The 69,113-nt window shown below is 59.4% G+C and overlaps 1 protein-coding gene across 3 annotated transcripts; it reads right to left on the reverse strand.

Moving 5' to 3' along the window:
• Positions 1-2,891: 2,891 nt before the first annotated feature.
• OLFM1 (olfactomedin 1) lies at positions 2,892-40,708 on the reverse strand. 3 transcript variants are annotated; one of them, XM_065928051.1, is made up of 6 exons: positions 40,368-40,708; positions 26,661-26,810; positions 21,739-21,894; positions 19,368-19,587; positions 12,443-12,549; positions 2,892-4,589 (listed from the first exon to the last, which is right to left on the reverse strand). In XM_065928051.1, the coding sequence occupies exons 1-6, from the start codon at positions 40,431-40,433 to the stop codon at positions 3,915-3,917; spliced, it is 1,374 nt and encodes a 457-aa protein (XP_065784123.1). In that variant the 5' UTR covers positions 40,434-40,708; the 3' UTR covers positions 2,892-3,914. The 3 variants fall into 3 exon arrangements, with proteins under 3 accessions (XP_065784123.1, XP_065784122.1, XP_065784124.1); XM_065928050.1 differs by lacking the exon at positions 40,368-40,708 and adding an exon at positions 28,699-28,993; XM_065928052.1 differs by lacking the exon at positions 40,368-40,708 and adding an exon at positions 27,163-27,286.
• Between the last annotated feature and the right edge of the window lie 28,405 nt (positions 40,709-69,113).

The following is a 69,113-nucleotide window of genomic DNA, read 5'->3' on the forward strand; positions in this document are numbered from 1 at the left end:
CGCAGACTCCCGCCGAGGAATAAAGTCGGTGGCCTCTGAGACTGTCTCACTGAAGCTGGGATTTTTCTATGACGAGCCAACCCCAGGCTCTCTGGCAGAGGAGTCTGTGTGGCTCCCCCAGAGGTAACTTGCAAGCATGAATGGAGAAGGGCCTCCCACTTTTAAGTGTTTTAATTGCAGCTCGTCCTGCGGTGGTGGAGGACTTCCAGCTAATGAGGCTCTAATTAAGCTTAGGCGTTTTCTACCCACCCCACCTCGTCAGGGGTCAGGGCATCTGGCGAAGGAAACCCAGTCACAACAACAAGAAAGCAAGAAGGAATTTTTTGGATTATTTTGTCTTGGGCTTGATGAATTAAAAAACGCCCAAATCTCACAAACGTCAGGTTTCATTTTCTTGGGCTCCAAAATCAATGAAGACAGACTGCAGCCACAAAATTAAAAGACGCTTGCTCCTTGGAAGAAAAGATATGACAAAAGTAGACAGCATATTAAAAAATGCAGAGACATTACTTTGCCAGCAAGGGTCCGTCTAGTCAAAGCTATGGTTTTTCCAATAGTCACGTATGGATGTGAGAGTTAGATCATAAAGAAGGCTGAGCGCCCAAAAATTGATGCTTTTGAACTGTGGGGTTGGAGAAGTCTTGAGAGTCCCTTGGACTGCAAGGAGATCCAACCAGTCCGTCCTAAAGGAAATCAGTCCTAAATATTCATTGGAAGGACTGATGTTGAAGCTGAAACTCCAGTACTTTGGCCACCTGATGCGAAGAGCTGATTCATTTGAAAAGACCCTGATGCTGGGAAAGATTGAAGGTGGGAGGAGAAGGGGACGACAGAGGATGAGACGGTTGGATGGCGTCACCGACTCAATGGACATGAGTTTCAGGGAACTCCGGGAATTGGTGATGGACAGGGGGGCCTGGCGTGCTGCGGTTCATGGGGCTGTGGGGAGTCAGGTGCGACTTCGCAACTAAACAGCAACAGCAAAGCTGACAGTTGGGTGTGAGGGACGCCCAGATGCTGGGAGGACAGGCAGCCAGACCACAGGACGGAGGCAAGACTTAAAGGAGCACAGGAGAAGCAACGCCCGTCTGGGGGATGGGGAGTGAGAAGCTTCTGGAAGGCGGATCCCTGAGTTGGGGAGGGGAGGACGGATGTGGGGGTCACAGGTGAGGGTGTTGGGGTGTACCTGGAGGAGACCTGCTGCGTGGGTCTCACGGCGGGTGCAGAGGGGGAGGCTGAAGGCTGTTGGGGTCAGAGGGGGCCCGAGCCAGGCAGGAGGACGCCTGTCCGCCCACAGTGCAGCGCGTGTTCGGGAGCCGAGGGCCCAGTGTGCGTGGAGATCTGGTCCCGGGGCGGGTGGGGGTGACGCGGCTTCCGACTGTTCAAGGCTCCACGCCTCCCCCAGGCTGCCCTGCTGGCCAGCACTCCCACCCCACCCTGCGCTTTTCCTGGGTCCTCTGACTCCATCTCTCCTCTCCCTGTGGTCCAGGGCCCACCCGATTTCTCAAGGGGGCGCTGACCGCGATCCAGGGAAGCCCCAGATCCTGCCAGCCGGTGAGCCTTGGCCCGCGGTCATGCCTTTCCTCCTTGGCGTGTCCCTCAGCAGCAGGCTCAGGGGTCGAGCAGCAGGCCACCGCCGTCCATCTCATCCCACCGTCTCCCAACCACGGGTCAGAGCCCAAGGGCATCGCTGTGACCGGCAGGAACTGGCCCCACACCCCCGCGGTCTCCTCGCCCAACTGGCTCCCTGTCTCACCCTGGCGGCTCCAGACTCTGAGGGCCCCGGGGACGGAGCTGGACGTTCTTGGACATCCTCACGCCAACTCTGAGGGCGTGTCAGCTCCTCCCCTCTCTGGTTTGGGTGCGGTGCCAGCTCGGCCCAGCTCGAGGCAGGCACTGGCTCCTCCCCAGGCCCACATCACTGGCCTGCCGTCCACCCTGCCAAGGAGGCCAGCGGCCTCGAGCAGAGCAGAGGGCAGGGCCGGGAGGGACAGCCACCCCCTGCCGTGACCTCCAGTGCTAAGGCCGGCCCTGAACTCTCTCTTGTGAGAGGGGAGTTACTTTGACCAGTGTCTCCTCTGGGGTTCCCAGGCGGTGCTAGTGGTCGAGAACCCGCCTGCCAGTACAGGAGACGTGAGACCTGGGTTTGATCCCTGGGTCGGGAAGATCCCCTGGAGGAAGGCATGGCAACCCCCTCCAGTGTTCTTGCCTGGAGCATCCCAGGGATGGAGGAGCTACAGCCCGTGGGGTCGCAGAGAGTCGGACACGCCTGAGGCGTCTGGGCACGCAGGCAGCACGCGCCTCCTCTGGCCACGCGAATCCCCGGGGCACTTCAGAACGGCTCTGTCCTGGGCAGACCTCAGGGTCCCCTCAGAAACGGGGCCCGGCTTGGCATCTATAGGCCTGGCCACGTGGCCTGGGCTCCCCCGACACGTGAGGGTCTCTGTCTCAGGGGAGCCCAGGTGGGGCTGGCTGCTTGTCTCCTGGACCCCCCATCCTGCTCCTAGCGAGCCAACTGGCCGGAGAGGGCCTGGGTTCACCTTCGCCCACTTCTCAGCAGGGTCTTTGCAAATGCCACATCGGAAGTGGGTGCCCGTCCCAAGCTCCGTCTAGTGGCGACTTGGAGGAGCCTGTCTGGGTGGAGCAGGTGGACTCCCAGCGGGGCTGTCTTTGGACTGAGACGCACCCGAGGGGGAGGGACCTCCATGGCGATTCTCGAGTTCCGACCTTTGCGGGACCGGATGCCTAGGGACCCGGTGGGCCTTGAGTCCCGACCACACCCTGACCTCCTCCCCTGCAAGGGACACATACTGGAACCCGGCCTCAAGGATCCGGAAGCCTTCGTCATTTTCAAAACCTTCCAAAGTGACAAACGAAGCGAAAACATCTCCTAATATTTTTATTGTTCCTTAATCGGATAGTACAAAGTTTCCCTCTTTTTTACTTAAAAAATGTACTTTCCGCATACCGCTGCCCACAGGAACATTTCTTTCCCTTTGGAAACCAGAGTTTTCCGAGAGGAGCCCTTCTCCGTGGTTACACTATTTAAGATAATTTAACGAGAAGAGGGTATTTCCTTTAATGATTATCAACCTTGATCATCTCTACTAGGGCGAACACTGATGTGTGTGTGTGTTTATTTTTTTTCTTTTGAGAAACAAAAAACCATCCACTTATTAATCCAAACTACGGCATTGCATTTACGACATTCATGGCATCAACTAAAGAGATACGTCACCACCTCAAGGGAGTCACAGACAGACACCGCACAATGGAGCTAGGGGGACGAGGGTCCGACGCCGGGGGCCTGCGCCTGTCCACGCACGCCAGCCGCCGCTCTGGGGGACTAGACGTGGGTCCACGGGCTTCTCGGAGTCTCAGCACAGTTCATCTAAGACACTACACATGGTTGAGGACGGCGGTGGTGATGAGATGCAGCTACACGAGCCTACGTCGCCCGCCTGTCGCCGAGCACAGCCCGGGCGGCAGTGGGGGCGCTTCAATGAGACACAACACTCAGTCCATCGAGCTGACCACGATCTACGGACAAGTCCATGCGATCCTAACAGTAGGTTGTTCTCGGTGAGAGCTGGCCAACAGTCATCGCCTTGTGTCTTGAGTATATTGACCAGAAAGGGGGACCGGGGCAGGGGAGCCGGGGAGCCCTGGGGCTGTGGTTCCAGCCGTCAATGCGGGGGCTTCTTCCCTCCTCGGGCGCCCTCCGGCTGGAGCTGGAGAAACGTGGGGGCAGCGCCTCCCCACCCCGCCCCTCGCCCCCGAGACGCCGGCGTCCACGTTGCTGATGAGTTTTCAAAACGAGCCGTGTCCGCTCACCCACGTCGCCTTGGCAGCTGTCCCCCAGGGGCTTCCAGGCGGGTGAGGACGTGGGGCCTGGGCCCTGGGGCGGGGCGGGACTACAGCTCGTCAGACCGGATGACGTGGAAGAGGGTGACGTTGTAGAGGATCTGGTGGCCGTTGTTCCAGGCGTACAGGGCGCGGTCCTTGGGGTTGTAGTCCAGCATGGAGATGTGCGAGTACTTGTTCTGGAAGGGGATGTCGATGTACTCGTAGGTGGAGGCGTTGGTCTGGTAGGCGTAGTGCACCTTGGTGCCGCCCGAGTAGCCGTTGGTGACGTAGAGCGTGCCGCAGATGATGAAGGCCTCGCCGGCGCTGCGCTTGGGGTAGCTGGTGTTCCAGCTCTGCAGCACCTGCAGGGACACGGGGTCCAGCCTGCTGATGACGATGTTGCCGGCGTTCTGGTTGGTGGCGTAGACGGCCCACAGCCCGTTCTCGTCCACCATGAGGTCGATGTCCGAGTGGCCGCCCCAGGCGTAGTGGTACATGTTGTTGTAGCCCGCGTAGTCCAGGCTGCGCGTCTTGAGGATGGTCTCCGTCTTCAGGTCGAACCGGATGACGATGTGGCTCTGGAACTTGTTGAAGTAGATGGAGCCATTGTAGACCACCTGCCCCGTGCCGGACCAGGGGTGCGGGAGGCGGTGGGACGTGAAATTGTCCGTGGTCATGAAGTCCAGCATGGATTTGTACTCGCGGACGAAGCGGTTGTTGTGGTAGCCGTCCATGTACCAGACCTGCGGGGACAGCGGATCCGTCAGTGGTGCTGAAGGAGGGGCACCCCCGCCCGGGAAGGCATCCCCTCCCGGACTGGGGGTCTGGTGACGCGGTGCCCAGGGCGGGAGTTGGAAGGACCCGGAGAGAGCAGCCTAAACAAGGTCACATCCCTCCTCCACACCCACGGGGTCCTTTCCCAGGGGCCGTCTCCCCATCGGGAAGGGAGCGTCCAGTCTGGAGAAAGGACACTGTGTGCATGGACGTGGGCCCACAGCCTGGCTGTGGGCATGGCCGGCAGGCACCCTCTGCTGTTCCCGCCAAGTGGGTGGCGGCAGAACCCACTACAGACCCTCGAGAGCGTCCGTCTGGGTGCCCCGGGGCTGCGGGTCAGCAGGCCACCTGCCTGCTCCCTGCTCTCCCGGGCGAGGGCGCACGGCAGCTGTTTCGTCTCATCGGGGAAGTCTGGCCTCCATCAGCACGGGACGCCGCCCTCCACCGGACGCTGGGCCGAGGGCACGGCCGCCCGGGCCCACACGAGGATGCGTGCTGGCAGCAGCGGCCAGTCGGTGAGGCTGACCACTCTCAAGGTCACCAGGAAGGGCGACGGTGGCTCCCTGGGGGCACGTGCGTCAGGCCTGTCCTTCCGTGCCGGCCCTCACAGCGGGCCAGGCTGACTCACCGGCCCGGCGGGGGACGTCATTAATTTGGCAGAAGGGATGCTTCGCGTGGAGTCACGCCCAGTCCCGAGCAGGTGCCTCTCCCTGAGGAATCCGGGCTTCCCCCGGCTCTGAGCACAAACCAACCATGACAGCAAACCCGACGAGGCCCAAGTCAGGGGTTACGAGGAGGAGCTCCCCCATCATTGCTTAAACACCAGTTGACTCGAAAACTGTCTAGACTTCGTACAAAACGCTTTAGTCATTTTCAACCAATCTGGGAGCAAATTAGAAAGCAATGCAGTTAGTCAGAGGAAAATCTGCCAGGCTAATGCCATTCCCGGTGCATCTGTCTGGCAATAAGACAGCTGCTTTATCCGTCAAGGGCTCCGCTGGCTGCAGGAGAGATTAAGGATGTGGGAGCTTTCAGACGTGGTTTTACACATGCGTTAAAAATTAAAAAAAACAACAAAAAAATGCACCTCTGCTCCTGAGACACCCATTCAATGCTTAGAGACAGATGTGGTTTCTGTTTTTAACAAGATTCAAATAAACAAAGAACTGGGTCTCATCTGGGGCTGTTCATTGTCCTTGGCCTCTGTCAGAGCAGCCCTCAGTGCTGTGGGCTGTGGATGAGAGGGGGCACGTGCGGGGCTGGGTGGGGTGTCAGAGAGGGCGCAGAGGTACATGGGTGATGGGTGGGCGTGCCTCTCACACTGTGCCTCCTCTTGGTTACTCCTCGGACAGGGAGCTCACTGCTTCTCTCAAGACTGAGCTCAAGTGACAGCCCCCTCTGCACCTTCCCCCGATCCCCCCATCACACCTCTTTGAATATGCTCCCTTCTCTGCTGCCCCCATGAGTAGTGGGGGACCTGGTTGGGTTCATGCATCCCTGGACCTCCATCCTGTGGGCAGAGCTGGGTGAAGTCAGCATCCAAGTTTTAAGGATTTTTAAGCTATAAAGAAAGCTGAGTGCGAAGAATTGATGCTTTTGAACTGTGGTGTTGGAGAAGACTCTTGAGAGTCCCTTGAACTGCAAAGAGATCCAACCAGTCCTTCCTAAAGGAGATCAGTCCTGAGTGTTCATTGGAAGGTCTGATGCTGAAGCTGAAACTCCAATACTTTGGCCACCTGATGCGAAGAGCTGACTCATTGGAAAAGACCCTGATGCTGGGAAAGATTGAGGGCAGGAGGAGAAGGGGACGACAGAGGATGAGATGGTTGGATGGCATCGCTGACTCAATGCACATGAGTCTGAGTAGACTCCAGGAGTTGGTGATGGACTGGGAGGCCTGGCATGCTGCAGTCCATGAAGTCGCAAAGAGTCGGACAAGACTGAGGACTGAACTGAACTGAAACTGCCCTTTCCTCGATCAGTTGGCACATTGGACACAGGGCCCAGCTCTTGGCAAATGCAGTTGAGGGTGGGAGGGAAAATTAGCACAGGTGCTAGACGTTTGCCAACCAGCTCTCGGCCTGGAGGGCTGAAGCCACCGTGAGCCCCTCTGTGCAGAAAGAGAAGCTCATCACAGCCCCCAAAGGCCCCAGTGACAGCAGGCGGCCCTTCTGCGTTCACTCCAGCCTCACCTCAGATGCCTTGTCCTTCCCTGCCCGTCCTGCGTCCCCCCGTCCTGAGTCCCCGCCCATCCTGTCCCCTCCGGGATGCTGCCCAGAACTGCCGAGGCCTGGAACCAGTGTCCTCCACCTGGATGGGGCCCCTGGGAGCTTTCACACCCAGAACAGCCACACAGACCGTGGGGGTGGAGCCGGGCACGGGCTGGTTACAGCCTCCAGGTGACTCTAACGTTTGGCAGGGTCCCCGAGACCACCCCTTCCAAGTGCCCAGTTTCGAGAGGCCCAGAGGGGAGGGTCTCACCCAGGGTCAAAGGTCAGTCCACCACACCCGCTGCCCGCCTTTGCTGGGCCACTTCCTCCCAGACTCCCGCCCGCAGGGTGAACCACCGCCTCCTGGTAGGACGGCTCGGGCGGCCCTGGGGGCTGAGAGCCTCCGGTCCTCCGGGCGCTGGTGACCTCAGGCCACGCTCCACGCAGGCTGCGGCTCCCTGTGCGCGCTGCCCTGCGGGAAGGACGGTGGGGCCCGGGCTGAGGAGGGGAGAGCTGAGGGCACACGGGGGTGAGAAGCCAGGGCAACCCCAGCAAGGAGCACCCAGCGCAGCACTGCCGGCAGAAGGAAGGTCCCGGGCAAGTGGGGAGAGGAGCCCCCGGTGGGGCTGAGGCCAGCGTGCCCCCCTCCCCCAGAAGCTCCCCCATCCATGAGGGTCTTCTCACCAGAAAAGAGAAAACAGAGCAACCTGCGGATTCTTCCCCGGTAAACACCACGGCTAGAGCAGAGATGCCACGTCTAGACTGGAGGTGGCGACCAGCCCACTTAAAAGATGCTTGCTCCTCAGAAGGAAAGCTATGACCAACCTAGGCAGCACATTAAAAAGCAGAGACATCACTTTGCCTAGGAAGGTCCGTCTAGTCAAGGCTATGGCTTTTCCAATAGTCATGTATGGATGTGAGAGTTGGGCCATAAAGAAAGCTGAAAGCTGAAGAATTGATGCTTTTGAACTGTGGTGCTAGAGAAGACTCTTGAGAGTCCCTTGGTTCTGCAAGGAGATCAAACCAGTCAATCCTAAAGGAAGTCAACATTGAATATTCATTGGAAGGACTGATGCTGAAAGAGAAGCTCCAATACTTTAGCCACCTGATACAAAGAACTGACTCACTGGAAAAGACTCTGATGCTGGGAAAGACTGAAGGCTTGAGGAGAAGGGGGCGACAGAGGACGAGATGGCTGGATGGAATCACCGACTCACTGGACATGAGTTTGAGCAAGCTCCAGGAGACAGTGACGGACAGGGAAGCCTGGCGTGCTGCAGTCCATGGGGTCACAAAGAGTCGGACATGACTTAGTGACTGAAGAACAACAACTCTTTTAGTCTTGATGCTTGATTCCCTTCAGACTGGTTGGTGTATAATTGTTTTGGTAATTAATGATAAGCACAATATCTTTTGGCATCTTAAACTGTTTTGAATTATTTCTATAACATTAACTTTTCAAGTAATTGTTTTGTTTCCATATCTTAATTTTAAATATTTTGAGATCAAGAATGATGTGTATTTTCTTTCAGTTTCACTGATTGTGATGAATAAATCGACTAATTGATAACCTAAATATATTCCTAAAATGCATAAAGGTAGTATTTAGATGGAAGGCAATAGATCACATGAAAAGCTTATAGGAGGATAACCTGTGTGCATTTTTCTTTACATTTAGAACCACAAAAAATAAAAGGTCATGAAACTTACTGGCTGTGACCATAGCTGAAAAAAATAAAAAGAAGCATGTGGGCTGGTCACCGCTGAGAAAAAGGCTGCTTCCGGGCTGGAGGGAGGCCCACCATCGCTCAGCACCCGCCTGGCACTCAGTCAATCCGCTAACCTGGTTCTAACAGCTCAGCACAAAGGCCGGGGGGCAGGCAGCCCCCTCGAGGGCTTCTGGACAGGGCTCCCCAGGCAATTCCCCACCCCCACTGTTAGCCACAATCCCTCTTCTCTCACCCCTGTGGCCTCCTGCACTGACGCTGACATTGATTTATTTTTTTGGAGCGAGTTATTGGTCTCCTGTGTGTGTTTGCGTGTGTGTATGTGTGTGATCAAAATCAGACAGAGAAGGAAAAGATCAAAACACAACACAACAGTGCCCTCCAGATCAACGGCCAGACCCGGGGACGTGTCGCTGTGAGCGGCAGCTGAGCTGAGCTTACGGCTTCAGCCAGGGCTGCCAACCGCCCAGCGTTCCGGAGGGGCCCCCAGGGTTCCCTGACAGTGAGCTGGTACCCTCCCCAAGGAGTCGGCTTCCACCAAGGCCGCCCTCCCACCTCCCTGCTTGCCCTCCATCCATCACCAGGGCCCCCCTTCCTGGAGGGTAATCAAACTCATCAAGCAGAAAAGAGATATCTAATTTCCAAAAGCCTCCCTCACCACATTGATGGCTTTGCAAACTGATGTCTTCACGATAAGGGGGCTTCTAGGAGCCCGGATACTTGGTACCTGAGAAAAGATACTTTGACAAACGCTCACTACAAAAAGAGCCGACTCAAGGGAAAAGACCCTGAGGCTGGGAAAGATTGAAGGCAGGAGGAGAAGGGGACGACAGAGGATGAGATGGCTAGATGGCATCACCGACTCAATGGACATGAGTTTGAACAAACTCAGGGAGATAGTGGAGGACAAAGGAGCCTGGCAAGTTGTAGTCCATGGGGTCGAAAGAGTCGGACACAACTAAGCGACTGAACACCGCCACACACACAAAAACGGACATTGACCTGGGGACTAAGAGGCACATTCGTGGTGTCAGCTGGGGTGGATTCCTCCAGACTGGGGTTCATCCTCTGCAGCACCAAGGTCGTTGGTTCTGGCTCGCGGATCCCAACAGGTCTGCTGGGTCACAGGGTGTGTGTGACCCAGCAGGAGGTGGGGAGAGGGGGATGGAGGGGAGGGTGAGTTGGGAGACAGCCTGAACCTCAGAGGTTAATAAAACCACTAACCAGCCTTTCCTAAGACCTTGGGCAACTCATGCGAGGCTTCTGGCCCTGGTTTTCCCATCAGCAAAGGGGAGACCAATGATCTCCGGCTGGAGGGCAGCTGCGGGGCTCAGCGAGGCCAGGCACAGGACCTCAGCTGAAGGCTGGGCGCAGCTGTCGCTGCGTCCGGGAAACCAAATGCTTCCTCTCTTATTCCAACATGTACACACGACGTGCTCTGCCAGCGCCTGGCACACAGGGGCTCTCGGGGTCTGCCACCATCACCTTGTTCTCACGTCGGCATTGCTGATATTTTCGCCCATATCTGTGACAAGAGCAGACTCCTAACCAAATTCAGAACCAAAGTGGCATTTTCGGGGAGGCGGGGGAGGGGAAGAAGACGAAATTGAAGAATAGGGTAACATTTGGCCAATTAAATCGTTCACTGGTAATTAACTGGTAATTCATTGGCCAATTAAGCTGTTAGAAAACGTCCAAGCACCAGCTCCCTGTCACGACTCAGAAAATAAAAGGAAAATGAACACCGCCCCCAGAATCCCCGACTCGGTCATTTCCCAGGTTTGTGGCCTGTAGCCGGCCCCGCCCCCCAGAGCCCCGCGCCTTGGCCCCCAGGGATGAGGTGCGGGAAGGGGCTGCTGGTGAGGTGGTGGGGAAAGTAGAGCTTGTTGCATAAAGAAGTGCAAGCCGCTAGGAGGTCGGAAATGGTCCCGCAGGCGTCTCCCCCAGAAGGAGAACGGTGCCGTGCGGATTCCCGACTGAAACAGAAGCCATCCCGCTGTCTAAAGGGTGGGGCGGGGCCAGGGAGGTACAGCGTCTAAAGGGGGCGGGGCCGGGGAGGTACAGCTTCTAAAGGGGCGGGGCTGGAGAGGCACAGAGTCTAAAGGGGCGGGGCCGGGGAGGTACAGCGTCTAAAGGGGGCGGGGCCGGGGAGGTACAGCTTCTAAAGGGGCGGGGCTGGAGAGGTACAGAGTCTAAAGGGGCGGGGCCGGGGAGGTACAGCGTCTAAAGGGGGCGGGGCCGGGGAGGTACAGCTTCTAAAGGGGCGGGGCTGGAGAGGTACAGAGTCTAAAGGGGCGGGGCCGGGGAGGTATAGCGCCTAAAGGGGGCGGGGCCGGAGAGGTACAGCTTCTAAAGGGGCGGGGCTGAGGAGGTACAGAGTCTAAAGGGGCGGGGCCGGGGAGGTACAGCGCCTAAAGGGGCGGGGCCGGAGAGGTACAGCTTCTAAAGGGGCGGGGCTGGGGAGGTACAGAGTCTAAAGGGGCGGGGCCGGGGAGGTACAGCTTCTAAAGGGGCGGGGCTGGGGAGGTACAGAGTCTAAAGGGGCGGGGCCGGGGAGGTACAGCTTCTAAAGGGGCGGGGCTGGAGAGGTACAGAGTCTAAAGGGGCGGGGCCGGGGCCGGAGAGGTACAGCTTCTAAAGGGGCGGGGCTGGGGAGGTACAGAGTCTAAAGGGGCGGGGCCGGGGAGGTACAGAGTCTAAAGGGGCGGGGCCGGGGAGGTACAGCTTCTAAAGGGGCGGGGCTGGGGAGGTACAGAGTCTAAAGGGGCGGGGCCGGGGAGGTACAGAGTCTGAAGGGGCGGGGCCGGGGGGGGTACAGCGTCTGAAGGGGGCGGGGCCTGGGAGGTACAGAGTCTGAAGGGGCGGGGCCGGGGCGGTACAGCGTCTGAAGGGGGCGGGGCCTGGGAGGTACAGAGTCTGAAGGGGCGGGGCCGGGGGGGGGCGGGTACAAAGACCAAGTCTCAAGACTCCTTTCCTTTAAAACTCCTCTAGACCTGGCTCAGAGGAATTCACATTTCTAACCTCCTTTCTCAGTCTGTCTGCGAAGACTTGAGTTTTTTTTTTTAACTTCTTTTCTAAACGTCCTTCAGGCAAGGGGCTAGGTAAGGGAGGCCCTGGGCTGTTGGGCAGTTCACTCTGGTGTCAGCGGTCAGGCTGGTGGACCACCAAAGGACAGGGAAGCCACAGCGCCTCCCCTGCCCCGAGAACCGCAGCCCTGGGCGTGCGGAAGCTCCCTTTGGCGGAAGGCTCCCACAGGCTGTGGTCAGGGTCGCCATCCGGGCTGAGCCGGCCGGCGCCACTCTCCCAGCCAGCCCTCTGCTCCCCACACCCCGAAGGGACGCCAACCACAGAACTCGGCTGCCGCCCCCCCCCCCCATCCCCATCAAGACAGATGTGGCGCTTGCTCGCCTCTTTCCTTTTATGAGGTTTTTACCCAGGGGGAAGAGTCTAGGAAAAAAAGAGCACGGCTTTTTTCCTAAATCAAAAGAGAACATGAGTTGCTATCAGCCATGAAAGGAATGGCAAATGAAACACAAATGAGAAGTCATTAAAACAAGAAGGCCTGACCACTCTCTTCTCCAGCAGAGTGGGGGCAGGGCTGAGGCTGTGGGAGGTTTCAGCCCAGAGGGCCCCCCTTGGCTCCCAGGGGCAGAGCCACCCCTGGGGAGGGGGTCGCAGGCCTCCCCGCCCCACACCGTTCCTGCCACGGTCATCCTCACACAGGACCCGCCTTGCAGTCTTTGAATTGGGGTTAGCACAGGGACCTCAGCAAGGGGCCCAAGCCGCTCCCCAAAGCCCCTGGAACCCCCGCCCCCTTACCAAGGGGCACCAAACTTCGCTAATCCACAGACCCCCAGACCCAGGCCCGACGGAGGCAACACTTACCCTGTTATCACCTTCTGGGGCCAGGGGGTCGGTCATCCAGGAACCAAACCTGGAGCCGGAGGTCTTGATGGTCACAGGGTCACTTATGCCGGTCAGCTTGCCACACGCTGCAAGAGAAGGCCCAGTGCGGGAGGGTGAGTGCCTCGGCCCGACCCCCACGCCACCCTCCCTCCGCTGCGACCGGGTGCGCCTGCCCTGCTCTTGCCAGGACACTCCCAGCCCCAAAGGGCAGAGAGGCCGTCCCCTCCCTAAGGCAGAGAGCCACTGAGGCCAGGGCGGGCGGGGAGAGGAGATGCACCCCTAGGCCTCGGGCAGGGGTGCGATGCCAGAACTACATCTCTGGGGTGGGGGGCGTCGGCCTTGTTCAGGAGCCGTCCTCTCCGGGAAGCGGGGGCAGCAGCAGCCGCACCTCCTAAGGCTGTTGGAGAAAGTCTACCCAAGGCCGGGTGCCAAATGGAAGGTGCGGGACAGTCAGAACCAGACCGGAAGAAGGCTGCTCCTTCCCGCTGGAGGGCCTGTGAGCTTCCCCGGGCTTCCTACAGCCTGGAGGAGGCGCCCAGGGGCCAGGGGGCTGGAGTGCGGGTGAGGGCGCCCCGGGTGTGTCCTCGGCGCCCTCCCGTCACACAGATGGAGGCTGGAGGCTGACTGACCAGCTGGGACGTCCTCGGGGCCACCCTGCCGCTCGGGCAGGGCTGAGCTGAACGCCCGCACTCCTGGGCGTCCAGCAGAAATCCCCCTCCTGCCACCTGGATGCCAACCTGAAGCTGGCGCACTTGGCCCTGAAGTCTGCAGGAGAAAGTGAATCCAGCTGGCCTCACAAGAACAGAAGGTTCCTGAGCCACCGAACCCCAGTGACCCCTGGACACAGGCAGCGGCAGGCGCTGCCCGTGGGGTTGATGCCATCTGCAGTGGCCTCTCTTTCCTGCAGGCCTGGCCTGCGCGTGTCCCCGGCTCTGCCCAGCGCGTGTCCCCGGCTCTGCCCACTGTGCTACACTGCCGCCGTAATAGCAGACGCACAGGTCAGTCTGCCAAGCTCAGAAAACACCTGCGTGTTTTCAGATCGCCTGTGACTTAACCCGGGGGACTGTGGTTTAGCCGGGGGTCATCCCACCAGGCGAGGTGGGCCCAGCCTTGGGAGCTGGCCCCAGGGAGAGGCCAACACCCACTGCTGCAGTGTCTGGGGTGCCTCCCACTTTCTCCCCAAACATAAAACGGGGTGAGTACATGCATAAGCATCGCTGAACAAGACTGGAGAGATGACCCCCCTGCCCACCCCCGCCAGCACCCCGTCTCTGTATCCTGACAGCTTGCATCCGGGCATCGCAGAGGCTGTGGGCAGGGATCAGGGGCCGACTGCAAGCAGAAGAAACGCGGCTTTACCCCCAGATTCCATCAAGTCACGAGGCCCCGCTCCCTGGGCTGCTGCCTCTGGCCCAGATTTGAGAAAGGAACTCAACTATTTTTACTCGTCCATCCCTTCCCAGGATCTATTTTGCCAGTTCCCCTTTCAGGAGGAGTTCTGAATTTGCCTTTTTAAATACTGTCCCCTCAGGGCCCCGGCCCTCGCCGGTGAAGGCCGGAAGGTCTGGAGTTCTCCCCACTGCTGAGCCAGGGACGGTGGTCCTATCGGCCCCTGGAAGGAGAAGTCTTAAGGCACCATGACCGACCCCAGGGCGTCACGGTTCTGCCCCGGGTGGGACGCCAGCTGGCACTTATCACGGCACACCTCCCAGCGAGATGTCCATCTCGCCAACGCTCTGCCCCACCGTCACCAGCCATACCTGACCTGGGACGCGCTCCCCCGAAGGGGCGCACTCCCCGGAAGGGGACGGACAGCCATCCTCTACAACACACTCAGAGGGCGAGGATGGCGGGTGGACTCCCACCACGGCTTGGCCGCTGGCCCAGTTCTCTGCGCCCCCGGGACTGTGCCTGGGCCGACCCCTCAGCGGGACAGTCAGACACCCCCCCACACACACACACTTCTGTGCTCACCTACACTGATGCAGCTGCAAGGCCCGCCTCCTTCTGGACCGTGCCCACCCTGCCTCCCGACCCAGGTGGGGCCCGCACACCCCCGGGCATAGACCTGGGCGTCTGGGTCCCGAAAGGACACCCTGGGATGCCCGTCCCCCACAAGGCTCAGCCTGGAGCTGTCCAGAATGAATGAATGAACCGCCTCTCAGGAACTGAGAGGGATAACCGTGCGCCTGCCAGAGGACCCCTCCACCCCTGCTTTGCCACATGACCCAGCAGAGGGACGGGTGGGGGGCCAGGAAGCCGGGCTGCTTCTGAGTGCGCCCTCCTTATCTGTCAGGAGGACGCCCACCTCAGAGGCGGGCACAGGGCGTGCACAGGAACCAGCAGGAGCTCCTGGGAGGATGCCCGTCACGAGTCACGTGCCAGGGAAGGCCGCGGCCACAGGCTCACACTGAGACGGCGGCCGAGGCCAGGCGGGGGCTGCCCTGGGCGATCCCGCCGCGCTCAGTCCCCTCGTGGCTGTGGAGAGGGGGAGCCGGCAGTGGGGGAGCCGGCCTGCGGGGGAGCCGGCGGTGGGGGCGTCCGCGCCCTGGGCCGAGGTCTCCCCCAGCCCCTCGGAGGGAGCCTCACAGTCACCGGGGAGGACCGGCGGAGCAGGGCCCGGCCGGCCCGGGGCCCGCTCGCCCAGCTCCTGGCTACGGACTGACTCTGCTCTCCTCCGGGACTGCAGGCCGCCCGCCCTGCTTGAGTCAGGGAGTTATTTTTGGTTCTCCGTCCAGACTGGTTCTGCCAAGACCTGGGGAACTGACAGGATCTAAAAAAGCCCCACGGCAGAGCCGCGAGGCCAAGTCTTGGCACATTCAGCTCACAGAGGTGTCCCTCACCTGTCAGGAGGGCTCTGGCTCCGGGCGGGGGTGGGGGCTGGGGAGGAGGCAGGCTCGGGAAGCCAGGCAGGGGCAGCAGGCGTGTCTCAGGAGGCCGGCGCGGGGGCACAGCACCCCCAGCTGGGGCCCCCGAGAGCCCAGGGCGGTCCCGGGGGCGGGGGGTGGCCTGGTCACAGCAGCCCCTCTGCTGAAACCCTCGGGCGCCCACTCTTCCTAGAAGGTCACTTCCGAACAGGCGCGCGGTCTCCGAGGGGTGCCTGAGCAGGCCCAGGGCGCCGTGCCCACCCAGGCATCGGGCCAGAGGCCAGACTGAGGGGCTGATGGCTGCGAGGCAGGTGGACCAGTCCCCAGACCGCCATCGGATCCGTCTCCCCTGGTCCCAGCTTTTATCCCGTCCAGACTGGGAAGAGTGGAGCTGAAAGAGCTGGCCAGGCTGGGCGCTCAGACAGGTCCCTGCGGACAGACCACCTCCCTGCACACGAGCCCCGAGGGGCCGCCCGTCTCCCCTCCGCACCCAGCAGGGACGGGGCGCTGGGAGGCCTCTTGCCACGGCCAGTCCTGAGCACCCCCGGAAGGAAGCCGGTTGGAGGGGGGACACCGGCCTGCAAGGACCCCACTGAGCTCACTGCCGTGAGCAGCACTTGAACTTGGGCTCCCTCCGTCCTCACCATTCTGGTCAGATCCCCGCAGACTGAGACACCCTGAACTCCCCTCTCAAAGCTGAATGTAAATCCACCTGTACTTTTATCCACTGTCCCTGGCTCTGTCCAGGCCCCTGGGGAGGAGGGATGGGCCCCTCTCTCTGCCTCCTTGACCTCTGACCTTGAGCGCTGGAGGCCCAGGACGGATGGTCTGACTGGGGGGAAGTCCTGAAATTAGCTAGTTCTCTTATTTTGGGCTTCCCAGGAGGCGCTAGTGGTAAAGAGCCCACCTGCCAATGCAGGAGACACAAGAAACTCAGGTTCCATCCTTGGGTCAGGAAGATCCCCTGGATGAGGGGTGGCAGCCTACTCCAGTCTTCTCGCCTGGAGAACCCCATGGACAGAGGAGCCTGGCGGGCTACAGCCCACGGGGTCACAAACAGGTGGACACGACTGAGTGCACACACACGCACCTCCTGTCTTAGAGACAGGACAATTCTGGCGCTAACGGGACACGTGGGTGAGTATGAGTGGCGTTCCGCGCTGGCTCTCGGAGTCTCTGGCTGCAGCTGGGTTACTGCTGCGGCGTCTGACTGCAGGCTGTCCGGGGTGGGGTAGGGTCGGCAGTGAAAGCTCGGGGGCGGGGCTGCCGGGCAGTCCTGCCTCCCCTGCCCGGGAACCAGAGGGCTCCTGAGAGACGCTGAGGCCGGGGTCCAGCTCCCGAAATCAGAGTTTCTGATTCAAGTTCTGGCTGGGCCATTAGGAAAAACACACAATCCCATTGAGAGAAGGATTTAAAAATGGAAACAGAAAACCAATGGAACCAGCAGCCCTTGTTTTTTTTTCTTCCCCTGTGCATGTTCTGGGCTCAGAAATTGTCAGCAATGTCGATGTGAACAGGAGAGACCTAATTAAGAGGGCTCTGGGGAAACTGCAGGGAGACCCTGGTCCCCAGTCTCACGGCCGGAGGGTCACCGAGATGCTCTTCACTAGAGCAAGGGGCCTGCAGGCATTGAGACCCGGAACCAAAGGGCGAGGTGGGGGGGGCTGCGGGGAGGGCAGGGGCCGGGGAAGAACTGCTGGCCCCTGAGACGCTGGCTCCAGGAGTCCTGCCCGCCCAGGACGGCATCGTGAGGGCGGCTGGCTTCCTTGTGCTATGCTCATCGGCTGCCTCCCAGCAAGGAAAACAGCCTGCTAAGATGGTACCTGCTTGTACCTATCTGTACCTAAAATAAAGACTAAATGAAGTAGCCACAGAATATCAGTTGGGATTTAAGTAGCGAGCTTGAATGACAACCTAGGACGTGGGGGAAGCAGCAGCTAAATCTGCGACCTGTGGTCTGTCCATCTACCCACCTCCCTGACTGCCATCTGCCGAGCTGTCTACCTTGCAACCACGTCTATCACTTACTACCTCCTCACCTGCCTATGTGTGCCTCCACCCCCTCCTCCACGCCAGGCGCGGTCAGTCCGTGATGTGAACTCACGCAGCGACCCCTCTGCTTTCGTTTTACGATGAAGAGGTGGCTGAAACCGGAAGTGGCCAGTGCCCTGGCTGAGCCACACGGCCCTCACCACCTGGCGGGGTCCTCGGTTTGCTGCCCTCCTGCATCGCCTGCCAAGTGTGGTTAAAGGCAGACCCCAGCCCGCCCCCGCCGCCACCAGCTCAGCAGGCCCCCTCCGGGTCAAGGTCCTTCTGAAGAAGGAGTTACGCACAGAAGCGGCTGCACTCAGCCGTGGAGAGCAGGGCTCTGGGGGCCCGTGTCCTCTCTCCTCACTCCCCGAGGGCGGCCACGTGAAAGCCCCAAGATCTCTAGCCCAAAAACGAATTCACCGAGCTGCTAAAAATAGGCCGAGTTTGGAGGGGAAGGCCGCCCGCCTGGACTGGGCAGCGTTCTCCTGCAAAGGCTCCTAGCGTCTCATCAGCGCTAACTTCTCTCTCTGAATTTCCACCTTGCTGCTTGATCGGTTAATCGGAAAATGTGGAGGTTTAATCTTGGTTTCTCACTGGTCTACATGGTCTGTCTACCAGGGAATAAAAACAGTGCTGTCTGCAATGAGCCACAAGAGAGAGCCCTCAGGGGAGCATCTGGAGGGTCTGGAGAGCGGGACGGGAGCGAGCGTCTTTACAGGTGGAAACCAAAGGCGGTGTCTGCCAGAAGTAACCACGGATAAGCCCGACACCCAGTAACACTGCAAACACTCCTGCTGACTCCCGGATGCTGACGTGGGAGGGCGGGGGGAGACCGTCCAGCCCAGACCCATCCTGAAGCTGTCCCAGGTCACCCAGCCCCGGACACAGCAGGACGTGGCTACGAGGCAGCACATGTGAAGAGCGGGAGCACAGAATCCCTCACGTGACGCCGACAAGCGCACGCATCACAACAGACTCCTTCCGAGGCTCCAGCACCGCTCACCGCCCTCGCTGGGCCTGGGGGACTCACCCAGAACACCGTTAAAAATAACCCAGGCGTGGGAACCTGTTCAAACAAAAGGCTGGCTGGCTCTGTCTCCTCGCCCTTTGAACGTTCTCTGTCTCCCACCCGATAGCACTGGGAATTTTTTTTTAAGTACTTGTTCTTTTGGGATGTTTTAAGTTTAAAATAAGGCATTTGTAGTGTGCGGGGGGTGGGGGATGAAAAGAGAATCAAGTGAACACACCAGCTAAAACCTAAAGAAACTTGTGTATAAAGAGGCATTACCCTAAGTTACTCTAAAAAGTAAACAATGAGAAAATGAATAACCTTTGCATTAGAAAACAGTGACTGAGAAGGGCCAGCCAATCTTTTCTGAGAAAACCTAAAAATGGAATTGGGATTTAAAATGTGCATTTTCAAAGTGGACTCCGACTTGGACATGTTAGGATTTGCTAAATTAACCAGAAAGCTGATGAGGTGATGGGTATCCACCAGACAAGACTCAGAAGGAGCCCGGGGCTCCTGGTGCTAGAGGGACTCCCTTGCTTGCTATGAATGGCGAGCCTTCCGCCTTGACGTGATGGAATTTTCTGCATGGTTCAGTTTCTCAGGGAGCTTTGTCAGCCCTCTCCTGAAAGCTGGAGGGGATGAGATGTGCTTCCAGCTCTATGAAACTCCTGTCCTAAAAAGCCACCCAACACACACAGACACAAGCGCACACGCACGCGTGCACACACACACAGTCTTCATCTAACATCAATTTTCCAGATGTGCAACTCTGTGGGGTCTGTGAGCTGGCCTCTGCACGGTTGGACAAGGCCCTAGGACAGGCGCGGCCTACACTCCTCAGCTACCTGCCCAGGCAACCCTGCCCAGGCGCCCTAACCCAGCCATCGCTGGGGAAGCCAGGCGGGCGCTGTCCGGTTCAGCACCACTCCCTGGGCCTGCGTGAGCCAGCGGCGGGTGGGCGATGCAGTGCCCGCCCACGGGGTTCTGGGCCTACCTAGTTTTTGCATGCATGCACGGAGCCTTTCTTCAAGATTGGACACTCTGCTCTGCAGTTCATCGTAGTCATAGGCGCCAATTTCCTCTTGCAGCTCGTTAAGCACTGCCGTCAGATTCTGGACCTCCTCCTTAAACTGCAATACCAATTTGGCATCGGCCTTGTACTCCTCCAACACAGGTATCAAAGGCCTAAGTTCATCCATTTTCGCTTTTATCGCCTGCAAGGTTAAAATAAGCTGGGTTCAGTGCGATGCGTGCAAAAACTTCTAACACCCTGCCTTGGCCTGGCTTCTCCCTAGGTGAGGGAAAATGTCCACACTCCCGCTTTCTTTATAGATTGATTTATTCTGGTCCACAGAAGAGTATATTAAACAGTCTTCAGAACACCAACATATTTGGGAAAGGCCTTTATTGTCAGTTTAGAATGCAACATCTTAAGGTTACATGCTTTAAGTCACATACACAAAGTATCTCTTTTTTTGTTTGTTTTTGTTTTTTCAAAAAATGCATTGACAAGGGTTCAAACTATTCATGAAATGCATCTACAGTCACATGCAAAAGAGATCCTGGCTGTGTTCAAGGTTCCTTAGGGGCATGGTGCTAAGTAACGGGAAATAATTGTAAAAATGCAGGGTGCAAAAAAGCTCTCTGGCCCTCTGTCATGGTTACATGGGAGTGGACTGCTTCTTCAGTCTGCAGCATTGAAAAAACTCTTTTAAGTTAGCCCTGCAAGCAAGAAAATGAAAACTGTTGAAGAACTAGCTTACTAGCCTGCCTGAAACAGATAGTCATTAACAGACAAATATTTTAACCATTACTTAAAAAAAATCACGCTTCAAGACTAGAGTCAGTCCAGACAAACTGCTTTCACAGTCATTTAGGGACCCTCACAGCTACTGCTGCTGCAAGAGTTCAAGGCAGTTGAAGTGTGGTCAGAAGCAAGGGTAGCCTGACGTCCCCCCCAGAGCCATAGGATTCAAGATTTGGGAACTAGGAGAGCATGCTTGCAAAGAGGAGCTAGCCCATGGGTGCTGAAGACACCCCTAGAGGAATCTGAGAGTAACCCCGGGAAGACAGCGCTGGCCTTATGAGCAGAGACACAAGCTCTTTCGGGTCAGGCAGGTCAAAGTCTCTCTCTGAGATAATTCATGGTGACATGTCAGAGCAAGGACAGGTCCACCGGAGTCCAGCAAGAGAGATCAGCTCATTTCTCCTCAACAGGATCAAGCTGCTATTATTTTATTTATCATACAGATTTGTAACTTCATTAGCTTGCCATTTCGTCTATATAATGTACGGCTTTTACAAGTGAATTAGTTCTTGCTGCACGCAGGGAGAGCATCAAAGGAAAACATTAGCATAAAAAGGCCGGAAGACCCAGAGCGTCAGCAGTTTGCAGTCCAGCGGGGCTGTGTAATCTGACCCGTTCATTTACATCTGGGCTCGGTTTCTAATTAACATGCGTGTACGCCTTAATTAAGGTGCATATCATTTGTCAATTTAATGATTCTGAAGCTGAGTAAACTCTAGGTGTATATATACATATCTGTACATATGTATATATGATTTTAGGTGAGACCAACTCTGGCTTTAATAGCGGAGTTATGTGGAGAAAAGAAAGACCAACCAGGAGGTGAGAAAGATGCTGGTGTCTCTCTGCCTTCCCTGCAAATCTACAGCAAGCCCTGTTGCCGCTAAATTAGGTCAGATGTGAAGAACTGCCCTGAGCAATCCCTGCTTAGAAATGGCTCTAATCAATTAAGCTAATCCTTGGCTAATGTGATTCACCTGCAGCAGTCGTGGGTCGGGAAGGACCAATCGCGTCCCTTCCCAGCTAATCTGTGACTTGGCTGGAGAAGCTGGAGCCTGGGGTCCTGGCCTGGGAGGCTAATAGGTGTGAAAACCGCACCTCAACTCTGCACCTTTCAAGGTGAATTTCCTCCAAACCAGGGCAAGGGCAGGTGGCCTCTCTACTTCCAAGGAAGGCTGCCATTGGCAAGAAAAAGAGCAATCCTTGCTGGGATCCTCCCTGGCTTCAAACTGCTATTCTGGAGGGATAGTGGGAGCAGGAGGTAGAATCACAGTCTCAGAGAAGGGGAGGGGAAAAGGGGGAGGGGAGAAAGGGGGGAGGGGAGAACGGGGGAGGGGAGAGATGGGGGAGGGGAGAAGGGGAGGGGGAGGGAGGGAGGGGGAGAGAGGGGGAGGGGGAGGGAAGGGAGAGGGAGGGGGGAGGGGAGGGAGGAGGAGGGGGAGGGAAGGGAGAGGGAGGGGGAGGGGAGGGAGAGGGAGGGGGGAGGGGAGGGAGGAGGAGGGGAGAAGGGGGAGGGGGGGAGGGAGGGGAAGGGAGGCGCGGGGGCCGCAGCGCGTACCTTGAACTGCCTGGCCAGGTGCTGCTTGTGGCTCTCCTCCACCTGTCTGAACTTGGACTCCAGTCCTTTCATCTGGTTCTCCATCTTCTCCACGTACTGCAAGTCCCTCTGGGTCCGCCGGTCCAGGACCTCTATGGACTGAGACATGTTCTGCACCTGTCAAAAAGGCAACCAAAAGGGTCAAGGACAGAGCGTGCGCTGGTGCCCGGAGATTGTGTTTGCCTCCCACAGAGACAGCAGCGGGAGCCGGAGGCGGCCTGTGCGTGACTTAACTAGTTTGTCACCAGTATCGGGTTGTTATGAGCAAGAATCCCTCAACAGAGCAAATGGTCTGGTCAACATTTCCTCTGCCATCTTGCAGGACGTGTTCTTACAGCCAGGGTGCAGGGACCTCTGGCTCCCTGTGGGCCAAAGCTCCAGGCACATGGCCTTGGGTGGCTTTTTCCTTGGGGGGGACAGGCAACTGTGTCTATTCTGCGGGATGAAATCCATCAGGCACAAATGCCAGCAAACATGAGCAGCACGGCTGGGCTCCTCTATCTCCGGGTACAGATCTCTCCCCCTAAACCTCGGGCTGAGGGCACAAGCGCAGTGCTCGGGGAGCAGGCGACAGGCTCCCTACTTCCGCATCTCACACACCATCCATCACACCCTGCGGTATCATAGGCAGATGACTGCTCTGCAAACATGCACATTCAGAACATAGAGTCAGGAATCAATCACCCAGCAAATGAAGAATCGCTGTTCTACATCTTTACAGGCAGATCTGAATTGATTCTAGCCTCAAGATGAAACTTTAATATTCAACAGGGTTCCAGAGAGCTTAAAAGAAAAACAGTTTTAGGGCAGCTACCTGCCAGTGCATTCTGCTTTCAGGAGGCTGGCTTGCCCTTCTGTGCCCAGGCATTGAGGGTGGCGGGGAGGAGGAAAGAGGTGCACAGTTGCCGTCTGGGCCATTTTCTCAGAATCGAATCTAATCACTAGCGGGAAGATAACTCCAAAATCGCAAATCTTCATTACTGACTTTTTTTTTTTTTTTTGCTGAATTTGCAGATACCCTCCCGTTTGGAAACAAAATTGCTTTGGGTGTGAGGCTCAGCTTTGCCTGGTCAGTAACAAAAGAGATGATAGTGCAGTCCCCCCACCAAATAAAATAAAAGACCAAGAGGCTTCTCAGTTCGGAAAACTGATGCTGCTCAACTTGGCGCTGAAAAATGCCCGGGGTTTTATGGTTTGTTACCTGAGAGTAATACACATGAATTCGGTTTAAAATTTCAGGTTTATAACATATAGCGTGTAGATGACTATGACTCACTCTGACCCGTTCTCTTTAGATGCTTCAGGGGAAACTGAAATATATTTACTTTATTACCTCAGGTCTTCCTGTCCCCCATCCCTCCACAACAGTTTATTCTGTCTCTTTGAGTAACTGCGGGCTTCTGGGACAATTTGAATTTCCTTTATCCTTCCAGGCCCCACACAAATGCCACCTCCTCCAGGGAGGCTTCCTTGATGCACCGAGCCAGAAGTGGCCAAACACCAGCTGGAAACACCATCACCTTGTTGGCGCAGCAGCCACACACGTCCCTGTCTCAGCCGCCAGGAGGGAGGTGGAAGGGCCTCGTTCACACGTGTTACCAGCACACAGGTCCAGCCCGTAAGGCACAACCATAGCAGGAAAAAGGAACAAAAACGGCAGCTGCAGTCAAGACCCTGCTCCCCCGCTCCCTCCTGGGTGGACTGCTGAAGCCACAGCAGAACCCACGCAGCTGCTGACTAGACTCCGCTGGGCAGAAACGGCTGGGCCCTCGCTGGCGTCAGCCCGTCTTCTCAGGAGGACACACACAGCCCTCCCGGCTGTTCAAACGCCAGAAGGATGCTGTTAATGAGTCTGTGTGTTAGTCGCTCAGTCATGTCTGACTCTTTGCGACCCCACAGACTATAGCCTGCAAGCTCTTCTGTCCACAGAATTCCCCAGGCAAGAACACTGGAGTGGATCGCCGTTCCCTTCTCGAGGAACTTCCCAACCCAGGGATCGAACCTGGGTCTCCTGCATCACAGTCAGACTCTTTACCATCTGAGCCACAGGGAAGTCCTGTTTTAAGGAATTTAAATGGTTTTAAATCAAATTTTAAATGTAGGAAACACATTTTGAAGATGCCAAGCTACTCACTTGCCCTATGGAGTCCCCCGCGCCCCTCCAGTCCTTTCCAGGCTAGGCGAGCGCCTCCCTTTCCCTCCAATCAGAGCAGATAATCAAGCCCCAGGCGGCAGTCAGGCCCGTGGGTCTCAGACCCACAGCCTGGAGGCCCTGCGCTGAGCGCGTCCACCCTCCTCCTTGTAAAGTGTGTCCCCAGAAGCCGACCGAGGAGTTCAAGGTCACAGAGCTGCCAAGGGCACGGGGCACCCGTCCGCGCCCCGCCGAAGGTGGCCGTGGGTGCTGAGACGGGCAGGGCGGCGGCCACCCGAGCGGCAGACACCCTGGCCTGGAGGGGACCCCGATCACCAGTGTCTATGGGACGTTTCCTAGGCTTCAGGCGCTGGGCTGTGGATCACATCTGATCTTTACAAAACCCCGGGAGGCAGGCGCTATCACAAGTCTCACTTTACTGAGGGGACCAAGGCTCAGAGAAGTTAGGTGACTTGGCGACTGTCCCACAGCAGACAGCCACCAGGCAAGGCCTGGACCGACTCCAGAGCCCACCCTTTCAAATTCTGGGCCTTGAGCCTGAGGCTCTAACTCGGGGGGTGGGGGGCAGGGGGTTGCGTTCAGGAGACACTCCTCCGAGACTGCAGGCCTCAGCAAAGCAGCAGCAAGGCTCGCCTTTCGGAAGCTCCTGGGGTGGGTTTTAACAGGACCCCAGGCTGGAGAAGCAGGCAAGCTGGGACCCCAGCCCCAGGGAGAGAACAGATGCTCAGAAGGAAAGAGGAGGAGGGGGTGGGAGGGCCCCCCACACACCGAGGACGGTTTCTGCCCCAGAGCACAGTGCGCGCCAGGGTGTAAAATCGGGCTCTAAATTTTTCAGCAGTTGTGCCGGGCGGACACGGGCAGGAAGGCGCCCGAGGCCAGGGTTCCTGGGGGCTCTGCATGCCTTCTGGAGCTGAGCAGGCCTCCCAGGGCTCGAGGGCCGCCCGCCAGCCCCCGAGGCCCCTCCAAGCTCCACCCTCTCCTCCACAATCATGAATAATTAAAGGCCCAATTAGGCTCTGGTCTAGTTTGCTGGTAATAAATGTGTGTGGAACCGGTTACATGCATCTTTCTTTAATTCTTTTACAGTGATTTACTGGGGTAGCTGAAGATGGTGGAGTAGAGCACACGGGGTCGTCGAGGGGAGCCAGGCTCCCCGCCCCCCTGCCCTGGGGCGGGGATGAGGCCCCTCTCAGCCCCTTCCAGAGGGCAGAGCTCCAGGAAGCCCCCACCCTGCCCTCCTAATTTCCAGAGAGGGCCTGCGCTGAGCTGGACAGACTGGGCGGGCTGCGGGGCTTGCAGTCCCCCCAAGGAGGGCCCCCCAGGGAGGCCCCCGCACACCTCCTCCACAGCTCCTGCTGCTCAGCTGATGGGGCAGTCACGGCTTTCCTGGGCGTGTGGCATACATGTGTGTATAAGTGAGCACTCGTATGTGATGTGTGTGTGATGTATGTATACACGTGTGTATAAGTGAGCACTCGTATGTGATGTGTGTGATGCGTGTATACATGTGTGTTTGTGTGACGTGTGTGAATTTGTGTGCGGTGTGTGTGTGTGTGTTTACGTGTGATTGTGTGTGGCGTGTAAGAAGGTGTGTGTCCTTGTGGGGTGTGCGTGTGACCGTGCGTCTATGTACCTGTGTGTATGTGTGGGGCATGTGTGTGTGTATGAGTGTGTGTATGAGTATCTGTGTGCATTTGCGTGTGGTGTCTCTGTGTATTTGTGTGCAGTTGTGCACATATGCACATGTGTGCTGCGTGCGTGTGGTGAGCGAGGGGTCCCGAGGTGCCACACGCCATCTCCCTGGGGAGGGTGGTGATGGAGCAGAAGGGCTGCCCTCTCCCCTGCCACTAGGAGCTCCCGGGACACCCGGCGCTCAGGTTCTGAGACCCCAGGGCTCCCATGTGGACTGTCCCGGGAGGCGGGATGGCCATGATCCGGGGCACGGGCCTCCGTGGGGGGCAGGGGGTGCCGGGGCAGGGGGGCTGGCTGGGTTCAGAGCTGGCACCCCTGCTCACTGACTGTCTACCTTGGGGTAGTCAGCCCGCCACCCCAGACCCAGATTCCATGTCTTGAAATGGGGTGAAAATCTCACCAGCTTCACCCAGCTCTTGCAAGGAGCAACTGACAGAGCAGATTAGCCCACACGTGCTGTTCCCAGATGAGTCACAAAGGTGATGACTTAATCTGCGGGAAGGCATCCACAGGAGCGAATGCCTGGCATGGCCTGCACTCAGTCCAACCACCCAGAGGCAGGGAAAAGCCCCCACTTCGGCCATGATCCCGGGAGCACGGAAGCGCTCCAGGTGTGGCTCAGGGACAGCTCTGGTCCCTTAGACCCCAGGCTGTGGGCGTGAGCCCTAGATGGCAGTGTGGGAGAGGGGAGAGAGGCCCGGATGCCCCCTCGCTCCGCCCCTGTGGCTCCTGGCAGAAGTACTGCCCCCACTCCGGGCAGCCTGGGGGGAGTCTCCTCCCTCCCTCCCTCCATCCATTTCATCCATTCACCAATATTCCCAGCAGGCCGTGTCGGGGGAGAGCGAGGCCTCAGAGCTGGGACGCACCCTGCAGGCTTGCCACGCCTTGCTGCCAGCACGGGGCACACACACACACACACACATACAGCCACGCACCCCCATAGACTCACACACACACACACACACACACACACACACAGCCACGCACCCCGCAGACTCTCACACACACGCACACACACGCACACACCCCGCAGACTCACCTTCTCCAGCAGCTGCCTCAGCTGTCTCGTGCGGGCGTCCCGTGAGCACATGGCCTGCTGGGGAGCGACCACTGTGCAGATGCACCTGCCCTCACTGTCCTGGGCAGAGCTATATACCTGCCAGCTCTCCTCAGGGTTGGTGGGCAGCACCTGGGGGGCGGGGGGGAGGGAGAGAAAGTGAGACCACGGAGCATGACCATCCACATCCAGCCCCCGTGAAAGGGCAGGGAGAAGGGGTCCAAAGACAGCCGCTGACCGTGGCGGGGGCGGGGGGGGGGGGGACCCAAACGGTCTCCCATCAGGATCCCCAGGGCCGGAAGGGAGTCTAACAGGCAAGGCTCTTTCAGACATATTTTTTAATTCAAGGGATTTTGAAACTTAGGGGATGTTCAGAGTTTTGGCGTCTGACCCAGCTGACAGGTTCGATGGAAGGGAGGGGTGAGCAGAGGCTGGGAGCTGGGTGAAGGAGCGAGGCAGGGAAGCAAGCGGCTGGTTGACTCACAGCCGCACGTAATTCAGAAACAAGATCTCCTCCCGTAAGGCGAGCAGGGGCGGCTGGCGCAGTCGCGCTCCGCTGCTCCCGAAGCTGGGGAGGAACAGCCAGGATCCAGCTGCCTGTGAGCCCAGAGCTGGGATGACCCCAGGCCCCGGCCGCCTGGCGAAGGCCGCAAGCCCGGCCGCAAGCCCGGCCGCCTGGCGAAGGCCCCCGAGGGGACGCTGGGCTTCCAGCCCACACAGGCTGCCGCCCACGAGCCGGTTGGCAGACGTCGCCAAGTTGCCGGTGCCACGCTCTGCCGGGGTCACAGCCAGCCTCCGCCCCGAGGTGTGCCCGAGCCCCGTCACGACGCCTGAGCCGCACGGCTGCGGACACTCGGACGCGGTGTCACCCCGCAGCCGAGCGCAGGTGGTCCCCACCGCCAGGCCCGGCGGACGCGGCCGGCTGAAAACCCCCCTGAGCACAGAGCCTGCAGCCTGCCGGGTGGCCGCAGGTCACCTCCCTGCTATTTTTAGCGTGGGGATGGGGAGAAGTTGGGTGGATGGAGCCCAGGGTACAAACATTGCATTTCATTCATTTCCAGCCCCGGGGGCACAGGACCGGAGGCAGGAACAAAGTCATCAAAGGAGAGGGCGGCATGCAGTCCTCGGGAGGGCAGGTGAGGCGGACGGGTGATGGTCAGAAGGGGTCACCGGGAGAGCCCTCGGAGCACGGCGCCCTTCACAGCCGAGGGAACGGCGCGGGAGAGGAGCGCGTGTCCTTCACCTCTCCTTTCCGCCGAGAGGGAGCCGGCCTGGGGCGCGCCCCCTCCTCCGCCCGCCGCGCTCCCGCCACTCCCCGAGTCCGCCGCTCGCCCCCTCCCCCAGGGCACCGAGAAGGGACGAGAAGCGCCCGGGGAGGCAGGGCGGGAGGGGGCGCGGAAGGCGAGGCGCGAGTCCCGCGGCTGCGCCTCCCGGCCCGACCGGCCCCTGTGCACCCTCCGCGGGGACCGGGGCCTTCCGCCTGGGCTAGGGGGAAAGGCGCCTCGGGACTCCGAGGGCAGGAGCTCCCAGCCCGGCCGCCCGGCCGCGCGGGCCCCACTCCGGCCGGTCCAGTCCGGCTTTGGCAAGTGGGCCGGGCTCAGCTCCGAGCCCAGACTGGACCCGGCCGGAGGGGGGCCACCGCGTCTCCCTCTGACTTGCTGAGTGACCTTGGACAAGTCCTCAAGACCCCTGCCTCAGTTTCCAAACCTTGTCAACAAGGGACGTATTAGTTGAATGTGGACTCCAAGCCTCTGAGTCCCGGGCAGGCTCTCGGGAGGCCCCCGCGAGGGGACCGGACCGAGGCGGGAAGCGCCACACAGCGGGGCCCGCGACCGGCGGAGTGGCCGAGGCTGGGGGCGCGGGGAGCAGGGTCGCCACCGCGGCGCGCGGAAGCCGCGCGGGTCCCGCGCGTGCCCTTGCCCTGCGCCCTGCTCCCCGCGCGGCGCCCTCTCGCCCGGGGCTGGGGAGCGGGAGGGAGCGGGAAGGAGGCCCCGGCAGGGCGGGCGGCGGGCGCACTTACGCCGGTGCTGCGATCGAGCGTCCCGCCGCTGGCCGCCGAGAGCTTGGTGGTGTTGAGGCCCACCAGCGAGGGCAGCGTCTGGGACATCCAGTTGGTGATCATGGCCATGGTGCTGAGCACAACCCCGATCTTGAGCAGCGGCACCGACATCGCGCCGGGAGCGCCTCCTGCGCCCGCGCCGCGCCGGCGCCGGCTCCGCGCCCCGGGCAGCCTTCAGGCGGCGGGCACCGCGGCGGGCAGGGGCGCCCGGCCGTGTCCCCGCGCCCCCTCCGCCCGCCGCCGCCCGCCCGCCGCCGCCGCCGCCGCCCCGCGCGCCCCGGCCATGGCCGCGCCGCCCCGGGCGCCCGGGAGTGTGGCCGCCCCGCCGCTGCCGCCGTCCGCTGCCGCCCGCCCGCCGCTGGGAAGGGCCGCCGGCTCGGGCTCCGGCTCCGGCTCCGAGTGCCGCGCGGGCTGCGCGCGGGGGCCGCGGCCAGGAGGCGGGGACACGGCCGGGCGGCGGCCGACGCAATCTGCCCAGGAAATGGGTGGATTTTTCCTCTCCACTCCGGCTCCCCGCCGCCCCCTGGCTGCTGGCAGCGAGGTCTGCAGAGCCCCATCGACCGCGAGGACAGACAGACCACCGCCCCGCAAGTCATCAAAACCCGCCCGCGAACACGGCGGCCTCGGCGCGCGAGCTGGGCGGGCCGCCGCTCTGCCACCCCCAAGGCCGCCGCCCAGCCAGGCCCGGGCACGGCTCTGAGACCCCACCCGCCCGCCCACCCACCCCGCCAGGTCCCTCTAGGCCCCCGGGAGCCCATCAGAAACCAGACAGCCGAACTCTTGGTTCCAAACACAGCTCGTGTGGGGGTCTGTAGCCCCAGCGCTAGCGGAGGGGGCCAGGGGAAGCAGGGAGGCCCCTCTGGGAGTCCAGGGCAGCTGGGACCCCGCAGGCCTTTGCTGGCAGCCCTAGCACCGGCCAGTACGGGCTCCCGGGTCAGGCTGTGAGGGGTGTGGGCACGTGGCAGCCGGGCAGGAGCTGGGCGTGGGTTAGGGGCTCAGGCCTCCGAGCGGGGTTGCTAAGGCCACCCCACCCGGGGTGAGTATGGTCCAGGTGGTGGGGAGCTGGTGGTCAAGGACCTGGGGGCCAGGGGCGCGTGTCCTCACGGTTCCTCCTCGGGGTTGCGGGGTGGGGGGAGCTGGTGCCCCAGCAGAGGGGCAGGGGGGCCAGGCAGGCTGGCACAACTCCCCAGCCCTTGGCAGCATCTGAGCCGGGACATGTGAACTCCCCTCTGCAGCACAGGCATGATGGGGTCACACATCTTAACAGGACTTTAGAGTTTGCAGGCGGCTTCTGACGGAGAAGAAAGGCGCTCCCCCAGGCCCCCCAGCCAAGGGCAGCACCCCACAACAGTCTCTGTCTGCGTGGAAATCGATCTCCCTTCCGGGCAGGCCAGAAGCACAGACAGAGGCGGAAAGGCGCTGGCTTTCTGGGGCCACAGAGGAGGGACACCGCTTTCCTGGGCTCCACTCTCTGCTCCCAGGGACAGAGGACGCTAACAGCCAGGACGGCCCTGGCCTGAGCGCGGGTGCGGGACCCACGAGCTGCAGGGGCGCCTTGGGCTTGTTTCTCTGGTTAAAGCCGGGATCTGAGGCAGCCCTTGGGTGGCAGGCAGAGAATTTCAAGAGTTGGGGAAGGGCGCCATCTCCCAGTGCTGGCGGGTACTGCAGGCTCTGCAGGCCTCCAGGCTGCCCGCCCGGTGAGGGGCGGCCGTCCCCCACGCCCGCCTCCTTTCTCCTTAAGTGAACGTTAAACACCGACTTAGGGCTTCGAGCTGTGCTGACCCAAATCATTCACACCCGCTTCCCGCTGCAGAAGGACACGCACCCCCGATTTTGTTGGGACCGCTGCAGATCCCACCCGAGGCTGGCGTCTGCAAAACCCTGACGCGAGCCGTCGGGAAGGAGCAGATTCTTATCACCTCCTGTGTGCACGATGCGGGTGCAGCGAGCTGCAGGCCCCGGATCAGAGCCGGGACACGCGGTGCCGCCGGCTGTAATCTCCCAGTTCAGAAACACCAGCACGGCGGAGCAGACTCCCAGCACCGTGCAGGAACCAAAACCTCCCGACAGCCAGCCAACCGACCAAGACAGGCGGCTCAGAGTGGTCGCTCCGTGTTCGGAGTCTGCGGCCGGACAGCCTGGGTGTGGGCAGCCTGGGTTCTCTGCCCCTGACTGGTTGTGAGACTTCAGCCAAGGTAATTAGCCCTCCTGTGCCTCAGTCTCCCCATCTGTAAAGGGCATAACAGCAGGGTGTGCGAGGCTTCAGTGAGTCACGCAGGAGCAGGCATGGCAGCCAGTACGGGTACCCACCCTCGTCACGCCCGCTTTGCAGAAGACCCAGGGTGCTCCGAGGGGACCCTCAGTGGAGCAACTGACGCGTGGGCGTGGGACCAAGCTGGGACTTGACGCCCCCAGACACCCCCGCCGCCTCCCCTAAGAGCTGCTTTTGGCTAAAGACCACCCACAGGAGATGCCGTTGGTACAGACATGCGAATACGGAGGAGGTACTGCTGGATGTGAAAACAACTCCCAGCACCCAGGGCTGTTCTAGGAAGGTGAGCGCCAAACGTGCAGACACAGAGAATTAAAAAAAAAAACACCTCTTCTGATCTTGAAGAACTTCTGATCTGATTTCATGGCAGTAGTGTCCCAGGGGATTTACAATGGGAACTCTAAATTAGAAGAGAGCCAGCCTGGCTGGGCTGTTCAGCGGAGGAAATGAAATCCAGGTCATTTGCACCGGTGGAGCCAAGTCCTGCTCCCAAGACCTGCTGGGACTAGACAGCCCCAGGGTGGAGGGGCCAGTCCCCAGCTCCCCCCGAAGGGACTCTCCCAGATGCACCGGAGGGCCAGCCTGGAGACTTGAAACCCCCTTATCATACTTCTCCTGAGCCTGCAGTCCTGAAGGGGAGCCTGAAGGGGTTTATGGCATCCCCATAAGGCATGGCTGACAGGAGTCCTTTAAAAAGCTTTGGGTTACTCACACCTGCTTGTCAAATGCGGGCTGCACCTTGGAATTCCTGCAGCTCCCAGGGAACTAAGCTGATCCTCCGGAGCTCAGAGCATTGAGAGGGACAGGAGGAAAGCTGACTCACACCCACCAGACGCCCTTAAATCCTCGCCATCATCTCATCACCGGTCAGCTCGCTATAGAGAATCGAACAGACGCACTGTTCCCGCCTCCCCTCCCGGAGGCAGTGGGTGGACAGCACTGGGGTGTGCGGTGGACACAGCCGGCTCCCCCAGCTGGGACCCCGTACCCCGCTGCTCTGACCCGCACCTGTGCTTTGTAACCGACGGCGTGTGGCTCCAACCACTGGGAGGTTCAAGGCAGGTCACTTCCATCTAATCCCCCACCCAAGTCCTCTCCAGTGCCCGGGATCTGTGATTCCGTAGGAGAGACGACTGCTTTTAATGCACTTGGAGAGGGTCATGTGAGAAGCCTCAGCAAGTGTAATTTGATTTAGAAGCTACACAGCATTTCCAAAAGCACACTGTGGCTTGTTGAAGGATGGAGGCATATGGATTAAAGGCTCCATGGCGCTGGCCAACACCGAGTGTTCTTTACAAGGAACCGAAACCCCAGTTCCCACACGGCTTTCCTTGGAGCCAGGGCTCACTTACATTCGCAGCCCTCAATAGGCATCTTTGGACTAACGGAGTGGGTACCGCACCCCAGACACCCTTACATGAAATGAGTCACTCACAGAATCCTTACAGAGGCCCTCGGGATGGTGCCAAGGCAGCCCGGCTTTACAGAGGAGGCGTTTGGGGCTTAGAAAGATGACAAGACCTGCCCAAGGTCACGTGAGGAGCCCCTCTCCCAGGGCCAGGCTCAAAGACACGGTCCACCTCCGCCCCCCAGATGTCACGGTATTTGGGGCCATCTGAGACCACCAGCTGGGTGGCTGGTGAACAGCGGACATTTCCTGCTCACAGTTCTGGAGCCGGATGTCTGAGATCAAGGCGCCGCGTGGTCACGGTCCAGTGCGGGCCCGCCTCCCTGCGTCCTCGCGTGGCGGGAGGGGTGAGGGGCTCTCTGGAGCTTGTCGGGAGGGGCCGATCCCATTCAGGAGGGCAGAGCAACTCCTGAAGTCCCCATCTCCTTGTGCCATCACCCCTGGGGGTGAGGATCTCAGCATACGCAATGCGGTGGGCGGTGGGGGGGACACGGTCACTCAGACTGTAGCCCGAAACACGTGAGGTCTCTCGAGGTGCAGGGGTACCGTGTCTTCGTGGCCGCAGATACCGGCCAATTGCGCCATTCCGCGGGCACGACGCCCCCCGTTCCTGCCAGAGCATAGCTGGGCTCCGGTCAGCTAAGCCCGAGGGAGGGCGGGGAGCTCTCCTCCCCTTCCCCGATCCCTGTGGGGCCTGCGGGCTGGGTCATCTGTCCTCACGCCAGGCCGTCCCAGCCTTGACCTTGGTGGGCTCCGTGCAGAGGCACCAGCAGATGGGAAACAAGGATTCCCGGGCCTCCCGACTCTGCAGGTGGGGACCAGCGTTATGTAACCCTGGATGCGCCCTCCCACCTCAAGCCTGTTCTCCTTACGAGGGGCGGACGGCAGGTGGGGTCCTGGATGCAGACAGGGTCCCCCCACCACGGCCGCGGGGCGAGGGAGCGGGTCAGGGAGGCGCCTCTGATCACCTCCCTTCCACGGACAGGAAACAGGCCCACCGGGCTCGTGGACGCTTACGGGGGCGGGGCCAGCCTCCCGCGCTCCAAGGCAGACCCCAGAGGAAAGAGTGCAGGCCTTTCTGCTGCTTAAGAACATCCGTATTTCCGTCAGCTATTTGCGTGTGGCTGGGGGTGAGGGCGCGGAGGAGGGGGAGAGAGAGAGAAGGGGACAGCGGGGTCGTGGAGCCTCCCTGCCTTCCTCCTTCCTTCCTCGGAGCTCTGGGGGCGGGAGGACCTGGCCTTCTGCTGCTGCAGGAGGCCGCCCTCCCAGCAGCCGTGGGAGACCACCATGGGGGATGACCACGGGCCGTCCTTCCTCCGCTGCCTGCCCAAGCCTGCGTTCCCTCTCTACTGTCAGGACACACAGCTTCAGACCCCAAGACGGGGGCCGGCCGCCTCCCCAAGGGCGAGCGCCCTGCTGCCGCGGGGCTGTCCCGGGAGGCGCCCCCGACTGCCGCCCCGTCCGCCCGCAGAGCCGGCCGCCCACAGCCTCTGCTCCCGCTCGGGAAAGTCCCACGCTCCTTACAGACCCGTCGCCTCAGACCATCCGCCCAGACGGGGACGGGAAGCCACGGCCCCGCCCTGTCTGAGGCACACCAGCAGAAGTGGGGCCTGGTCCCAGGAGAGGCCCCGAGAGGTTCGGGGGTGCTTAGAGGGCGCCCGGGGTCGGGGCTGAGCTCCGGGGCCGCGGACGCCTCCGGGTCCTCCTTCCCAGGCAAGGGGCCCCGTCACACCGAGTGGAGGGCGGTCTGGCTTCTACCGAGTAAGTGACTGACCCTGGCGTGAATTAGAAGGTGATGTCGTGAAGACGTCTGAGAGGCAACCCTGGGGTCTGGGCTGGGAAGGCAGGAAACAGCCCGGAATGTAACACTCGCCTGGAGCAGAGGACTCCGTGCAGGCGGATTCCAGAGGCTTCCACGCGCGGCCACTCCCGGGAGCAGACGCTCCGCTCTGCACCCGGCACCGGCATCTCAGCCTGACCACAGTCCCTGCCGTGGGGCCCGGATCTGGCCTCTGCTGACGGGTGGAGCTGGCCCGAGAAGTCGCTCGAGCTGCTTACGGGGGACGCAGCCAGTGCCCCCTCCCCAGGGGCCACGTGCCACTTGCCCCACGGGTGCAGGGTCGCAGGCCAGAGTCGGGGGCTGCTGGGGCGGGGCCGCGCCCGCCCATCCCGGAGCGCGAGTGTCCACAATCCCGAGAGCGCCTTTCTCGGGGTCCCGCTGTGCTGTCAGAAATGTAAGCGGCACGCGGAGCGAAGAGTTGGGTCATCTGTAATGTTTACGGTCACACCTCTGTTCTTTCTTTGACCTTCAGTCCCTCAAAGCGTCACGTGAAGCCAGTGGGGGTGACCTTCTTCCCAGAGCCCCCCGTGAGGGCTGGGTGCGCCTGGGGACGTCTGCGCTGGGAGGTCTAAGCTCCCGGAGGGTGTGCTCACTACGCTACGTGGACCGAACACCCCAGACGAGCATCTCCACGGTGAGAGCTCCCCCGAGACAGAGCCTGGGGCTTTGGCACCTTCCCCCCTGCCCTCACCCCTCAGCGGAGATGCTTCTTACTCAGCCCCCTCTTACCGGCGGTCTGCTTTTAAATGCCGTGGCCTGAACGTCAGGAACACGCAGGCCAAGCCCCCCCTGCTGAGACCTGGGCAAGGAGACGGGGAAGGCCGCGTCTTCTCGACGCTGCCGTTGCCCTCTGTCACCAGGCGTTTGTCCTGGGGTGTAACTGGGTGCAGAAGGGGGGCCCTGGTAGCAAGGAGGAGCCTGCGTCCTGGGCCGTGCTGTGAAAGTGAAAAGTGAAAGTCGCTCACTCGTGTCCGACTCTGTGACCCCATGGACCACACAGTCCATGGAATTCTCCAGGCCAGAATACTGGACTGGGTGGCCTTTCCCTTCTCCAGGGGATCTTCCCAACCCAGGGATTGAGCCCAGGTCTCCCGCATTGCAGGCGGATTCTTTACCAGGTGAGCCACCGGGGAAGTGCTGTCCTCCCCCCAAATTACAGATCGTGCCAAACGTAACAAACGGTGTAACCGGATGTGGGGGGCGGCTCGGGGATTCAGAGGGGACGTCGGCTAGAAGGGCCGTGTCCTACTTCTTGCTTCCTGGGGCTCAGTCCCTGGGCAGATGCTCCCAGACTCAGGCGGTGCAGAGCTGCCTGCGTGAAGCCTCCCCATGGGCAGGAGAGAGCTGAGGTGATGACCAGCGCTCCCTTGAAGGCGCACTCCCCGTCCCGGGATGAAGGGCTTGCCGGCTCTCTCCAGCTCAGGGGCAGGGAGCAGCTGACCCCCGGGGGCCCCCCTTCACAACGCTCCAGGTCCAGAGCGGGCTGAGTGCCGGGCCACACAGTCAGAGCCCCAGCCAAACCCTCTTCCAAAGGCCGCGCGAGCTGGCGTGACGGCCCCCGGCGGCCCCTTCCTTACTGGCTCTTAGCGATGCTATTTCTCAGCTCTTCGTGTTTCTCTCTCAACAAGAACATGAACTCGGGTGCCAGGCAGGCGTGGGCTGCATCTGGGGTCTGTCACTTCCGCGCTGGGCCACTGGGCAGGTGACTTAGCACCCGCCACCCGGCCTCGGCCTCCTCGTCTGGAGACTGAGGACAGGAGCCCAGGGTGCTGAGGCGGCTTCTATCTGACCCAGATTAGGCTCCCACGGTGGGGAGGGGCCGACACTCGGGGACACACAGAAATACTAACCCTCATGGTTGGTTTCCTCCCTAGTGCCTAAGTCCCTGGCCAAGTTTCTGATGTGCAGTCATCTGAGAACGTGAAGACATGCACCTCCTGGTGCAGCTTCTGCCCCCCCACCCCGCGTTATCTGAGCCACCGTGGGAGGGGCCTCAGGCTGCTGCTCTGGGGGTGAAGAGTGTCCGAGGCGCCCCCAGAGCCGGGACCAGCCCCGTCCCCATTGCCCCACCTGCAGTCGCGTGCATCTAATTCGGTTTAGCCAGTAATTAGTTTTGTATGACTTTACACCGGGTGTTAATACTGATTACAGGGCCCAATAACTCTGGTAGTAAATACAACCCAAGGCAGAACAGCACCTTTCTTTTGACCAGGGAAGCTGGAGGCGGTGGGACGAGGGGCTCGTTGCTTTCAGAGAGGAAAGCACCCTGGTCCGCTCCCTGGACCACTAACACCCCAGCACCAGTGAACCAAAGAGCCGGGGGAGGCGAGGGCCCGGGGCGGACGGACAGGACGTCAGTGGGAACGCTGAGCCCCGGCTCCGATTCAAGCAGGTGACACAACTCATGCTTCTGTCTGAACGGACGCTTTATTCTTGTTTGGTTTGTTCAGAGTGGTGGGTTGGGGTCTCCGCTCTGGCTGAATCTGAGGGGACGAGAACAGGTTTGAAGTGAAAGGGTGCTGAGAAGTCGGCTCCAGGCCGGCCCCGCTGTGACACCTGCCTGTCGGCTCACGGACCCATCCCCCACCCCAGCCCCGGGGGACCACTCACACCTCTTATCAGACGCTGAGACCTGTACGCAGCTCCCCAGGCTCCGGACAAGCGTCACCAGTCACTCCCTAAAGCCGGGGGCCCCGAGAGTCTGGGGGCCCTGTGCTCCCTCACAGCTGGAAGCCCCACCCCAAGGGGCCGGGGTCGGGGTCTGTCATTCCAAAGGCCACGCCCGGCCTGGGGACGAATGAAAAAGGGATCCACTTCACCCCTGAGATAAAGCTAATCCCTCGACGCCCCTTTGCTGAGCACCGAGGTTCTGGGCCCTCCTGCGTGCTGTGGCCTCCGTGGGCAGCCCCCGCCTGCCCACCTGTTCCTCCCCATCTTCCTGCCCCGGCTCGGCAGGTGCAAATGGCGCCCCTTCTCCAAAGCACTCTCAGCTCCCTCCACTCCGATCTCAGAGTCCTCGGGCCTCTCGAATAAGCCGGCATGGAAGCGTCTCAGTCCCCCCACTAAGCACCATGGCCTGCGTGCCAGACGGCCAGGCCTGGACTCAGCATCGCCAGCCCAGGTGTGCTGGAGTCGAGCCTGACCAGCTGGTATCTGAGAGCTGCGTTGGCGGGAAAGGAGGGCAGGGCCGGAGTGGGGGTTAGCAGGGGGGACCAGGCTTCATGCTCTTCCTTTTAAAAGGGTGCACCTTCAGGCTGAAGCTCAGAGCCCTTCTCAAGGTCACCAGAGTGCCTGGTGAGGCCAGGAGCGGAGGGGCAGCTGGGCCCAGGGTCACTGTCAAGAGCTGCCATCCCCTTTCGGGCCATCTCACACAGGGGGCCACATGCTTCTTGCAAGGGAAGGTGAGCTGGGCTGGGGTGGGCAGGGCGCCTCTGCCAAGACGCAGGTCCAGTTCTGCATTCTGCTGGGAAGCTCTGATGGTGCTTCTCCAGGAGATGGAGACGCCAGCCTCTTCCTAAAAACCACAGCATGGGACCCAGTCAAGCGTCTTTCTGTCTGGGGACAGAGTTCATCTGGGCCCACGAGCCTGGCGCGTAGTAGGCCATCGATCACTCGCTGGTGTTTGAGTGGCTCATCGTAAGCCCGCTGTTGGGAGAACAGATGGCCCGGCCATGTGCGCTCCCCCCGCCCTCCGCCTGTCTGCCTGAATCCTTCAAGCAGCGCCCGTGAAGCGCAGGTGACACCCACACGGTTCTGACTTGTTCCCATTCGGACAGGCCCTAATCCACAAACACCGCGGCCCTGGAACCTCGTGTCCACGTTCTTCGGAAGGGCCTTGGGACAGAGGGTGGGGCTGTGGAGGCAGCTTACTTGAAGCGGGAGAGGAAGAGGGTGGGGGGAGATGGAGCCCACCCAGGCCGGTCACCACTGCCCTGCCCTCCTTGTCCTGAAGCCCAGGGGTGATTCACTCATCACACGTGGGGGGACCATCACTCCTGACGCCAGTCAGTGTGGCTTCCCAGAGTCGGATCCCTTTGGGATCAAGAAAGCAAGGGTCTTGGGTAGGGGTGGCCCCAAGGAGCTCTCAGATTCACAGCAGCCCTGTACCTGTAACCCCCAAACCCAGGCCCCGCCTTAGAGGTCTGACAAAGGAGAGGCGCCTGGCCTGACCCCAGAGGAGCCCCCTGGGTGGGACCAGGGCAGCCGGGATCTCTGGAGCCGGTGGCCCACCCTCTGACCGCTTCACAGACGTGGACTGGTTAGAGCCATCTCTGCCAGTTGGCTCGACTCTAAAATCCCACTACCATTAGGGATACTAGGCTTCCGATGGAAGTTTCTCAGAGCACAGACTCAGAGGCAGGCCGGGAGGGTAGGGCCTGCCTCTCGGCTGTGTAGAGGGAGGCGTTCCCTTGAGAGATTCTATAATTCCCTTTGCAAACAGGAACCTTTCAAAGAAAACAACATCATTTCCATTCCCGGCCCAGGGGGCCTCGGGGAGCTGACCAGGGTCCTGAAGGGATGGTTGGCTGCCGCTGTGCGTGCACTGTCGGACGTCCAGCGCCGACAGTGTGGACGGGTGAGGGCTCGCGCCACCCAGACAAAGCTTCCAACCCAAGCTAGACCAAAAGTTTCTTCCAAGAACAGGGGATCTTTAAAAAGACCGAGAAGTGAACCTCTGGAGGCAGGCTGGGAACGCAGACTCGGGGAGCCTGGAGGTGAGGAGTCAGTAGGGCTTGGAGGGCCCGAGGGTGGTCACGTCCAGGGCGCCCAGACCCGCCCTCCTCCCCGAGAGGTCTGAATCAGGCACATGCCTCCTGGCTCCTTTCTGCCGTGTGTGCCCGTGTGTGCGGAGTGGGAGCGTGTGTGAGCGTGGGCACGTGCAATAATACAGTGTCCACTCACAGAGCCCGAGTCTGCCCCTCGGCCAGGCCTTCCCCGCAGCCACGAAAACTCTCCCGGAGACGGGCGGACCCTCTCCAGGGTGCCCGGCTGATTGCCTGCGTGGCACCAGCAGGGTCTCCCAGCGCAGTGGGACGACAGGCCCTCCCGGGCTGGGGCCGGGGCGGCACGCACTTCCTGCAGAGTCAGGGAGCCGGCAAGCGCTTCCCGGCGAACACAGGGGAGGCTTATTCCAGAGCCTTCTCTCCTGTGCTCCACCTCTCACCCTCTCTCCTCTCTTTTGTTTCCTTTTATTCTGGGAGGGAGGGAGGCGCAGAGGGAGGAGGGAAGAGAGGAGGGCGGGGGGCAGCTGGCGCCTGGGGCCAAGCTCCTGGCAGCACCCCCCCCCCCCCACCTCCCGGATTCGCAGCTGCAGAGGGCATCTCCCGGCTCAGACCGTGGCACAGAGGCGCCGTGGAGAGGGCATTTTAATGTCACTCTGAGCGGCCTGGCTCCCGAAGCTGGCAGCCTCTTGCCAACACCCTGGTGCCAAAGCGACACCCCAGCCCGGCGCGCCAGCCCCGCCAGCTCTCAAATGCATTTTAAAATGGAGAATACCAGCCGGAGGCAGGGTCGCTACTGATACATTGTTCAGGGGTGGCGAGTCCACTTGAGATGCCCAGCGGCCCCCACACGCGCTCGCCACTCGCTTCATGCCGCGCATGTGGCCACAGCCTCCCCCCAGACCTCCACATGGAACCGCAAGGCACCCCAGCCTCAGACACGCGGCCTGCCCCGGTCTCCCCCGCACCTGCCCACCGCCAGCTCGGGGCCCCAAGGGCGGCAACTGCAGCCAGGGGCAGGGATGCAGGCGCGGGAGTTGGGTCACATCCACCTCGAGCGCCGGCGCCTCCCACCGCCCGCTCGGTCTTCCTCCCGGATGACAAAGGGCGCCAAACGGCCCCCTCCGCCGCCCTTTGAACTTCTCAGCAGGGAGTGGGCAGCCGGGCGTCCGGGAGGAAGCGCTCGGGGCTGGCGGCCCTGGGGGCGAGCAGCAGCCTGGGGCCAGCCTGCACGCCTTCCCGCACCCCAGGTGCAGCCGGTCCCCTCCCCAGCCCGCGGCCGCGCCCGGGCCGGGGGCGCCGGGCTGTGCGGAGCGGCTCCCCGACTTTGCCGGCCGGGCCGGGCGGGCGCCTGCACGCAGGGAGGAAAATGGCGTTGGCGGCACGTACTTGGGTGAGTTCGGTGCCCATGAGGACGAGGAGCAGGAGGCTGAGGAGCTTCCGGGCCGGTTGCATGTCTCGCGGCCGCCTCCGACGTCCTGGCGTGCGCGAAGCCCTGGGTGCTCGGCGGCCGGCGGCTGCGTGGACGCGGACGCGCTCCCGGTCTGCGGGCTCCGCGGCGGCGGCCGGCCGTGTCCCCGCGCCTTCAGCACCCGGAGCAGGCGGCGCGCGGGGTCTGCTGCGCGGAGCCTCCGCTCTGCATCTCCGGCGCGGCGAGCGGCTCCGCGGGCGCCGGGCGGGGCGGGCCGCCCCTCCGCCCCTCCTCGGCCCCTCCTCCTGACGGCCCCGCGCCCGCGGAGCTCGGGCGCGCGGCTGGGCGGCCCGGGTGCCAAAAGTTTGCGGGGAAGGGGCGGGGGCGCGGAGGCGCAGGGGGACCCGCGCCACGCTCACGCGCGGGGGTGGGGAGGGCGCGGCGGGGAAGCCGGGACAGGATGTGACATCAAGCAGGCGGGGGAAATTTAACTGGGAGGGAAAACTCCATCCTGGCTGGCCGGGCGGCGTGGCTCCAGGCCCCTGGCCTCTGGGATCCGGGCCCCCCTGCCCTCAAAGAGTGGACGCAGAGCAGGGAGGGCCGCAGGCCGAGGATGGGAAGGCTGGCCCTCTCCCGGAGGTGTCCTTGGAGGCCACGCTTGGGTGAGATAAACTGAGGCTGCGAGCCGGGAGCGGTGATGGGGGAGAGCTGAGGGGGATGGACCCAGAGGTGGAAAGCGGGTCTCCGGTGCTCCTCGCAGGTCTCCTTCTGTCCTCTGGGGTGCCCAGCAAGAGAGCCGAGAGGGAGCAGATGTGGCCTGCAGGGGCTTCTGCCCAGGTGGGCCTCTTGGGTGAGGGTCTGTCCTTGCGTTCCTGGTTCATGTGCATACATGGGGGCGGGCGTGGACAGGCATGTGTGTCTGCACTGGGTGTGTGCACGTGTGTTCAGGTGGAAACAGACCCAACTCTGCCTGCCCAGGATGCCATCGCTGAACCAGGCGCCTAGGGGAGTTCGGTGGGCCTCCAGACCCTGAGCCCGGCCCGCTGTCTTACCCAGAGGCCTGGACTTGCCCCTCCAGCTGTGAGGAGATGCGCTTTCTTCCTTGCCCCTCTCTGTGTGAGCCCCACACTCTCCTTTCGCAGGCATTCCCAGCCCGGATCCAAGCCTTAGACCCCACAGTCTCCATTGTATGCCCCATTTGAGGGGAGAAGTCCTTAAGCACCGCTGTTTTCTGAGAAGCTACGCTGGTAACAGGTATTAAGAAACCTCCCTCTTATCTGTTTCTCAGTGTTTAGTCTTCGGAAAGTAAACTCTGTGAAGGAAACATCTAACAGCTGATAATCGCAATGCAGAGCGTAAGGGGTGGGGTGGTCCAGGCCTCTTCCGTCGCAGGTGGGGAAGCTGGAGCCTGGGGGCGTATCCCACGTGGGATCACAGAGCGGGAGGCCCCAGCAAGGCTGCTAATGTCTTGCAGCCACTCCGTCGTGTCCACCTTGTTGCGACCCCATGCACTGCAACACGCTAGGCCCCCCGTCCTTCACTCTCTTTCGAGTTGGCTCAGACTCACGCCCACTGAGTCAGCGATGCTATCTCACATCTCATCCTCCATCGTCCCCTTCTCCTCCTGCCTTCAGTCTTTCCCAGCATCAGGGTCTTCTCCAGTGAGTTGACTCTTCACATCAGGTGGCCAAAGTATTGGAGCTTCAGCTTCAGCATCAGTCCTTCCCATGAGTATTCACAGTTGATTCCCCTTAGGATGGACTGGTTTGATCTTGCAGTCCACAGGACTCTTTAGGAGTCTTCTCCAGCACCACAATTTGAAAGTATCCATTCCTTAGCGCTCAGCCCATTTATGGTCCAACTCTCACATCCGTATCTGACTCCTGGAAAAACCACAGCATTGACTACACGGACCTTTGTCTGCAAGGTGATGTTGCAAATCAAGGCATGCATGCGTGCTAAGTTGCTTCACTTATGTCTGACTCTTTGTGACTCCATGGACTGTAGCCCACCAGGTTCTTCTGTCCATGGAATTCTCTAAGCAAGAATACTGGAGTGGAAAATATATTTTACTATATTCAATCTTTACAGTCAAAATGATAATGTGATATACCCAAACCATCGGATTGTATACTCTAAGTGGGTGAATTGTGTGGTTTGTGAATTTTATCTTAAGAAAGTTGTTTCAAAAAGTTACACAGACTCATTATTTTTATTGCTTGTGAAGTTAACATACAAAGAAGAACGTAGCAGGAGAGACAAAAGCCTGCTGCCCAGAACAGGCGGTGTTGGGGCCAGGTGGGGGTGATGCAGACGGTTTCCTGGGCGTGCAGAGGAAGACCCGGGAAGAGGTGTTGGGTCTTGTCCCCTAAAACCAAATCTGACTTCTGGCCGTGGGAGTCACCCTTCCGTGCCCACCTGTTCTGCGGGGGCATCAGTGAGGCGGTCCCTGCCTGCCAGCTGAGAACAGTGAGGGAGCTGCAGCAGCAGGAAATGCCCAGGAAGTGCCAGGCACACAGGCTGGAGGCCGAGGACAGATGAGCAGAGCTGATGTCTCCCCCACGCGCTTTGCAACCTGGAAATTCTAGCTTGTCCTTGAACCTGACAGAGGCTGGGAAGATGAAGTCAAACTCAAATGTTGCTAACTAAAAGCTCGTTTATCTTTACGGCACGAGCTACGATCTCCTGGAAGAACCCCGTGATTGGAGAAAGGAAGCATCTCTGCATCTCAGGGCTCAGTTTGCATCACCAGGGATTATCATGTTCTTATTCACTCCTGCCAACCAAGTCCCCTTATAGTCAGGCCTTGTTCTGGTCCAGCGCCCACCCCGGTGCCCCCAGCAGCCCTTCCTCTGTTCTCTGCTCCCGACCACTGCTTTGGGGTTGGCCAAAGCTGGGGTGCAAGGTGGCCACGGCCCGGGGCGTGGCCACACCTCTCTGCTGACCAGTTTAGACTCCAGTGTTCTCACCCAGTGACTTTCCGCCTGGCAGACCGCTAAGCCCCCGGAGCAGCAGCTCCAGGTGGAATCAGGCTGGGGGCTCCGTCTGTGGGTCCGGCAGCCGGAGCAGCCTCTTGCCCCTTTGTGCCAGCCCTGAGCCCCTTCAGCTGGTGCAGCAGATCCCGGGCACCCCCTCTCCTGCCGTCCATCCTGATGGAACTCGGGCCTGAGCTCCGGAGGAACCAACTTCCTGCCGAGACTCCTCAGGACGCCGCCAAATCAATCGATGGGCCTCGCGCTCCTTTAAGACAGGCCTCCTGCTCCCTCCGCCAGGCTCCTTAGAAGGTGACAGAGCGGTTGCCTAGGCGACGGCACTGCCTCTCCCCATCCTCTCTGCAAATTTCCTAGCAAGTAGGGCCCAGCCCACGCGAGCTGTGGGCTGCCCGCTGCCCCTTCTTCCAGGCACAGTGCCCCCCCCCCCCCCGCAGACCTCCACCCTCCCTTCTCAGCCCCCCTGGGTGCCCACTGCCCTCAAGGACCGCAGGTGTTGACCAGGACCCACTGCATGACAGGCCCGGCCAGACGGAGCTGGTCTCCGGCTGCAGGCACCAGCAGGCACTCACCGGTCATGGGCTCAGCCTCGGACCGGGCGCTGCTTCTAATCTTGGGAGGTCGTCTGGGCAGGGGAGGTGGCCGGTCCTGGAGGGGGGCAGTGTCAGGGTGGAAGTGGGGAGCACGCAGATGACCCCTTCCTCATCCCTGCGGTGCGCCCAGCTGTGCCGAGGGCTGATACAGCTTCTCTCAGGAAGCCCCAGGCCTGTGGGAGGTGACGGTCACGCTGCCGCTGACCATCCAGGAGCCGGGGGCACTAAGACCCCCACTCCCACCTCCCCTCCCCTCTGCCCGGCTGGGCTTCCGGAACCATCCTTGGCGCCACTGTCGGCCCTCAGCCCCCAGCTGTCCCCATCCTGACTGCTCCCAAACAGCTCCCGGGACGCTTGGATGGTTCCCGTGAATTCATGAGCTCCCCCCAAGGATGCCCGGTGCTCCCAGGGGTCCTGCCTCAGCCCCTCCCCAGCTCGGACCCTCCCAGCTGCCGTCACCGGCGTGGTCCCCGCCTGCGCAGGGTGGGGCTCCCACCTGGAGGTCCACATCCGGGGCGGGGGCTGCTCTGTCCCGGGTGGGTCTGCCCCCAGGCCCGCCCTGCCCCCGCCATTCGCACGCCCGGAAGGGCGGCCGTCTGCTCCCGCATCGCCGCACCTCCCGGTCCCCTTCACAGAAACAGGCTCTCCGCTCCCGTGTCCACGCTCTCCTCCCGGTCTCTCCTGGCCCCCAGCTCAGGCCGCCAAACCCAGCTGCTGAAGGAGGGCCTTCATCTCACGTGGAGATGTCAGCGGTGCCCCCTCCCTGGAGCCCGCCCTCCCTCTGGACCCGCGGCCCACTCCCCGCGGTTCTCCCCGTCTTCCTGCCTCCCGAGGGTTTCTGCCGGTGCTTCCTCCAGGCCACGGCAGCGACCACATGTCTGTGACGCCCGCAGACTCTTCCCTGAACCCCGGCTCCCAGCCCGACAGCTCCCCGGCCGCTTAGCCACAGCGGCCCTGACACAGCTCCGTGGCCCCGAGCATCCCAGGCCCAGAGTCGCCCCTGTTCCCAGGAGCCACCCCACCTTCCCGCCGCTCAGACTAACTCACCGGGAGCGATGCCGGCCTCCCTGCGGAGGCTCCAGGGTCCTTCCTGGCTTTCAGTTGCTGGTGGTCTGGCGCCTGAGCTCCTTGGCTTGTGGCCACGTCGTCCGAGGCCCACATCCTCCCGCTCTCTGCTCCGCCTTCACCGCCCCTTCCCCACTGTGGCTGCGAATCTCCCCTGGCTCCCTCCTTCGGGGACACTTGAGGCTGCATCGAGGGCCACCCGGGTAATCCAGAATGGCCTCCCCACAGCGACATCCTTACCTTGATCCCAGTTCCAAAGACACCTTTTCCGTATGAGGTAATGTTGGCAGGGATGGTTAGGGCGTGGATGTCTTTTGGACTGTCATCGTTCAGCCTAGAGCAGGGACAGAAAACAAGGAAATAGAAAGCTGGGTAAATATTGCCTGTGGTGGTGCTCTGGGGCTAAGTAAGGGGCAGGAGGCTCTGGGGAGGGCCTTTGGGAGGGAGGCAGACAGGCAAGCCCCCCGAGGAGCCCGTGGGGCGGGAGGCAGCATCCCGTGGTGACTTTGGGGGAGGGGAGAGACGTCGGGCGTGGGCAGAGGGAGCAGGGACTGGAGATGCACCGCAGGCGCAGGAGCTGGCAGGACCGTGCCCGCCACGGCGGTGCTTTTAGAATCTGTTATCGTGATGGGACGGCCAGGCTTGGGGGAAGGGAGGTGACCGGGTCTGTGTGCATTTGGAGAGCTCTGCCTCGCTATGGAGAATGGAGGTGGGTCAGGGTCGAAGTGGGACTCGCTGAGGCTGTTGCCCTGGGCTGGCTGAAGGATCGCATGAGCGATGACTGGACTTGACTGAAGGGGACGCATAAGGTGTGGATGGAGGCGTGGATGGACGGGACCTGCTGACCGCTGGGTGTGAGGCTGGGGAGTCAAGGGTGGTTTGGAAGCTGCTCGGGGCTCTGGGTGGGAACTGGGCTTTCCCTGCAGGGGAAATGCGGAGAGAGCGGGTAGGGCGGTCAGGGACTCTGGGTGAGAGGCCTGGGAGGAGATGCTGGGTGTGGGGCGTGCTGAGTCGGAGGCTGGGGGCGCTGCCCGGGGTCCCCTGGGCTCTGTGAGCAGAGCGGTCAGAGGGGACCGGGCGCCGGGACAGGCAGAGGGCGCCGGTGTGAAACCAGGTGGGCGGTCCTCTCCCCGAGGCCAGGGCGCGCCGCTCGCTGCCTCTGTGGGGTTGCCCCTGCTTCTCACCTGACCGTCCTGCCCAGCTCCCCAGCCCGGGCCTGGCTGGCTCCTGTGGAGGGGTTTCCACCCTGGTAGCCCAGCCCGCGCCCGGCTTTCCTCCTGGTCAGAGAAGGGGGGGGATGGTGCAGTTGTTAAAGCCGCTGTGCTTCGCCGCACTGGGGCTGTGTGCATTGAAGTGTATTTTCACTGTGTCTGTATCATTCCTGGGTGTTCATTGGAAGGACTGATGCTGAAGCTGAAACTCCAATACTTTGGCCACCTGATGCGAAGAACTGACTCATTGGAAAAGACCCTGATGCTGGGAAACATTGAAGGCGGGAGGAGAAGGGATGAGGTTGAGATGGTTGGATGGCATCACTGACTCGATGGACGTGAGTTTGGGTAAGCTCCGGGAGTTGGTGATGGACAGGGAGGCCTGGCGTGCTGCAGTTCATGGGGGTGACAGAGTCAGACACGACTGAGCGACTGACCTGAGCTGAACTGATGTTTAAGCCGCGCTCCTTCCGCCTTTTCAGTGAGGAAACCGAGTCCGCAGACGCCAGGCGCGGCCCCAGGGGCCCGCAGAGCTGCCCGGCGCGGCTCAGCCCCCGACCCTCTCGTCCCCCACGCTGCTCTGCTGGGATCGGGTCAGCGCCGCCCTGCACCCCCTCTGAGCACGGCGACCTGCTTCCCGACTCCACCCTTGCGTCTGGAGCCTTCAGAGACACAAGGGGCCTGAGAGCTCCCACTCGCCCAGCAGTGAGCGCGGCCAGAAGGGGCGGCACGCTGTGTTCTGCCTCTTGCTGTGGCCTCATTTCACACGCGGGGAGACAGGCAGGAAACGGGGTCACTGCCTCAAACCCGGGGCCCCAGGATCCAGAGCTTGCCCCGCCCCCCGGCGGCTCCGCCCTCCACGTGGGGCCACACTCAGCCCCGCGTCCACGTCTGTAGAGACACACTCAGACACACTCTCAAATCTGCAGCTGCACCTGATTGTCTGGCTCCCCTGGGTGCAATTTGAGAACAAAGATGGCAAAGGAAGCAAACACGCCAGCGAAGCTCGGAGTTTAGAGAAAAGGCAAAATGAAATAAGGCACATCCGCTTCCGTGGGCTCCCGTTAGCGTTTTGTCAGCAGCGACAAGCAAACGAGACAGTCTGAAAGTCAGTCCCCGACCTGCCGTTCGGGGAAGATCTCCCCAAGGGAACCTCTGGGCCATGGCGACGCGTGGAGACCAAGCGGGTAGCTAACTGCTTGACCCCTGGGACCGCTTCCAAAAGCCTTTGTTTCTCATAAGAAAGCAGGGCTGCCAGAAACCGTGGTGGGAACTGAGACACAACCGGGTGCTTTCGGGGCTTGCGAGGTGCCGGCCCCAGCGCGAGGCTCATCAGGGGCTTCCAGGGGCCGTCTGTCTCCTGAGTGACGGATCCACGGCACCAGCGTCACCTTTCCTCCTGGGGCTTGCCTGGGGGGCACGGGCTTGGAGGCGTGGGGGCCGGGCCGCCAACCCTGAGCCCCAGGGTGAGGGCCGCTGGTCCCTGCTCCTGTGAGGATAGCGCCAGCGACTCTCCCACCCCCACGGAGAGACTGGACCGCTTCTTTTCAGATCTGCAGGCGCTGACTTCTGTTTCCACCAGCAATGACTAGACCCTCCGGGAAATGGTGCAGAGGGGCCGTGAGCGCAGGAATCCTTGCCTCATTCCCAATCTTACGGGGATAATGTTTTCCACCATTGAGTGTGACATTAGCTTAGATTTCACATACTCACCCTGTATTGCTCTATCTGAGGTCCCTGAGAGTTTTGTTATGATTGGATCTTTAATTTTGTCAAATGCTTTTTTCCTGTATCTATCACAATGATCCTGTGAGTGTTCTTTATTCGGTTAATATGGTAAATTACATTGATTGATTTTTGAGTGCTAAACCATCCTTGTATTTTGAGATAAACCCTGCTTAATTGTAATGCATTGTCCTTGTTAAATGTTGCTAGATTTCCTGAGTTGCTTATATTTTATTAAGGACTTTCTTGTCCACAATCATGAGAAATATTGGTTCACAGGTGTTGTTTGTTTTTTTTTTTTTGCAATGCCGTTGTCTGTTTTTATTTAAGAATTATGCTGGCCTCATAAAGCAAGTTGAAAAGTTTTCCCTCTTCTTGTGTTATCTGAAAGGATTAGTGTAAATTTGATGTTACATCTTTTTGAAAGTTTGATAGAATTCACCAGTGAAACCTTCAGGGCCTGGAATTTTCCTGGTGGGAAGGTTTGTTTGTTTTTATTTTAAAAAACTATCTTTAAAACATGACATAGAAATATTCACATTTTCTCCTTGATCTAGTATAAATCTGGGTGAGCAGTATTTCTGGAGGAATTTGTCCTTTTAACCAAAGCTGTTGGATTTGTCAGCATAAATTTCCTCATGACATTCCTTTCTTTGCAACATTCGTTCATTCTGTTTGTTTACTTGGCTGCACCTGGCCTCATTGGCAGCAGGTGGGGCTCCGTTGTACCACCGCGGCGTGTGAACGCTTAGCTGGGGCACGTGGGGTCTAGTTCCCCAACAGGGATCAAACCTGGGCCCCTGGAACCGGGGGTGTGGAGTGTTAGCCTGTGGACCACCAGGGGAGTCCCATGATATTCTTTCATTAATTTTTAATGTTTTTTAATTTATTCGCATTAAGTTACTCATACTGTCTTCTTCTTATCTTTTTAAGATCTGAAATAGCACCTATTCTTTTAACCCTGATATTGATGATCTGTGTTTTTTTTTCTCATTTTAGGGGGTTAGTCTTACTAGAGTTTTGTCAGTTGTTTGATCTTTTTGGAGAATCAGCGTTTGGTCATTAACTGCCCCTATTTTTTGTTGGTTTCTTGTTTCCTTGATTTCTTTCCTTATCTTTGCCTTTCCTCCCTTTTGTTTATCTGGGTTGATTTTGCTCTTCGTTTGGTTTGAGGTAGACCCTTAGGTCACTGACTGCAGTCTTTATTCACGTCTGTTACAAGCCCTTTAAAGGCATACATTTTCCTCAAAGCGCAGCTTTAACTGTAGCCCGTAAACTGTCACAAGTGTCTTTCCATCATCGTTCAGTGTGAAGTGTTTTCCACTTCTCATTGTATTTCTTCCCTGAGCATGGATTACTTGGATGTTGTTATCCATATGCTTGGGAGTTTCCTAGATATCTTACTATTTCTTGGTTTCTAATTCGATTCAACAATGATCAGGAATGGATTCCCCGGTGACTAAGTGGTAGAGTCTGCCTGCCAATGCAGGAGACGTGGGTTTGACCCCTGGGTCGGAAAGACTCCCTGGAGAAGGAGATGGAAACCCACTCCAGTATCCGTGCCCATGGACCGAGCAGCCTGGTGGGTGCAGTGCATGGGGTCGCAGAGTCAGGCGTGACTGAGCAGCTGGACGGCAACAGCGGTCGGGAAACATGCTCCGACTGACACCAGCGCTCTGACATTTCCCTTGCTCGCCGTGCGGCTCAGAATGCTGCCTCTCTTGGTGAGCCGACCGTGTGCACTCGGGGAAAAAACGTGCGGTTTTCTCTGTTGGGCAAAGTGTCTGATACCTGTCAACTATGTCGTGGTGATGGATAGTGTTGTTCAGGTCTTCCAAGTTTTTATTGATTTTTTTCCCTCCAGCTCTTCTATCAGTTTTTGGCAGAGGAGCATTAAAACATTTTACGACAGTCATGGAATTATACTTTTCCTTCAGCTCTATAGGTGTTCGTTTCATGTATTTCGATGCTGTTATTATTAGCTGGACACACATTCATGATTGTTGTGGATGAATTTTCCTGATGAATTGGCCCTTTTATCTTTGTGATAAAGATATCCATCTCTCCCTTGTGCCAACACTCTTTGTCTTGGTGTCTATTTTATCTGATATTAATAAAGCTACCACAACTTACTTGTGGTCTATGCATTTATGGGATATATGTTTTCATCCATTTACTTTCCACTTGTTTTTGTCTTTTTTAAAGTGCTTCTCTTATCAACAGTATAGTTGGGTGGGTCTTGTTTTTCAAAAAGATCCATTCTGATACTTCTATTTAGAGTACTCATTCTATTAATATTCATGTGTATTGTTTTATATTTTTCTGTTTTTCCTCTTCTTTGTTATTGTTGTTCCTTTCTTTCTTTTGAATTATTTGACTATTTTAAAAATAATTCCATTACAATTAACCTTTGGGCTTTTAAGTTGTACATCTTTGCATTGTTATTCTAGTGATTGTTTAGGGATTATGGTATTAACTCCCTAATTTTTCACTGTCTATGTGGGCTAACGCTGTGCCACTTTACAACACTACAGATTCATCCACACTCTCATCCTTTGTGGTGGTGTTGTAAAATGTATTACTTCACATGCTCTATAACCCCCAAAGACAGTGTCTATTTTTCCTTTAACCAGTCACATATATTTTAAAGAAATTAAGGGGAAAATAGTCACTTGTGAGAGTTGGGCCATAAAGAAGGCAGAGCGCTAAAGAACTGATGCCTTCAAATTGTGTTGGAGAAGACTCTTGAGAGCGCCTGAGACAGAAAGGAGATCAAACCAGTCAATCTTAAAGGAAATCAACCCTTAACACTCTTTGGAAGGACTGATGCTGAAGCTCCAGTATTTTGGTCATCTGATGTGAACAGCCAACTCATTGGAAAAGTCTCTGATGCTGGGAAAGCTTGAGGGCAGAAGGGGAAGAGGGCATCGGAGGATGGGATGGCTGGACGGCATCACCAGTGCAGTGGACGTGAACTTGGGCAAGCCCCGGGAGATGGAGAGGGACAGGGAGGCCTGGCGTGCTGCAGTCCTTGGCGTCGCAAAGAGTCAGACAGCGCCGGGGGACTGGACGGCAACAGTCACTTCCCACTGACTGACCTGATGCTTGCCACTTCTGGTGGGCGGCATCCATCCCCAAAGCTTCACACTTCCACCCGGTATCACTGCGATCTGCCTGGAGATCTGCCTTCAGCCTTCCTTGCGGTTTAGCATCTGGAAAAGGGTGCTTGCTCTTGGTTGTCGTGTAACAAACCATATCTTTATTCTTCGTTGTTGAAACCACTCTGATCGGATGTAAACATCTTGGCTGAGCGGGTTTTCTTTAAGGATGCCTTCTAAGATGCCATTTATTTTCTTAGTGGTTTTTCTCTCTCTTCTTCATGTTGGGTGATTTCTATCATTCCATATTCAGATTTGCTGATTCTTTCATCTGCTACCTCCAAGCTGTTAATTAAGCCCATCTGGAAAATTTTTTAACGTATGATGCTTTATTTTTCAGTTCTAAAATTTCCACTTGGATTTGTTTACATTTTCTTTATCTCTGCCCGGTTTCTCTCTGTTTATTGTGATAGCATTTCCCTTCCCCCACGGACATAGTTAAAAATGATTGCCCTTGCCCACTGATGCCACGTTTGGTCCGTCTCTGGATCTTTTCCTTGTAAATATATCAAATTTTCCTGATTTTTCATCACTGAATGCCTTTGGAAATTATTACTGCTTTGTTCTGAGACTTTGGATTCTGTTGTGTGGCTCTGAAGGGGTGGTATTTTTAAGGCAATTTACTTGGTTGGACCCAAACTGTGAACGCTGTCACGCCTGTGGATGACGAAGCCTAAATTCCAGGTCACCCGCTCTTCGTCTGCTCCGTGGGTGTGTGTTCCAGGCTCCAGTCAGCGTCCCAGGTTGAGCCTTTGTCTCGGATATGGGTCCCCCTTCTTGGTCTTCTTTTCCGGGTCACTCTCTCTTGCCTGGGCTCCTTCCTGAGGCTCCTGCCCGGAGGACAGTAGAGTTTCCCATCAGAGTGCCAGCTGCTTGGCCCGCCCTGCGGTCACAGCTGCAGAAACCTAGGACTCACCCACCACGCTCGCTGCCTCCCCGCTCTTATTCCCACCCCCGTCCTGTATCCTTCTCACGTCCGTTCCTCAGAGCTTTCAGAGAATTGCTTTGCATTTTGTCCACCATTTTAGTTGCTTTTTGCTAGAGGACTGGTTTATTAGGAGCGTCTCTCTCCTGGAAATGAAACCCTGGAAGCCAGTTCTTACTTTTAGAATCATTTCCCAAGTGGAGAACCAAGGGAAGAGCCTGTTTTATTTTCAGATGCAGCTGGCCCCTCCACAGCTGCCAGATCAGCCTTTGTCTTCTCTTTCTCCTCTGGCATTTTATTGCAGGGCTCCAGACGGGGCCAGGTAGTGCTTTGAATGTGCTGTCTGGAGACGCCTCAGGTAACTCGCTGAGTTCAGTAAGTTTAAATCTGATTTTCCAGGAAACCATGGGCAGCAGAGGTGCCAAGCTTTCTGTCCAGCATAACAAGGCTCGAAGCCCCGAGGGCAGCCACTGACTTTCCTGAAACTCGCTGTCGGCCTCCTCCTGGTCCTTCGGATGTCCGCTCATGCCACCACGTGCCTTTCGTCTTGACCAAAGTCTCCAAGCTTTCCTTGCTTCTTGCCACCTGGTGTGTAAGCCGGCAGCGTGTGTCCTCGGGTTTGGTCGTGGCAGTCCCCTTTCCCCCCATATCTGCTCCACCAGTTCACTGCCTGTCATGCTTCATAACCCTCCAAACCTGGTGCTTAAGCTGTGCCAGCTATTTACTGTGCCCACACGTCTGCCCTTTCCACAGGGCTCAGAAGGGACAGCTGTCTTCCGCTCTGGACGGCAGCAGCTTCGGTGGCTTGGAGGCTGGAGATGACTCGAGTGCTGGGGCCTGGACTCACAGGCAGCCTTGTCAGTGGCTGTCAGCTGGGGCCACAGCTGGGGCTGCTGGCCGGAGACGCTGCACGTGGCCAGTCCAGGGGCTGTCCGCTCCTTCCCAACACGGCGGCTCAGGCCGGGGGAGGCCGTGCGTGAGGACAGTGTGGGAGGAAGTGCGTGGCCGCTCTGTGGCCGGGCGTCACTTCCTCTGTTGGGGGAGGCGGCACGAACTCGGCCCAGGTTCAGGGCACGGAGACTCGAACTTGGAGTGTCTGGTGAAGAGTGAATGTAAATACTTATTAATGAAAGACTGTCCTGTCTTCTGCTTTTAAGGGCTCTGAATTGCTGAAACCATTAATTTTGTAAACACTTATTCTGTTGGCTTCATTGTGTTGGGAACCATTTAAGGTTCCCGGTCCTTAAGTAACGACAATAGCCGTTGTTATGATATAAAGCAGGGTTTACATAGTGATGATCACGTGCCAGGCCCTCTCTAGGGCTTTATAGACAGTAATCCATCTAGTCTCCCATCTGCGACTCGTATCTGATAAAGACAAGCCCATGTCCCAGAATGAAGTCTGAAGATCGTGCCCCGATGAGAGAGAACCGCGTGGGCCGGGAGGCTCATTTCTCCCATGGTGGTCTGGCCCCCAGTTCCTCCCTCCTCACCACCCTGATGACTGCGCCCCTGGATGATCTGCGGGCCCTGGGCATGACGGACTCAGCGTAATTGACTGGTCCAGTGTTACAGCGGGAGCTGGTGCTGGGGAAGAGGTGTCAGGGGGCCAGGACCGTCCGAAGCTTCGGGCCCGAGGCGAGGGGCACGGGACAGGCTGAGCAGGGGTCAGTGGGCAGCGGAGCCAGGGCCCTGGGCAGTCACTTGGCTGACAGTCCGGTGAGTCCCTCCAGCTCTGGACTCTGCTGTGGTTCAGGACGACAGAGTCCGGCTCTTTGCACGTCCTCTGTGAGTCAGGGGTCAGCCTCCATGTCCAGCCCCCGGCCCCTGAGTCTCCCGCCTTGGAACGAACGGAAGGTGGCCCCGTCCTCTACAAGCCACTGGCCTCTGGGGCCTGGGCGCCCCCCGCCCGGCCGATCTCGCCTGTGTCCTGCCCAGCTCCGTGGCCGCTGCACCCCGGGAGGGTTTCCGGCTCCCTGGTCACAGGCAGCGTTCACTCGGTTCTCTGACCCTGGCCCACACACCAGCAGTAAAGGAGGCCGTGGGCGGCGGGGCGGCGTGGGGGCGCGCACGGACCACGGGGCCCCGGGAGGAGTCTTCCTCCCTCTGGGCTGTCATGGACAACATGCGGAGACAGAACTGATGTTGTTCCTGGAAATGAATGAATGAGCACAACATCCCCCCATGGACCCTTAAGGGGAGGGCGAGCTGAGCTAAGATGGAGGTGGAGACAGAGGTGGGGATGGGGGCGGGAGGCACGGATCTCCTGTCTGCAGACGGTGCTGCCGGAGTTCAGACGCACGCCTCCCCAGCACGCAGGGTCCAAGGCCTTATTCAGGGCAGGGCGGTGGGTTTGTGTAACACACTGTTCTGTCGCAGAGGAAAACGATCGATGGAACTGCTCGATTCTCTCAGCAGGGGCTGATCCATCAGTCCGCATTTGCTGAACAGGGAGGATTTGTTCTTTAAACAGACGGCGCTCTGCACGGGGCCCTCCCCGCCGGCCAGGGGCTGCTGGAGGAGACATGGGCGTCCTGCGTCTCGAGGTCAGCGGGCTTTTCTCCCCGACCTTTCCCAGGGCACTGTTCTCCTCTGGCAGCCTCCAGCCCTCCAAGCAGCAGAAGAAAACAGGCCCCATTAATTACCCATCCGGCAAATTGGGGAATGTGACAAGAGGCGAAACAAGAGCATTCCATACTGAGTCCAGTTCCCGGTGAAACTTTTTTTCAGGGCTCAGCACGGGGTCCAGGGCCGAGGAGACATGAGACGGCTATTCCTCGGGAGGAGCACGAAGCCGGTGAAGCAGTCTCAGGCTGGCTCATTGGCGTCTGTCTCTCAGGGTGGATCTGCCTCTGGGATCTGGGACCAGGAGTCCAGACAGCAGGACAGAGTGACCTCCCTCGGGGCCCAGAGGCGCTCCTGGCCCAGGCAAACCCTGCTGTACCTTTCATGGAACTTTTGGGTCACATGGGGGCCTGGAGTGGGGGCAGGCAGGCTTCGAGGGCAGCCGGCCTCCAGGGCTGTGGAGGAGCCTGCCTGGCCAGGGAGCCCAGGGCCCCACGCGGGGCAGAGAAGCTCAGGGCCGTCTCCCTCTGCCCTGACCCTGAGGCGTCCTCTGAAGCCAGGGGCAGGGGCGGCTCTCGGGGGCAGGGCGCACCCGTCTCCCTCTCCGGCTTGTCCCTTTGGCCCGCCCAGAGCACAGGTGGGTGGTCCCTCGCACCACCCCATCACCCAGGGTCCAGGCGACCTTGAGCCCAGGATGCTGGTGGCGAAAGCCCCGCCCAGCAGAAGCTCTGGGAAAGCCCAGGGACGCAGAGTCCGAGAAGCAGCTCTGTGTTTACACAGCGCAGGGCATTCAGCTAGTCGTGGCCGCCCTGGATGACAGCTGACAGATGCTGAATGGCGCCTGTATCCTTGGCTCTCAGCTCAGCGGGCAGGCGGCAGCCAGAAGCCTACAGCCCCAGGCCCTTCGTCTCCTCTCACCCGCCCTCCCCGAGGCCCGGTGCCTGGGCAGCCTCCGTGCCTGCGGGCCTGATCCTGGCGCCGCCCCCTCCCCACCACACACGGCCGTGCCTGCGTCTCTGCCGTGCGCACGTGCTCCAACCGTGAGAAACCCAAGCGGACTCTGTCTAGTCCCCGGGCCCTGCTGACCTCGCTCTGCTCCTCTGCCCCCTTTACCCCCAACCAATTCCAAAGAGCGCCCGGCTCCAGCTCCCTCCCTGCCTCCCACGCCCTGCACCCAGCAGGCCACCCCCACCGGCAGCATTTAGAACTGCCCAAGGCCACCTGATGAGATGAACTGACTCATTAGAAAAGACCCTGATGCTGGGAGAGATTGGGGGCAGGAGGAGAAGGGGACGACAGAGGATGAGATGGCTGACTCAATGGACGTGAGTTTGAGTAGACTCCGGGAGTTGGTGATGGACAGGGAGGCCTGGCGTGCTGCAGTCCACGGGGTCACAAAGAGTCGGACACAACTGAGCGACTGCACTGAACTGAACTGCTGGCCCCTCTGAACGCCCCGCCTTCTCCGCCTCCCAGGACTCTCCAGATGGGTTCTCCCTGCCTTTCCTGTTTCTCTCTCCCGCCCGCCCTGTCCTCTGCCCGAGCTTGTCTCCGTGTCTTTGCCTCCAGGCCTTTGACACCACGAGGTCGCGATCACTGCTCCCGGGCTTGTCTCCCTGGATGGCCCGTCCAGCTCCGCCTCCTGGCCTGGCCCCTCCCAGCGGGCCGTGCTCCATCCCCCAGCTATTCAGGCTCAGACCGTGGCTCTGTGTGTTCTCACTGTGTCTCTTCCTGCATCCAGCCTGGCAGCATATCCAGCGGCTCTGCCGTCATGAAGTGTTGAGATCCACAGCTCTGTGGCTCCACGGCCCACGTGGCCGTGTGGATGGACGGCTCCGCGAGGGGCGGGGGAGAGGCAGGTGTTGGGGCCCATGTAGCCTCTGGGGTCTTGCACTCGGCTTGCTGTTCTGTTGTTGCAGTTTGGGGGTCCTGCATGACTTTTGAGGGTCCCTGCCTGCATTTTGACTGGCCCTGGTAGGGCTAGTGCACCCACGTGCCTGCAGAGATATGACCTCTTCCCTCTTAACTCATTCATCGCCTGCTGCTGCCTGGCCCTGTCCCATCCAGGCCCCGTGCAGTGTCAGAGTGGTCCTGTCTGCCCAGCCCGTCCCCTGCTCCTCCCGTCGCTGAGGGAGAGCTCCGGATTCCCGCAGGGGCTGCGTGGCCCTCCGTCCTCCCCGCCCTCCCCAGAGGCGCTGGGCTGCCCCAGGCTTTGCTGCGCTGCCTCCTCTGCCCAGAGTGCCCTCGCCCACCCGAAAGTGAACGCGAAGTCGCTCAGTTGTGTCTGACCCTCGTGACCCCATGGACTGCAGCCCACCAGGCTCCTCCGTCCGTGGGATTCTCCAGGCAAGGATACTGGAGGGGGTAGCCATTCCCTCCTCCAGGGGATCTTCCCAACCCAGGGGTGGAACCTGGGTCTCCTGCATTGCAGGCAGGTTCTCTGTGTCTGAGTCACCCGGGGAGCCCCCTCCTACCCCTGCGCTCCCGTCGAATGTGCCCTCCTCAGTGACGCTCACTTAAGAGTTACTCTTGTCCTCCCGGCGGACTCTGACTCCCCCTCTGAGGCACAGCATCTGACGTCGGTGACAATCTGACGTGCCTGCCGGGCTGGAAAGCAGCCCCCGAGCTGCCCACAGCCGGATCTCTGGCACAGTGAGTGCCCCCTCTTACGGCAAAAAGGACTTTGCGGATGCAGGAAGGACCTTGCGACGGGCGACCGTGTGAGCACAGTGGTTGTCAGAGGCTGCCGGACTTTGGAGGCTGCACCGGACCCTGAAAAGCCTGGGTGTGACTCTCCCTGGAGCCTCCACAGAGACCCAGCCCTGCCCACCCCTGGGGCTTAGCCTGATGAGACGGACCACAGACTTCTGCCCTCCAGGGCCGTGAGAGAACAAACGTGTGTGCTTACAAGCCACAGACGCAGTGGTGATGGTTACAGCAGGAAACTGCAGACCGTGTATCCCACTTGTCTCTTTGTTTACCATCCTTCTCCACGGCAGAGCGAGCTCGGTAAAGACCGGAGCGCCTCTCTGTCTTGTTCCTGGTCATGGGCCTGGTGACCAGAAGGCCTGGCTCATGGTAAAGACTCAAGAAAACTTTCTGTCATTCAGAGGAGAAATGCAAATGTCCCTTAAACACATGAGCAGATGCTCAGCCACATTTACTATCCCAGGGAGAGAAGCCAACGACAATGGTAAGGAGACACCCTTTCCCAGTCACCGGGTTGAGCAGTTCTGAAAGCGTGACTGCCTGCTCTCCTGGTGGGACTGTGGGTGAGCTGGCATCCGCATCGGTTGCTGGCAGGTATGTATTCAGGTTTTAATGGGGTGCCCCAAAAGAGATCGCAGTCCTGACTCCTGATCCCTGATGATTTGTCCCCAGTGGGCCTTCACAGAGGAGGTCAAGATGAGATCCTTAGGGCGGCCGCAGCCCTGCATGACTGTTGTCCTTTTAAGAAGAGGAGAGAGACCCCAGGAAGGAGTTGCCAGGTGGTGGTGGAGGCAGAGATCGGAGTCTCATGTCTACAAGCAAAGGAGTGCCGAGGGTCACTGGCAATGCCAGAATCTGGAGGAGATAAGGCAGGATTCTCCCCCACACGTTTCAGAGGGCATAGGGCCCTGCCCACACCTTGATGGCGTCATTCTACAGAGCTGGGAGAGAAGAGGCCACTGTTGTCTTAAGCTGCCCGGTTTGCGGTACTTTCTTACGGCCGCCCCAGGAAACGGCGCAAAACAAAACAATCCCTGCGGAGGGAACTGTGGAAAGATGCAATAAATGTCCACTAGCAAGAATATAAAATGCGGTCGGCACAGAACTGCCAGTTAAGGAAAGGGGAATAAAATGCAGAACATGCCGTTAAAAATAAATCAAGGCGTCCCTTCCGTGCGACCCGGCGTCACTGGGACGTGTCGGAAGCAAAGAAGACAGGTGTAGAGAAAAGGCGTACGGAGGCCACCTTCAACCTAAGAAAAGGGGCTGTGAATACAGATAACATATGCAAATACACACCCTCACCACTACCCTTCCTTACATTGTATAACGTGGACGGGTGAGTTTTAAAACCTAGTGAAATGGTTGCTTCCTGCGAGGGGGTTGGAACAGGGAGGGGCTGGCGGAGGGCAGCTGGTCTTCCCAGCTTGTACCCTCCCGGGAGTTATTTCAGGAAACTTCAGATCTGTGAGCACCTAGCGAGTTATATCTTGTGTGTCCTTCTGATGAACAAAAAGGCAAAGCGATCAAACTCATTCTGGCTTCTCTGCTGTCAGTGAGAATACTGGCGCTGTTATTCTGAAAATATTAGATGTGTGTGTCGGAGAAGCACACACTCATAGTGGGACAAGCAATTAAGATGAAGACAATCAATGCAAGAGAACAAAACCACAGTCAACGAAATAAATCACATAAAAACCGGTGACGCCGTGGTGTACTTTCTCGTGCCTGTGTGTGAAAAGGCCTGGAGACGATGACCGCGTCTTCACCCAGCTTGTGATCCCTGTGGACGATGCTCCACCAGTAGGACTCGGGGTTCTCTGCGCTGGTCCCACGAGGGGGCCAGAACTGTACAAGCAGACCCTGGGCCTCTCGTGAGGCCACAGCAAGTGATGCGTCAGGACAACTGGGCTTCTGCTCAAAGGGCCTTGAGTCACACTGAGAAAGGGACCATTTTTAACTGCAGCTGTCCTTTCTTTATAAAGCCTCTGCGGGAGGCGCGTTTGTCCACCCACCCTCCATGGCTGCGCCGCCTCGCCTCTGCGAGAGACCCTGAGCAGGGACTGAAGCTGCTGCCCTTGGGGAAGCCGCCTGGGAGAGAGATGCTGGCCCAGCGGCGAGAGGACATTCAGTGCAGGCGCCCTGCGAGCTGGGGAGAAGCATCCCAGCCCACAGAACCCATCCTGGGGGGCTGGGGAAAGCTTCCCGAGGAAGGACGAGGGCCCCTTGGGCATCAGGGCGAACACGCTCTCTCAGCTCAGTGGTTCCCGGGATGAGAGAAAGGGACCCACACGTTTCTGTGGCTGCACAGTGCGGGCAGATTTTTCGAAGGAATTGCTTATGAATAATGAATGCCGACTTTTCCAGTTTTACGCGATGAAAATATTTTTTAGTCTGTCCTCTTTTACCATCCTGTTTGTTGGAGTAGGCTACAGACTTTTAAAGGCATCCGTATCCGTAGCTCCCTGTTGGATGCATTTTTTATTACTTTTAAGAGGAGGGGCTGTGGCACAAACGAAAGGCAACGGCTTCCAACGCTTTTCATCTTTAGAGAAAGGACGCTCGACAGCACCGCACACCCCTCTGCTGCTCACTTGTGGGTGTGCACAGCCCCATGTGCTTCCCGCACAAAACCAGGCACCAGGCAAAGTCTGGTGACCCCTGAAGAGCCGGGTAACCTGAGAAAAATACCATCTGGACATGCTGGAGTCTTGTGTACCGGGGTGAAGGGTCAGCCTGATTCTGAGTGTTTTCATGGCAATCCAACCCAAGGCGAGAGTGGCTGAGCCAGGCAGAAGACACAGTCTTATTTTTCTAAATGAAAGGTCAGCCTGGGCTTCAGGTACCTTCAGGACTGGCAGAGCACCCTGGCCCCCGCCCTTCTCTTCCGCTGCCGCCTGGGAGACGGAGCCGCGGACCAGACTCGGGGGGCCGGGGGAGGTGGTCGGGAGCTCTCACACCCTTGAGGACCTTCCCGGAAACTTCCGACCTTAGCTCTGAGTTGTGAGTCTCGGGGGAGCTGCTACTGTCCTCCACGGGGTCCGAGCCCCCAGGTGGGGCGCTCCTGGGCTATGGGCTGTTGGTGGCACGGGCGGCTCCATCGGCGCATGTCCCCGCTTTCCCCAGGGATCCTGGGAGAGGGCGAGAATAGCGGCCTCTGGAGACTCATCCTGAGAAAGCTACAAACGCTGTCATCAGACCACTGTCCCCTGTGACCTGTCCACAGAGGGGAGGGGAGGGCAGAGGCGGCGGGATGGCACCCTGGAATCTCCTCGCGAGCCCCAGAGGACCATGCTGCTCTGCTTCTAGAGCAAAACCCTAGGATCAAAGTGGTGATCCACCTACCTGCACACAGAAGTCATTCATGGAAGGTCTGGCCTCCTTCTGACCACCAGGCCCTGCAGGGGTGGAGGCCAGCTAGGCCCGGGCCCTCAGCTTGCACGGCGGCCGTGTCCTCTCCTTGTGCATCTCCCAGGGGCCACATCCGCGGGGCCACGGAGCTGGTTCTGGGACAGCTCGGGTCAGATCTTCTTGGGGTCACCCTTGAGAACACGGTGCAGACTGTGTCAGCTGCAGAGGCCACGGAGGAGGAGGACCAGGAGCCCGGGACATTCAGAGGGATGCAGCGTCCACGGATCAGACCAGGCCTGTGGGAATCGGGACCCGCAGGTGCCTGTTGGAGGACGGCTTTGTGCACACTGAAAACTGATTCCTGAGAGATGGATGAAGTTGTTTTGAAAGTAAAGCATTTTTAAAGGGACACTGTGTATAGAGGCCCCCATTGAGTCGATGATGGGACAGTCTGGGCATAAAAGTAACAACTGCATAAAAGTAACAACTGCAGATTGAAACACCTTAAGTGTGCTGAAACTTCAGGAGCTGGCTGAGAAAATCGGGGCGGGAGGAGTCAGGGCGAATCCCAGGGACAGTCAAGCACCCCTCGTCCCTTCCCCGTGGAGGCCTCTTGGTGGGAAGCTCTTCCTTCCTTGGGGGATCCTCCAGCTCAGAAACTCAGGGCAGGGGTGAGGGCCGCTCTGAAAAAACTGGTTGGCTCTGAAGGGCGTGGGAGTCTAAGTCCTGGGATGTGAGAAGACCAGATGTGCCCTAGGGGTGCAGCCAGATGACTCAGGATATTGTGCGTGTATGCATGCACGCATGTGTGTGCGTGTGTGTACAGGCACATGTGTGTACCTGTGTGTGGGCATGAGCATGAGCCTAGTTTCTGGTGTTATCACACAACCATGCGTGTGTATAAGCATGTCATGTCTGAGTGTGTACATGTGCGTGAATGTGTGTGTACATCTCCCGGGGGAGAGGACGGTGCTGGACATCCCCCAGCGACAGGGCCTCGCTTCCCGGTAGCGCCGGTTCCCACACTGGATCAGCCGGAGCTTCCTTGGTCCTTTCACGCCCTCCTTTCCTTGTGGGCGGTGGGCCAGGCTCCCAGGTGATGCTCACGCCCTCCTTTCCTTGTGTGTGCTGGGGTAGGCTCCCACGTGATGCACGAAGCACGGGATGAACACCCCAAACTGTTGTGCGGAGAGGGGTTCCTGGAAGCCCCCACTGGCTGAGGAAGCCTGTGACGGCACCCAGGCCGAGGGTCAGGCCGCCCGAGGCTGGTGCCCTAGTGCTCACGCCAAAGGCACACTTGCCCACACCCGGGGGATGGGGCGCACGGGGCTTTGGGCACAACCCGCTCTAGAGGCAGGTAGCGTCTCACCTTCCCTCACGACGGTATGTCTCCCTCCGCCTACCCGGCCTGAGCGGGGCCAGGCGGCCAGCAGAGCTGATTAATGTCCGCCAGGCAACTGGAAGCTGGGTGGTTTGCAAATCAGGGTGGACTAATTCACTTATTGATCAAAGAGCTGTCTCTTACTTTTCTTCCCACCGAAGAGCCTCCCTCCCCTTGTCCTACAAAGTCAGCACAGGGCCTCCTGGGGGAAGTGAGGGCCACTCTGCCAGCGGCCCCTGCCCACCTGGGGTGGGCTCCCCCAGCCTCTGGCCCTGCAGTTCTAGCCTGGCTTTGCGATGGTCTGGCTCTGGCTGCCCAAAGCCTCAGAGGCAGATTTGCTCCCCTTTTTGCAAAGCAGAGCTTCTGCTTTCCGCATCCCTCCTTCCCAGTGCTCTTGAGGGTCCTCCCGGGACCCCTTTTGACAACTGAGGCTCCCCCAGGAGGAGTCCGCAGCCGTGCCCCGTGGTTAGTCCGACACATGCTGCCTGTCATTCATTCATTCCCCGTTCACCCATCCATCATTTGTTCACTCACTCACAGGTGTGTTTGACAAGACTGAGGGCGTCCTTGGTGAGAAATGAGGTGTCCCCTCCAGACCAGAGTGGGGCCTGGCTTGCAGCACACCAGTCACAAGACATGGTTTACAAAACTTAGCCCTCTGTCCCAAATTTCCTCATCCTTACATGGGAATCATCGCAGAATAGAAAGTTATTATTTTCCCATTTTTGAGGAGTAAAAGAATCAGTGTGATAATGCCTAAAATGCTAACACAGACGTGTGGGTAACTATTATCCAAAAAAAGCAGCAAACAACGCGTGTCAGGCAGCACGTGGAGAAATGAGACCGCTGGTGCCTGTGCAGATGGATCGGTGCAGCTGCTGAGGGGACGGCATGGGGCTCCCTCAGAAACCACCGCGCCATCCTGGGAGCTCGCTTCTGAGGTGCAGCAGGGTCTTGAGCGAATATTTGCACCCCCATGTCTACAGCAGCCTTATTCTCAACTGCTAAAAGGTGGAAGCCACCCAAGGGTCCATCAAGGAACGAACGGGTGAACGAGATGTGGTCCATCCATACGCTGGGATGTATTCAGCCGACAAAAGGAAGGAAACCCTGAGCCAGATCAGAGCGTGGATGAGCCCCGAGGCCATTGTGCTGAGTGAAATAAGTCAGCCTCAGAAAAACAAAGATTGTAGGATCCATGGATATGAAGAACCCAGAAGAGGCAAATCCATAGAGACAGGAGTAGGCGGTGGGGGCGGGGAGCTGGGGGAGGGGACAGAGTGTCCGCGTGGGGACAGGAGACGCTCTGGAGCGGACGGCGGTGATGGCTGCACGCAGTGTGAATGCGCTCGATGCCCCGAGCCTGCGCGTAAACACAGTCGCGATGGTGGGTTCACGTTCCTTAGGTGACAGTCAGAGTGCGGGCGGTCTGGTGGAGGGTGGATCTCAGCGAGTGAGACCTCGGAACGTTCTTTCCGGAGGTGGGGACTGGACTTGTGCCCGGAGGGAGCTCCCGCAAGCCGTGGAGTGGTCCTAAAGGACCGTGAGTGAGGAGAGGGGCGAGGTGGGCGTGACGGGTGGGCATTCATCTGGTGACCTTGGAAAGTTCCTCCCTCCCTGGGCCTCGGTTTCCTTGTCTGCAAAATGGGGACAGCAGGGTACCCACCTAAACCAGGCGAAGATTTGGGGAGTCCATACGTGTAAGGACCAGACTGGCTGTCACGCTCGGCAGCGGCGAGAAGGAAGGGGGTCAGCCTCGCGGGGCAGCCCCGGGCTGGCCACCAGGAGCAGGGAGAGCTCGCACGAGCCCAGAGGACCTCATCCTTGGAGGGGCACCTGTGTTCCTGCCAAAACCACTAGGAGAAATAAACGCCTGTTTATTGGCACGTTCATTTCACACAAACGAAGATTCTAATGTGTTAAAAACCCAGTTCCCAGGTAAACTATCCTTTTTCACAAGGATCTTGCTCTTTCTGGCCAGATTTCTTCCCCGAATGGCTCGCCGCCTTCATCTTCCTTGTTAATAGCTCAGCGACCCCAGCCTGCCTGCCGTGTGCCCTCCTGGGCCCAGGGCGTCTGAGGACGGGGGAAGAGCCTCCGAGCCGCGCGGGGAGGCTGCTCCAGGCAGGTTGACCCGCGACCCCCTGCGCCTTCCCCCACCCCTGCACCGGGCCTGAGAGGCGTCCTCCCCGCTGCGGGATCTGTGCCTGCGGTCGGGGCGCGGGTCACACTCATCAGACCGCCACAGCCCTTCCGCGCCGTTTCCAAAGGGCTGTCACCTTTCGGGAGTCCACTCCTGGCAGGACGGTTTCGGGGAAAGGAGTCAGGGATGCAGTCTTCTAGAAGCTTCTGGGAGAGCAGTTAAGGTGACGGGAGGTGGGCCCGGCTCTCAGCACAGGGCGGGAAACGGCTCAGGGGCCCCAGGGAGGGACAGGCCCCCGTCTTTGGAGGAAAACACAGCAAAGTGGGGAGATGTGGGGAGCACACAGGACCTGGGGGCCTGGAGCACCACTGCCTGCTCCCCGGGGTGGAGGCTGGGTCAGCGTCCCGTCCCTGGGGGGTCCTGAGGGGACGTGGGGCAAAAGTGGCTGCCTGCAGGGGGGTCAGACTTGGCAGAGGAAGTGTCTACGCACACGGGAATGTGCCCACATCCACCCACAGACATGAGCACACATGTGTGCACACACACACACACACGCCCGCGGGCAAGGTGGGGGCGGGGTGCGGCTGGGGGGCTGCTGATTTGAGGTCAGGAGCAGCGGAGTTGAATCTGAGGCTCAGCAGCCTCAGGGCTCAGGCTCTGCCCCGCCCACCAGTTGCCGCAGAAGCCCAGGAGGAGGGGTGAGAGGGTTCCAGAACCCCCCACCCGCTCCGAGTCGTCAGGCAGCCCTCTTGGGGTGGATCAAGGCCCGCTTTGTGGACGCACATGCCCCAGGGGCTCCACGTCAGTCTGCGGGAGGCGGCTCCCGGGGCTCTGGGGCCCACAGCGCCTCGTCACTGGGCACCCAGGACATTTCCACCATTTTTGCTGCCGTGTGGATGCTGTGAGGCTGTGTGCCAGGTGGGGGGCACACTCAGGGGATCTGCCGGGCCGGGGGCAGGGCTCCTCGGGGGTGGGCTCAGCACCTCTCCTCCAGGATCGTCTCTGCAGAAGGAGGGCAGCCTGGCAGGAAGCCTCCTTTCCCCTCCCGAGACGGTCCCCGACGGGAGGTGGCCCCAAAGGGCGGTCAGGCGGGCCTGGCCTCCCATGTCCCCCCGCCCTCCTTGTGCCCCCCACGTGGAGCACTGTCCTGAGAGCTGTGGAGCCCACGGGGGCCCCCGGCCTGCGTATCCACGAGGACAGAGGCGCAGGTTCGAGGTTCCCTCTGGCTGTCACGGAAGAACTGATGCTTTTGAACTGTGGTGTTGGAGAAGACTCTTGAGAGTCCCTCGGACTGCAAGGGGATCCAACCAGTCCATCCTAAAGGAGATTAGTCCTGGGTGCTCATTGGAAGGACTGATGCTGAAGCTGAAGCTCCAATCCTTTGGCCACCTGATGCGAAGAACTGACTCATTGGAAAAGACCCTGATGCTGGGAAAAATTGAGGGCAGGAGGAGAAGGGGACAACAGAGGATGAGATGGTTGAATGCCATCATCGACACAATGGACACGGGTTTGAGTAAACTCCGGGAGTTGGTGATGGACAGGGAGGCCTGGCGTGCTGCATTTCATGGGGTCTCAAAGAGGCGGACATGACTAAGTGACTGAACTGAACTGACTGACCACCTCTAATCTCTTCTCATCCCTGTAATTTTGCCTTTTGCAGAATTTTGCCTCAAATTAATTATACAAATCATTTTGCATGAAAAGGACCCCTGTGGACAGTGATCTCTGGGTCCCTGCAGCTCCCAGCACACAGCTGGCTGCAGAGCAGACACCTGCTCACGGCAGGCCAAACACCCAGCGGGGACCTGACCCCCAAGCTGGTGCTTCTCAGCGTGTGACCCGAGGCCTCCAGCGTCACCATCTGCCTGTGGAATGCAGGTTCCCAGGCCCCATCAGCATTTCCAAACGAGAACCTCTGGAAGAGGAGTTTCGAGGCCGACAAGCTGAGCTTACCGTCTTGGGGTTTGAGGACCACACTGACTGTCTCTGCTGAGTCATGTGGGAGGGGCCGGGGCACAGACGCGCTGTCCCGATAGAGACCCCGGGACTGACGCCCTGCCCTCATCTCCAGGCCTGCGGCCCTGGTTTCCGTGGAGTCTGGGCGAACGTCCCAGAATCTGCAGCTCCACCTGCTTCCTGCCTTTGCTCCCACAACTGGTGGTCTCCTTCTGCTCCGAGCAGAGGCCGCCCAGCACCCCAAGGCTCCCGGGGTCCCCTCCCGGGAGCGCGTGTCCTGCTTCACCCTCAGAGCCTGCCCCTGCCTCCCAGGACCCGCCATAGCCCAGCCCCACCTCGTGTGTGAACCTTTCTTGGACCCTTGGCCAGGGCAGCGGGTGCAAAGATGAGACCGTCCGTTGGTCAGACATTCTGGGAAGAAGTGCCCTTCAGAGGCCTGGCCTTGGTGGGGAAGGCAGCCGCAAACCTCCCTCCTTGCTTCCTGGAGCGTGTAGGTCACTATTTCCATTTAAAGGCTGCAACCGTCAGCCTGCCTGCTTGAGTGAGGGGTGTGGCCGGCAGATCCCAGGCTCCGACCACGGCCAGCCAGGGGAGGGCTTCCCTTTGCATCATGGACAACGGGCCCCCATTAGCCAGGGTGCCAGGAAGCTGCTCAAGCAGAAGGGAGGGGCAGGCCTGGGCCAGGCTCCCTGCTCTGCCCCAGGAGGGGTTGGGGGACCCACCCTGAGGCTCTGAGGGGCAGGGGTGGGGCGGAGGGCAGGGGCAGCCCAATGCTGGGCTCTCAGACCCCCCCAGCCACCGTGCCAGGCGGGGCTGCAGGCCTCAAGCTGCGCAGCGTCCTCGTGATGATGAAAGTCGTGCATCAAGGAAACATGGGCCCAGTGGACAGATGAAGCAAAGGCTGGTCATTCCACCAGCAGACAGCATGTGGGCGCTACCGTGGACCGAGGTGGGCACCGTCGCATGGCCCTACCCAGACGGCAAGTGTTCCTCAACCCTGTGACCAGTGCCTCTGAGAGACGGGAGCTGGGGCGGGCATCGCGGCTATGCCCACAGGGGCCCGTGTCCCAGCCCGTGATCACAGCCCTGCACCCTGCCTGCCTCCCTCCGCCTCCCGGGCTGGCTGTCTTCAGAGCTCTGTCCTGGGCCTGTTCTGCCGTGTGTGTGTGTGTGTGTGCGTGTGTGTGTGCGTGTGCGTGTGCGTATATGTACCTGTGTGCATATATGTGCATATGTATGTGTGCATATGTATATATGTGTATGTGTATGTGTGTGTGTATGTGTATATGTGTGTGTGTGTGTATGTATATATGTGTATGTGCGTGTATGTGTATATGTGTGCGTGTATGTGTATATGTGTGTGTGTGTGTGTGCATGTGTGTGCATGTGTGTGTGACAGAGCTGAGATCGTGCTGCTTGTATCTCTTGTCACATAACACGCTGACGTCTATGTGTGCTCCGCAGATATGCTGCTCAGCCGTCCCTGCCCCCCGGAGCAGCTGGCGAGGGGTCAGCCGCTTCTTCCAGCCCGGACGCCAGTGCTCACGTGACCCCGCTTCCTCTAAGACCCCTTGGCCTTCCTCCTGCTCACGGGGCCCGCGGAGGGTCAGTGGCGGGAAGATGAGGCCAGCCGTGCCCCGGGAATGCTCTTGGGCCTTGGGTGCCAAGGAACAGGTTTGGGAAATGCTCTGTGCAGGGGCTCCCGGCCGGGGCCCCTGGAGCGAGAGCAATCCGGGTTCGGGTTTGGGTTCTGAATCTGCAACTTCTCGGCTGGCAGAGAGGCACGTTTCTGAGGGGCTCCGGGAGGGACACGCGGTCCTCCCCAGATCAGCGGTCCACGATGGGGGTTCAGCCAGCTCTAGGAAGTGAGAGCGTCTCCCCAGCGCCGGGCTTGCCAGGTGGAGAAAGAGTGGGCTCCTGGCTGTGCCCTGGAGCTGTGCCCTGCGTTGGGGGGGGAGTCCAACCACAGCCTGGCTTCTCCTGGGGCAGCGAGGGTGGTGGGGAGGAAGGGGAGGCAGATGCCAAGACCACTCTGCCCCGGGCAGCCCTCGGTCGCCTCAGCCCTGGGAGGGGCAGGGAGGCACCCAGCGAAGCCCCAGGCAACAGCGCCCTGGGGGCTCGGCTCTCAGAGCCCTGGGGAGCCCAAGGCCTGGAGGTGACGGGGAGCTGGATGGGAGGTCAGAGCGTCTGTGCTTCTGTCTCCCCTGCCCCTCGGTTCCCTCAAACCTGAAAATGGGCAAGCTGGTTTCCAAGATGCTATCTAAGAAACACCGCTAGAAAGGGAGTCTCCAGGGAAAGGGCCACGGGGACCCTCGCCTTCAACTCCCTCGTTGTTGCTGTTCAGTCACTCAGTCGTGTCCGACTCCTTGCGACCCCACGGACGGCAGCTCGCCAGGCCTCCCTGTCCATCACCATCTCCTGGAGTCTGCTCAAACTCATGTCCATCAAGTCGGGGGTGCCATCCAACCATCTCGTCCTCTGTCCGTCCCCTTCTCCTCCTGCCTTCAGTCTTTCCCAGCATCAGGGTCTTTCCCAATGAGTCAGCTCTTTGCATCAGGTGGCCAAAGGATTGGGGCTTCAGCTTCAACTCCTTCTTTGGGGTGTTGCAGGAAGTGGTGGGGGCAGGTCATGAGACAGAGGCTGAGCGGCGGCAGTCAGAGACCCGGCAGGCTGACCACAGAGCCCACGAGAGGCGCTGAAAGTCAGGGTTCTGGGAGGGGGTTCGGGCCTGGCCCCAGCGAGGGGCCCCAAAGCCAGGGTCACCGTCGGCGCGCAGCGGAGGCCCGACCTGCCTCCTCTTTGCAATGGAGGCCCTGCTGCCTTCCCCGCCGTCTGCAGCTTTCTCTGGGGTGAGGTGAAGATGACGGATGTGGAAGGGCTTCTGTCCGCCATAAAACACCCTACAATGCGCGCTAATACTACTATTATTGCTGTAATTATTGTTATCCC

This window comes from Muntiacus reevesi, chromosome 3 (genome assembly GCF_963930625.1).
Source record: "Muntiacus reevesi chromosome 3, mMunRee1.1, whole genome shotgun sequence".
Classification (NCBI taxonomy): domain Eukaryota; kingdom Metazoa; phylum Chordata; class Mammalia; order Artiodactyla; family Cervidae; genus Muntiacus; species Muntiacus reevesi.

What these genes read in the sequence shown, in the direction of transcription:
- OLFM1 (XM_065928050.1), bottom strand. Translation starts at nt 28,848, where the DNA reads ATGTCGGTGCCGCTGCTCAAGATCGGGGTTGTGCTCAGCACCATGGCC. An exon ending in CGCTCGATCGCAGCACCGGC is followed by an intron (nt 26,811 to 28,698) that starts GTAAGTGCGCCC and finishes CCCGCCCCCCAG; the next exon opens with GTGCTGCCCACCAACCCTGA. An exon ending in CCCCAGAAGGTGATAACAGG is followed by an intron (nt 4,590 to 12,442) that starts GTAAGTGTTGCC and finishes CTGTCCCCGCAG; the next exon opens with GTCTGGTACATGGACGGCTA.